The sequence below is a fragment of the Equus przewalskii genome, chromosome 11 (assembly GCF_037783145.1).
Source record: "Equus przewalskii isolate Varuska chromosome 11, EquPr2, whole genome shotgun sequence".
NCBI classification, from domain to species: domain Eukaryota; kingdom Metazoa; phylum Chordata; class Mammalia; order Perissodactyla; family Equidae; genus Equus; species Equus przewalskii.
The window spans coordinates 29611024-29681432 of NC_091841.1; the positions used below are offsets into that span (position 1 = coordinate 29611024).

Here is a 70409-nt window from a genome sequence, read left to right on the forward strand (position 1 = left end):
GTGCTGGAGTGGAGGTGGAGAACGAAAGGGATGAGGCTGCAGGGGCAGGTGGCAAAGGGCCTTGGTGGAAGGACTCGATGAAGGGTTTCGAGCAGGGTAAAACATGGCTGGCTTGATGTTTTGGAAGGCGCTTTCTGGCTGCTGTGTAGGGAGAAATGCTGTGTCTTAGAAATGGGATCCCCCTGGGAGGGAAACCAGTTCAGAGACTTGGGGTTACCTGGAGTAAAGACCATGAGCCTGAAGGAGAGGGGAGTGTGGCGTTAGACTTCACAGACATTTTTTTCTCCTAAATGCTGAAACTGAGCAGGCACCAAAATCAACGATTTAGGCCTCAGGCGACCTAGGTCACGCCAGATCCCTTGGTCATTCAGTAATGCAGCAATCGCACCTTCCCTTCCCATCCTGTGTCGCTGACAGACATTGCTAATCAATTGCAGCTCTCCTGCTGCCAGTTAAACACGGTTATTTAAATCTAAAGCCAATCAAATGAAACAAAATTAATAATTCCGTTGCTCTGTTGCAATAGCCACATTTCGGGTGCTTGATGCCTGCATGTGGCCGGCGGCTCCGTACCAGACGGAGCAGAGACAGAACGTTTCCATCCTCGCCCGTGTCCTCTGGGCCTGTGCCGGCCTCCGTCAGGCAGCCCCAGCCAGTCCCTCCTTGCTGGAAAGGACAACGAACGCTTGCTGGGCCAAGGAGGGGTGAATTCTGCCAAACCCCGGACTTGCCTGTGGTCACAGCTCGTACAGGTTTTGTTTCTACCTGAATTTTGCATGTGGCAAGGTCACATTTAAAAGGGCAAAGTCCTTCCAAGCTGGCCCTTCTCGAGTTCACTTTCTTTCTGTCTCTTAAGAAAAAAAAAAAAAAAGAAATGAAAAGACTTGCCTTGCCACGTGGCCGCAGGCGTAACCGGCGAGCTCTTCCCTGCCCTGTGCTCACCTCCTTCTCTGGCCTCCGGAGACTTGAGGCTTCTGTTTTTGCGTCTATTTTCAGCGCCTCCGGCGGAATGGCATTGCCGCCACCGAAGGCTGACATTTCATCCTCTGGGAACCTTGACCTGTCCCTTTTCCGGTTGTGAGTTGAACCTGCTTTTTCATGCCTCAGAAGGGAAGAACAATGATGGTTAATAATCGGCATCTTCTGGAAAATCGGAAACGGAGCCTCCGTGATCCGAGGCTGCCCTTAACCCCAGCTGTGTGGCCTGCAGCCGCCACCGCACGGCGGATCTCCCGAAGGTCCCCGGGCTGCCAGGGTCACACCCTGGGGCCGCCAGTCAAGCCAAAGCAGGGCAGGTGGGCAGCAGGCAGTGGGCTGGACACAGGACCGGGGGATGGAGGAGGCTGAGGCAGAGCGATAAAAAGTTGGTGGAGAAGCATTTGCAACTGTGTAGAGAACTATGGCCCACCTCCAGAGACCAGTGCTGGGGACACCCTCCCAGGGTGGGAGGTGGGAGGAGGAGGAGAGGGTGTCTTGCTCTGGGTTGGGGGGAGGGTGTCTCTCCTGGGCTGGGGAGCTTGATGGATCCAAAATGCCTGAGCCTCTGACCCTGGGCTGGGTCCTGGGGACAGAGAGGGGAACGAGGACCATGTAAGTGGCAGGGTTATGGGGACAGAGAAGGAGCAGTGGCGGCTGCTGGCTCAGAGGTGGGGACGGAGGGGCGTGGGGTCTGACACCTGCTGGCAGAGACAGACGAAACTGGAGGTTCGCCCAGCGCCCCTGCCTCCCCCTGGTGTGCAGCCCCTTTGGGAGAGGGGAACTGAGGCTAGCCGGGCCTTCAGGGAAGAGGGGCGGTGCTGGCCGAAATCCCCTTGACAAGCAAAGCAAAGGTCCCGGGAACAATTCCTCCCTTTCACGCCCGCGACCTGGCAGGAGCCTGCTGGAGCTGACAGCGGGGTCGGCCCCTCCCGGTGGCCCAAGACAAACAGGGCGGCAGGAAGTTCCCACGGTCCCGGCCGCGTCTGGAGCCTCCGCAGTCACCTGGCCGCAGGGCTGAGGAGGAGGGCGGGGCCTCGGCCGCCGCAGGTGAGCTCTTTCGGAGCCACACTGCCTGGAGCAGGAGCTGCCGGTGCGCCTCTGCTGAGCACCTGCTCCAGCCACGTGGTTTGCAAGCACCGTCTCAACAAATCCTTGTGACAGTCCTACTAAGTTAATATTACAACTTTCGTTTCACTGAACCTGAGACCCAGAGAGGTTAAGTGACTTCCCTAGGGTTACACAGCCAATACAGAGAAGAGTCGGGATTTGGACTCAGGCTCGTCGAGTTCTGAAGTCTGTACTCTTTAGTCTTGTCATGTGTTCAATCGGCAAAACTTTGAAGGATCCCTACTGTGTGCCAGGCACGCTGCCTGGGGCTGGGTTGGGGACGTAATCAGGTCGATGGCCCTGAGGGTTGCCTGCTGCCCCATATCACAGCAGGAGTCCACCGTGAGCAGGGACCCACGGTTCCATCTGCAAAGTGGGCAGGTGGGTCCCTGAGCTGACCTCTGAGGAATATGCTAGAAGGTTGTGGCAAGCCAGCACAGCCGGACACGGGGTGAAGGCAGACTCGGGGCTCCCAGGGGTGCAGACAAGAGCCCCCTTGCCCTCAGCACCCAGAACAGTGCCCGACACACACAGGTGCGTGGGGAGAGCTGGCTGAACAGTTGGGACCACTGCTGGGTCATTAGTCATCACTGCCTACCCCAGGGACAGAGGCTCCCGGGGCTCCCTGGGGTTTGGGGGTCATTGGGCCTTCAGGTCTCAGAGGACCCCTGGAAATAGCCACACAGCTGCCTCTCAGGGACCCCACCATGGCTGGTCCTCCCAAACGGGGCAGTAGGCCAGGGGCACCGTCACACCAGCTCTGGGGCTGGCCTCCTCAGAGCCCACGGTCAGGACGAAGTTAGGCCAGGTCGGCGGGGCACAGCTCTGGCTGGAGTCTGGGGCAGGTGCCAGCTGCTGGGGCCCAGATGACGGTCGGAGCCCGGAGGCCTGGAGGGAGGGTGAAGCCCTGCTGAGGGTCCTGGCTGTGTGGCCTCAGGTGAGGCTAACGCCCTCTCTGGGCCTCCAGCCGTGAAACCAGTGTAACCCCAATGGCCCCTCCCACCTCTCAGAGTCCAGATTCTCAAGGACAGGAACGGAGTGTGTCGAGACTGCATAACAGGTGCTCAGGAATGACTCCTCCCCTGTGGGCAGGTCTCTGACCACGTCCTTGCTCGGCCAGCCTCCCACAGCCTCCCGGCTCCGGGCTGCAGGAACGGGGAGTCAGGCCCATGGTCAGGGGCCCGATCCTGGTGCCCTGAGTGTGGGACAGCCCTGCCCACTCATTTCTTGCAGCCCCCACCTCCTTCTGGACCTGCCCACCCATTTGTCCACCCTGGTAGCCACCTTCACCAGAAACCAAGTCAGTTAAAAGGGAACCCTCGCGTCACTGGCTTTACGGCTGTCCCCCCAACCCCCAACCCAACCTGTCCTTCCTTTCTTGGGGGAGGTCAAAGGGCATGGGGGGTGGGGAGCTTGTTGGGTCTGCTGTTTATTAGCTGCATGACCCTGGACGAGGTAAGCACTTGTTGGTGACTCAGAGCGAGCCGAGTGACACCAGCCCCGCTCGGCTGAGCCGCCGTGACGACGAAATGCCCACAGTGGGTAACACGCATTATTGCTGTAATGAATTGTCCTAAAAAGCCCACGATGCCTAATTGTGTCCGATCGCACTCAGGGTGAAAGGTTACCGTGATTGCTGAACGCCAAATTAACGAAAAATGTTGTCTTTTGCCGTTTTTCATTCATGCCGGCCTCCTTTTGTCTGACCAGCCCCGTCCCCTGCCCGTTTTCAGTCGCCCATTTCTCCCTTATTTATGAAGCCCTGATAACACCTTTTTGATAAAAGGGAAACAGAACTTGCAGCGGAGATAAAGGAGCGGCCGCAGCCTTTGTCGGCTGTCCTGGGCAGGAGCGCTCCACATTCCGCGTTGTTTTCCCACTGGAATGTGAAAAAAGAGGCGTGAAATATTTGTCCAGATTATTTCTCATTACGGAGCGTTCCAACAACCACAAGCACGGTTGGCCGTGTCTCCTAAGCACCTCCGGAGGGAGCGGCTAGTCTGGCTAGTGTGGTGTGTGGGAATAAAAGAGCCCTTGCTTGCTCACTGCCCGCGTTGGGACCAGGACGCCCGTGTTCCCCCCCCGGACGATGCGTCTGGCCAAGTCACCTGCCTGTCCTGCTGCCCGGGCCGGGTTGTGGCAGAGGCTGAACTGAGCTCTGCCGTGCGCCAGGCCCCTTGACACACGCGGCTGTATTCTTTCTCCTGCATGGGAGAAACAGTTAATTATCCCTTTTCAGAGGAGGAGACCGAGGGTCAGAGTGGGTATGGGAAACTTACTCGAGGTCACACCCAGGGAACACATTTCAGATCCGTCTGATGCCAACATCCAGTTCTTGCTGCCACAGCCAGAAGTGCTGTCATTCACCTGGTCCCCTTCTCCCCAAGTCCCCATCACGCTTCCGAGCGGCATACGTCAGAGAAAGATGCCTTCTGAGGCCTGCACACCCATCGTGTCCCCTACACGGGATGATGGCCTGGCGTGAGCCTCTTGCCTCAGTCGAGACACAGGCCCACAGCTGCTTCTAGGGTATGGGTTCCGTCTCCTCGCAGTGTGGCACCCCACCCGGCGGGCCCACCCTACACCTCCAGAGCATGCCAAGTCTCAGGTGGCTCTGAAAATCCTCTGACACCACACACCACTGGCCACTGGCTGCTGGTCTTGGAGCAGAACGGAGAGGCCTGGGGTGGTGGCTGGTTCCAAACAGCCTCTGATGGTCCTCACCTCTTGGTGTTCACGCCTGGTGTAGCCCCTCCCACCTTGAAGAGGGCTTACCTTGTGCCCAGTGGGATGCTGTGGAAATGACGGAGTGTGACTCCCAAGGCCACGTCGTAAGAGGCATCGTGGCTTCTGCCTGGCTCTCTGCAGCCCCTCGCTCTGCGGGAAGACATCCACCACGCTGTGAGGGCCCACACGCAGCAACTGAGGCCTCCTGTCAACGGGCACGTGAAGGAGCCATCTCGCAGGTGGGTCCTCCAGCCCCGGTCAAGCTTTCAGATAAATGCAGCCCCAACTGAAGTTTGGACGATAGTCTCCTGAGCGACCCTGATCCAGGACCCCCTGCTCAGCTGCTCCCAGGTCCCCAACCCCAGAAACGGCAGGAATAACGGATCCTTGTTGTTTCCAGCTGCTCAGTTTTGGGGTATTTGTTACGCAGCCAGAGATAACCGACACGTGATGTTTGAATTGTCAGGGGACCCAGCTTGGAGCCTCGGTTTCCTCCTCTGCAGGACAGGATACTCCTGACTCCTTTAGAGAACAGTACTGAGAACGGGAGGGACGTGTGTTTTGGGCATCTCCTGCCTGCGAGGTCAGCAGGGGCACCTTCTGACATCCCTCTTGTGCCCCGACACACACACGCACACGTACGCACACACACACGCATAGACACACACACACAGACACACACACACACAGCCACAAACACAGACACAAACACACACACATAGACACATGCACAAACACAGACACACACACAGACATAAACACACACGCACAGACACACACAACGGACACATGCACAGATACACACACAGATGCAAACACAGACATATAGACACACAGACACACACACACACACACACCACCCCCCCAGCCCAGTGCTGAAGGGGGCACTCTGGGTTCTCAGCCGCTGCTGTAGAATCAGCAAATAAAGCAAACGATTTCTTCTTTTAATTTTTAAATTTCTAACTGTGCTAAATATACATAATATGAAATTTACCATCTGCATCTTTTTAAGAGCGCAGATCAATAGTGTTCAGCACATTCACACTGCTGTGCAGCTATCACCACCGTCCATCTCCACAGCTTTCCCATCCTCCTAAGCAGACACTCTGCCCCACTAATGCTTGCTCCCCACCCCCTGCCCAGCCCCTGGCGCCCACCGCCCTCCCTTCTGTCTACGGATGTGACCCCTCTGGGGACGTCCTATGAATGCAGTCATATGCTATCTGTCCTTTGTGCCTGGCCTATGTCACTCAGCACGGAGTCTTCGAGGTCCCTCCGTATTGGAGCGAGAGTCAGGCTGAGCTTCCTCTTCGGGGCTGAGTAATATTCCACAGTGAACTGACGCTCCTTCCCCCAGCACGAGACCGTCGGGTCGGGCACGGAGTCTTAGCTCTCTGTTTCTTCCCTGTGCTGATCTTGGACCCTCGCCCCGAGTGAGCCCAACTCAGGATGTATTTATGGAAGAAAAGACTGGAGGCCAAGCACCTGGGTGTGTGCCCTGCTTCTGCCACTTGCTGGCTGGGTGGGCTCGGCAGGTGGCTGCTCTCTCTGAGCCTCTGTCTCCTCAGTGACTCACTCACGGGGCCGCTGCAGGCATAAATGTGAGGACCACCCTGCAAAGCGGGGGTGCATGGGGGTGCAGACTCTTTCTGAGTCCACCCCAAGCCCCGAAGTGGTGGCCGTCCTCTGCCTGACCCCAGCCTGACCCATCCACCCTGCAGCAGGGGGCCGAGTGGCAGCTGCGGCGTGGTCTCCGCACGGGGTACGGGATCCTTCCGTCAGCCCATCTCCTGGGATGAGGCATTGACCCCCACGCTCTGGGCCTGGTCCTTCCTCTGATCAGACCCTGAGCCGAGCAGGCAGGGAGCGCGAGAGCGGGCTCTGCACCGTGTCATTTCGGACGTGTGATAACTGCTGGGGAGACCGAGGCTCTGGATGCCTGAGGGGACGAGGACAAGGGTGTCCGAGTCGAGAAGGCGAGCATCCATCCAGGGGGCTGTGTGACCCCAGGCGAGTCCCCTGGAGGTGAGAACAGGGGCTGTGGGGGCAGACGAGACGGCCTGGCTTAAACCTCCGGGCAACCCCGAGCTTCTCCGGTGGCCTTGGGGACCTCATGAACGGCTCTGACCTCGGTGTCCCTGTCTGTACCCGTAACGGTTCCCATCCTTTTCTGGGGCTGTGGTCGGACTGGACCCACTGAGGCTGGGGGTGCTTGGCACGAGCTCAGTCCCCCGGGAGCCTTCCTGGCTTTGTCCCTGCTCTGTCAGCTTCGGTGCCTTTGTCTGGAAACTGGGGAGGCCCCTGCCCCTTGAGCAGCCCGTGCATCGCTTTTCTCCCAGCCGCTCTAGGTCTGGGGGGCCGGTCAAGCCATCTTTCCCGGGTGGGGAACTTCTCAACCGTGTTTCTTCCAAACTTTGCCCCCTCCCCCGTGAGCTCCAGGTAGCCGACCCTCTACCTGCCTCCCCACTTGGGTGGCTCACGGGTACGCGCACCGGGCATGGCCCCTGTGGGCCCTGGGTTTCAGGCCCCCTGCCCCTTGCCCTGTCCTTGCCGTCCCCACTCAGTAAAGGTACCACCGTCCACCCAGGGGCTCAGGCCAGAACCGCATCGTCGACCCCTCCCAGCCTGCACTGCTCAGACCCGGCCCCTCGCCCAAGCCGACCGCTCTCCCCTCCTCTATCTCTCTCTGTTCCATCCCACCACCACCCTGGACAGGTAGCCATCACCCTCCCTGGAGACCTGGGTGCTCTCACTGCTTGTCCCCTACCGTCCGCTCAGAACCTTTCAAAAATCCCCAAATCCAAGCCCTGTGGGGGCCTCTCTGCACACATGTGCCCCTGGCTCTTGGTGTGTCAGCCTCACTGTGCTCCTTCCAGTGCCTCCAGTAACCTGGATTCTTTACAGCCCCAGGACCTTTGCACTTGCTGTTCCCTCTGCCCAGAATGCCCTTTGCTCCATTTCCCATATCGCTGCCTCCTTCTCATCCTAAGGGTTCCTTCCTCAGGGGGCCTTCCCCCTGTCTGGACCTAAGAGTCTGAACGAGAAAAACCCGTGGGACACCGCATTGCCCTGTTTCTCCTCTGCTCTCCCGCTCTGCTTCCAGCACACTTCTGCCCACCAAGGGTGTGCGTTTTCCCCCACTTCACGCAATCCTCATATTCTCCAGACACCAGCTGGGTGTCCTCCGTCGTGACTCAGTTCTGACACCATTTGCCTGGAGACGGGGCAGACCTCACAGGTTAAGGGCTCAGTCCCACAAGTCTGCCACCACTTCAGACCCCCGTGGCCAGTCCAGGTTGTCACCTGTGCTCTGTCCCTCCCGCTGCAACTCAGAGCCTCCCGCGACCCCTTCCTGGGGTCTGAGAATTGCTTGCAGAACTCAGGAAAACAGTTCAGTCACTAGATTACTGGTTTGCTGTGAAAGGATGTAAGTCGGGAACAGCCAGATGGAAGAGATGCTCAGAGGCGAGGTGGGGGCAGAGGGAGACGGGGCTCCCACGCCCTCTCAGAGCGGCCACTCCACCGCATCTCCGGTGTTCGCCAGTGGGAAGCTCCCGGAACCCTGTCCTTTGGCTTTTTCATAGGGACTTCACTACATACGCAGATTGATTAAACCGTTTGCCACTGACAGTCAAGTCAGCCCCCACCCCGAGGCCGTCTGGGGTCTTTCCAAGTCACCCATCCATGTAAACGCAGGTGTGGCTGAAAGGCGCTTGAACTTCTCGTGCTTCTCCACATCTCTTGCCTCTGGGCCTTTGCACATGCCGCTCCCTCTGCCCGGAATCTTCTCCCCACCCCCCCCCCACAACTTCCCTGACCTCTGCTTCTGTGGGGCCCACTCTGTCACCCCTTCTTGGGTCCAGAGGAAACCCCCTGTCCCAGCCTCTCTGAAACCGTGGGCCTCAGTTTCTCCAGATCGCTTCTGCTCCAGTTAGAACTGGGTGCGAGTTCTCCTCGTCCCTGGGTCCCACCACACGGCTGGAGGTGTGTCACCTGGATCTCTGCGTCCCCACCGGAGGACACTCAGCTGGAAGACCCTCGCTGGACCGTGGCAGAGTGAAGACCAGATCTCCGTGTGTGGCGACACTCAGGTTTGAACTTGTTTGCTCCTGCGGCACCGACTCGCTCGTCCGGACTCAGGACGTCCCACCTGAGACAGAACTCGCCCTGGGAAGATGCTGCCTGTCCTGGGTGGGACCAGGCACCTCCCCTGCGCTCCCCCAGCACGTGGCCTTTCCCATCATGCCCCAACAGCCCGGGGACCCCCCCACCCCTGGGCTGACAGAGAGCACCCCAGCCAGGCGCATGCGCACGTCCCAGCCCCAGGCCCGGCTCCGGCTGCCCTCCCCGGGGCTCCCGCTCTGCTTGCCGAGCCTGTCGAGCGACTGGGCTTGGCAGGGACCCAGCTGTCCTCCGCGTGCACATTCTTCTCTGCAGAGGAATGTCCCGGATCCAGGTTCCCACAGAGGTGCCTGAGCCCAGGGGAGTGCCTCTCGGGGCCCTGGCTATTGTTCCGCTGCAGAAAAAGCCGTTCTTTTGAACTCTGCTGAGCGAGCCCACGGACGGGGCAGAACCGAGACGCAGGAATTCCTGGGTCAACGGGCATTCGCCCGGGCAGGGCTGACCTCCTCCCGCGGGTCAGCAGCAACGTTGTTGAGTGAAACCCATTCTAATTAAAGGGCACATTAAGCAGGGGCCTTTTAAACATGGCCATTTCCTAAAATCCTCTCTTGATACCTATTAATTCCCCTGAGGAAGGAGCGGGGATGGGGGGGGGACCAGAGACCCCCTTGGAGAGGTCTCCCGCCCCCAGTCACTCACTCGGCATTTCTCTGGAACTTTACCTCAACAGTCCTCTGAAGGCTCCGGGAAGCCTTCTGCAGGCCTCAGTTCATCAGCTGATTAATGGGATCGCTGTTCCTTAGCCGCCCCAAGTTCCCGGGAGAGAGATGGAGATGGGGAGAGCCTGCGCAGGGCAGCCGAGAGGTGACACGGCCGAGACACGGTGTGGGTCGAGATACGAAGGGTCTGAAAGCAGCTTGGGCCCATGGAGCTTCCCTCACTCATCGGACATTAATTGAGCGCCTTCTGTATGCAGGCACTGTCCCAGACACGGGGACGGAGCACCAAACAGGACTGTGTGTATGTGTGTGCACATGCATGAGAGAGAGAGAGAGGTGGGTCATTCCACCTTTGTACTAGTTTCTACGATTTTCCAAGTGTCTTCACCGAAAGTGGCAGGAGCGGGGAGAGGAGGGTCAGATCCTGGTGGGCTTCCTGACAAAGCTGGGTGTCTGTCTCATTGAGAACAGTGGCCCAGACACCGCACATCCCCAAGGGTCAGTCGCCTGAGTACTGAGTTGAGGATTCTATGATCAATTAGTCATGTCTGCCAGGAGTGCAGAACAGACACCAATGGCATGTATGCTCCACATGTGTGACTCTGCTCTAAAATCTAAAATTGGAGCTGCATTTGAGGAAAAATCATGAAAGCAACTGGATAAAGCCATTGAGCTTTCTTTTGTCAAGGGCCTGGAGTAGCTTATGACACATGTTACAATAAAAACCCACATTGCCCTCCCCCCTATTACCCACAGTCACCTGATGGCCTCAGACATCTGTGAGGGCTAAGCCTACACAGATGAGCCCTCAGTCACCAGCTTTGTGGCTGCTGCTCTCACCCTCTGGGCTCTCCCTTGGGCCCCCGTTGGCCGCCAGCTCACAGTCTGCAAAGCTTGCCAGGAAAGTAGTGCATGGAAGTCTTGGAAGGAACAGAAGCTGGGACGTGAGTCCTGTCCAGAAGCAAGGTCCAGGGCTCCTTCCCAAAGGAGGTGGCCCACCTCTCCTGCTGAACAGCTTATGGTTTCCAGACACGCCGCGTCCTTTCCAGCCTCTGTACCTTTGCCTAGGCTGTTCCCTCTGCCTGGGATGCTTTCCCTCGCTTGATCCGCCTAGAAAACGTCTTCTGGCTCCGCCGAGCTCAGAGCAAGGCCTCCTGCTCTGCTCGGCCCGGACTCCTCGGAGCTCCCGCAGCCGCTCAGACAGTCCTGTCCTTTCCACCCATCACGCCACGTTGTAAACAGCCTCTGTGCTAGGGTCTCTCCTCTGCTCGATTCCCGGACCCAGAGGACCCTCCAGTCCCGCCCAGGGTGTGACACACCGCAGGTGCCCCCAAAGGATCCCAGAGCGACCGTGTCTCGCCTTCCAGCCTGTGCCAGCCGTTATTTCCGACCCCGCCCCTCCCAGAGGTTGGGGAAACAGCCGTGTGGTTCCTTTTGGTCCCCTAAGGTGCCAGCAGAGGGCAGGCGTCCAGGTCACCCTCAGTCCCTGGACACAGAAGAAAGGCCCTTACATTTTTAAATTTCACTTTTTATGCTTGCTTAAGAAATACATTCTTAAACTCCTCTGGAAGGTTCTCGAGGACATGAGGATGTGGGCTCTTCCAGTGTGGACGGGCAGGGTCCCGTCTGTCCCAGGAGCTGGGGGCCTCGGGCCCGCCTTTCTGTTGCCCCCTTGGGTGTGAGATTCCCCTGTGGGGCTCTGGCCGGGGCGGCAGAGATGCTGGAGTCGGTTTCCTGCCACAGGACAGGCCCAGACAAAAGCCACCTGCACACAAACCATCACACAGCTATTGTGATCCTGATGTAGAAATTCCCATCACGGTTTCTTAAACGCGTGCTGTGTTGCCGGCTCCGAGCTCAGCTCTTTTCCAGGCCCTTCCTTACTTCACCGTCCCACAACCTGCTAGCACCAGCGCTGTTCCACCAGCGAGGAAGGGAGGCCCAGAGCGGTGATGGAGGCTGAGGTTTGAAACAAGCTCTCCGCCGTCTCTCCACATCCTGGGCTCCCACTGTGACACCTGCCAACTCTGCAGCACCCAGCCCCCCCCCCACCCTGATCCCAGGGGAAACTCGGGCCTCAGGAACCCTCCAAGGAAGGCCTTGCTGACTGTGCCCCAGAGCCCATTGGAGGCCACCTGAATGCACATCTTGTCAGTTATCGGTGCTGCGTCACAAGTCACGGAAACTTAGGGCCTTAAAACAACACTCGTGTACCAGCTCACGGCTCTGCGGGTCGGAAGTCCAGGCGCGGTTTCGCTGGGCCCCCTGCTCAGGGTCTCCCACGGCTGAAACCCAGACGTGGCCCCGGCCGTGTTCCTTCTGGAGGCTCTGGGGAAGAACCCACTCCCACACTCATTCGGGTTCTTGGCCCAATTCTGTTCCTTGCGGTTGTAGGACTGAGGTCCTTGTTTCCCTGCTGGCTGTCAGCGGGGGGGAGGCCATTCTTAGCTCCTAGAGGCCGCCCCCAAATTCCTTGCCATGTGGCCCCTCCATTTTCAAGCCAGCAATGCTGGTGGAATCCTTGTCGTCATGCGAATCTCTGACTTCCCCTTCTGTGACCAGCTGGAGAAAACCCTCGGCTTTTAAGGCTCCTGCGATTAGGTCAAGCCCCCCCTCTCCAACGTCCCTTTGTCAGTGAACAAGTCGACTGTGTCATATGACACAACCTCATCCCAGGAGTGGGATCCGTCACCTTCGCTGTGGCAGGAGTTACGTCAGGAGTGTACACGGGGAGTGAGGGGGATATTGGGGGCCATCCTAGGATTCCACCTGCCACACTATTAACAACGAATTCAGCATCAGGCCTTCCACCTTTGTCACAGGTGCCTCCCTTCCCCAAGCAGGCAGCAGGGTGTCCGGTGGGGGCCCTGGGAGGCGGGGGTATCTTTGGCTTCAGGCAGCCCTGGGCTGGGATCACGGCTCTGCTTCCCTGGGGCTGGGGGCCTCGAGGAAGCAGCTCAACCATTCAGGCCTAGGTTTGCCCATCTGTAAAGTGGAGAAGGAGCCACGGGCGGGGCAGCTGGACAGCTGAAGGAGGGCTTGCCCAGCCCTCGGGAATCGGGAGCAAATGGGGCAGCCGTGCCCCGGTTCTTTGCAACCACCCGGCCTTCTGTTTCGTCTAAAGCAGGATGTGATCGACGGTAAAGCGTGTTTTCAGGCTCAAACACATCAGAGTACATCAACACGTTTCAAAGTCCAAGTGTGGCCAGAGAAGGGTCTGACTGCTGGACAGGGCCCCTGAGAGATGAGCCATGTGCTGCCCAGTGCCCACCCCGGCCAGCGGGAGCAGGGCAGTTGCAGCCTGCCACAGGCCCGTTGATCACGAGGGCAAGGATACCCGGGCCGTGCCTCACTCATCAGAGCAGGAGCGTTGCGCGGGCAGGCGAGGCGGTGGAGCCTTCGTAAGCCCGTGCCGGTGGAATGGTGATCTTGGCGGTGCCCTGAAGGGCGCTCATAGCTCTGTGCCCTGCCCTTCCGAGGCCTCAGCTTTCTCCTCGTGTCTTATTGGGGAAGAGAAGCCAGCTGGGTATTGACAAGGGAGAGAGTTGTTCTTCGGGGGTGGACAAGGAGTGTCAGGTGAGGGGCCACAAAGACACGCTGTTCCATAACCAAAGGCAGGGTAGGGTAATGGTTAGTGACAGGTGCTAGTGCCCCTGCCTCTGGGCTCCACTGCTAACTGGCTATGTGACCGAACCTCTCTGTGCCTCATTTTCCTCCTCTGTAAAACGGAGATAACAGTAGACCTATTACCGTATTATGAGCTCATAAGGTTGTTATGAGGCATAAATGAAATAATGTGGGAACGCAACTGGCGTGTAGTGAATGCTCCGTAAAAGTTATCCTTACCTTATCATCCTCACGCTCATCACCGTCATCACCACCGTCACTACCACCACCACCACCACCATCAACATCATCACCATCATCCTCATCACCATCCCCACTACCACCATCATCACCATCGTCATCATCACCATCATCACCACCACCACCACCATCGTCATCAACATCACCATCATCGCCATCGCCATCATCACCATCATCACCATCGTCATCATCACCATCATCACCACCACCACCATCATTATCACCATCATCTGGTTATTGGTTTAACAGGTGGGATGACACCCTGAGTGTTGGAGGCAGCAGGAGAGACTCAAGCAGGGACAGGCTCAGATTTCTACAGTAACCACCACCTGCCAGCAAGGCCCAGCCGGGCTGTTGGGTAGGGAGAGTGGTCACAGAAGCAGGCATTGGCCCAAATGAACGAACTTTGTTCACCAGAGCTGGGCTCCCGTGGCCTGAGTCTGGGGTCGGTGGAGGCATGCCGGAAATGCCTGGGACTGCTGGAAGGTTGACAGTGTCAAGGCAGGTAAGGGCAGGCTGAGCCTCTTCTGGCAGCACCCACTCCTCTCTGCTCCTCACAAGGGTCTCCTTGGAGGGGCTGCAGGGCAGGACTTCAGGGGCCTCATGTCACCTCCACCTCTCCGTCGCTGGATGACCTCAGACAGGCATCTCTTGGCCTTAGTTCCCCCATCTCTAAAATGGGGACACATCAGGACACACCAGGACACACTGGGACATTGCTGGGGGCCTGCCCTGAGCAGCCGGTAGGTGGTGCTGATGGGCACGAAAGCCATCCTGGGGTGAGTGGGAGGGGCGGTGGGGGGGGCATCCCGTCGTGGCTGAGACAGGTGTCAATGGCGGGGGCCGCCATGATTCCCAGGGCAGAGGAGCTGGCTGGTGTGGGAGGCGCTCCCCTCCGGTGGAGCTGCCGTCTCCGCCTTGGGCATCTGAGCACCGTCCACAGGCCTCTCCAGCTCAGCTGACCCAAATGCGGGGTAGTGCCCCTCCCGTGTCACCCCCGGCTCCACGTCTCACTGAGGTGTCTCCGTCCTCCTGGGAGCTGCCTGGACACCCCCTCTCCTTGGCTCTCACCTCGACTCTGTCCCCGAGCCCTGTCAGGGTCACCTCCCATCCTTCTGAGTCTCCCACCTGAGCCCTGCGTGACCACGACCCTGGTAATGCCCTCTCCGGCCCCTCCAACCCTGCTCCACGCAGCGGCTGGAGGAAGCTTCTGAAGTGGCAAATAGGGTCCCGTCCCTGCAACTCGCAGGGTCCCCAGCCCTCAGGACAAAGTGCAAGGCCCTGACAAGGCCTGCGAGGTCCCATGATGTCTGGGGCTGGCTCCTGGCCACGGCCCCACCTCTGGTCACAGGCCGGTTTGCCGCCCAGTCCACGGCCACCCAACCGACTCTGAGCAGGGTCCGCCCTCCCTCCCCTCTGGGTCTCGCGGGAGCTCTCTCCCCTCTTCCTGCCCATCCGCCTCCTAGGGAGGCAGTGTGGGTCCCATGAGTTACTGCGCGTCTGGCTTGTGGGGTGCCTGGCGTGTAGGATGCCCCCAAGAACGTTCTGTATTCATAGGCCCACTATGATTATTACCCAGGAAGGCAGGATGACGCGAATGAACGCATGAATAGGTGAACCAATGAATGAGCGGCACCCCAGCGGCATCATCCCCTGGTCCCCTGGGTGGCTCCAGGATCCCTGCGGGGGGCACCTGTGTAGGTCCCCCACAGGCACGCCTAGGAGGCCTGACCGGCCCTCGGCAGTTCTCAGGGTGGGTGCGGCTCCCGCTGACCTTAACCCCGAGGGAGGAGTGGTGGCGGCAGAAAGCCCCGCCCACCGGGGGCCCCGCCCACCTCCCACCGGGCCCCGCCCACCTCCCTCCAGAGCCCCGCCCACCTCCCTCCGGAGCTCCTGCTTAGGTCCTCTTTCCGCTATCGCCCCGCCCACCCACTCACCCACCCTCTCACGAAGGGGAGAGTCAGTCTGGGAGAAGGTGAGTGAGTTGGGAGCCCGGGCTGGGACCCAGCTAGCAGCCAGGCGTGGGGGGGTCTCTCTCCCCACCAGCGCCTCCACTGTCCTGGGAAACAGGGAGGAGGAAGTGCTGACGTCATCCCTCTGGATCTGATGCTCCACCAGCTGTATCAGGCCTCCCACCCCCAGAATGGACGCTCCCAGCTTTCATAACCCTCCGGCCGGGGAGCTCACTACCTCAGAGACAGCCTGCTCTGCTGCTGAGCATCTTGTATGAGGAGGTCCTGCCAGCCTTTGAGCCACAATCTGCCTTCTGGACTCCCGGACATTTCCACTCCATGCCTGCAGTCCTGCCTCCTGGCAGGTGCACTCCGCTCAGGCCCCACCCCATCCCCCCCCCAAGAGATCTGGGGATCATGGTGAGTGTCTCCCAGGCAGAGGGAAGTGGCGCCTCCCATGGACCCACACGTTTCAGTGGTTGGGGATGTCGACACCCCGCCCAGGCACCCCTGGAGCACGACCACTGCCCGGTGGAGAAGACGGTCAGGACACGAGTGGAGACAGCTGCTGTGGAGGAAGGAATGACGGGGAGTGGGGAGGGCGCCTCTTGCAGCTCAGGACAGAGGTGGCCGCGCATAGGTCACCTGAGGGCTGTGATGGGAGAGCAGGCCTGAGCCGCGGGCAGCCCGCGGGTAACGGAGCCCCAGGCCTCAGAAACGCCTGGGTGGAGGCCTGGAGGCAGGGGGCAGCCGGGGGCTCCAGGAACTGGCAGGAGGCAGGTGAGGCAGGTGCAGAGGGTAGGGGATAGCGGACCCCCGGGCTGCTGGGCAGTCTGGGTTTTATCCAGAGTGGGGTGGCCGGGCCCTGGCGGGTCTGAGTGGGCAGGACAGAGTCTGGCATGTTTTAAGGGAAACCCTTTGGCTGCTGCAAGGAGGACTGACTGGAGGGGGCGGAGGGCACGGGGGAGCCGCCATGAGGCTGGGGTGGTCATCCCTGTGGGAGCTGGGCATGGTCGGGCCACACAGGTGGGGCTGCAGGTGGAGACCAAGAGGTGTTTTGGAAGTAAGACCAGCAGACCTCGTGGGAGGGGCTGGGGCCCCTCCTGAGCTGTGCACGTCCTGCTCTAGCGAACATCTCCCACCCCGAGGTGATTCCCAGGCTAGACCACCATGCAGCAGAAGGCCTCCAGCCCTTCCACTCAAGACGACCCAGCTGGCTTCTAGCCGGTCATTGCCTCATGCAGAGGGCAGGACGGTCCCCAAAGGCCCCAGAGCAGGAGCTGAGGACACAGTTCATAAACTCAGGCAGGCAAACCCGTCCACCACGGCTGGGGCAGTGGGGACAGTGGGCGGCACTCCTGGGCTGGGATGACCCCCGTGGATTTGGGAGGTCCCTCCCTACCTCTTAGGTTCTGGGCCGGGGAGGGGAAGGCATACAGGGACCCAGGCCCAGAGCACCGGCCCTCTTGGTGGAGAAACCAGGATCCCCGCCTGCCCAGGGAGGAGGTGGTGCATCCACGCTGGTCCCTCACCAGTGCAGGCTGTGTCCGGACTCCTGCAGGAGCCCAGCCTCCCACATGGGTTGTGACAGTCAGGAGCCGCTCAGGTCATAAGCCAAGGCGTGTCCCGCCACGCCTACAGCCTCCAACGCCTTCCCCTGGCCCTTAGGGTGATGTCCCCTCCACGAGACCCTGGGGGGCTGGCCTTCCAGGTCTGTCCTGCTCACACGCCAGCTCCACTGTGGCCTCCAAGTCCTGCCAGCTCGGCTCCCGGAGCTCTCCCCAGCCCGGGCCTTTGCACATGCTGCTCCCTCTGCCTGGACGGGTTCCCCCGCCTCTGCCCTCACGGCTCCTTCTTTCCTTTGGTTCTCGGTTCCAAGGCCGTCTCCTCAGTGCAGCCTTGCTGACCACCCCGCGGGGGCACCCCTCCGACTCGGCCGTGTCTGGTTCCATCGTGGCCACGAAGACGACGTGCCCATCTGTAGGCTTATTGGTGTCTGTGCTCGTTCTCATTGCCTGGCCCCTCGGGGACAGGGACTAGCTCTTCTTGTCCCCTCGGCGGGCTGGTGGATGCCCCGCGGAGGGATCCAAAGCTGGGCCCCTGTGGCCTCATCCTCCCCCCTTCCCCGGGCCTGGCCACCTTGTGAGAAGAGGGACATTTGTTTCTCTGGGGAAAAGGCCCCTCGGGGTGACATCTGCCACCAGAGCTGGTGCAGGGGAGAAAGAGAGGAAAGAGGGAGGCCAGGCAGGTGTGGGCTCCGGCTGGATGGCAGAGACATGGACATGCCTCGGGGGGCCACGATGCTGCCAGGAGGCCCCCCCCCCGGGAGTCAAGAACAAAGGATTCTGGGGAACGGCTTATGCAGGGCGTTGCCCCCCACTCCCCCCAGACATCAGCCTTTCAAGTGGAAGTTGAAAGGGCCACTGGCCCGTGGGCTGAGGCGGCGTGGAGGAAATGGGCTGGGGACGGAAATGACACGGCCGTGCAGGAATGCTGCACTAGGCTGACACCCCGGCCAGGCCCTCTGGCCAGCACTGAGGGCGCCCTGGGCACCCCGAGCTGGGAGGCGTCAGCCAGCAGCATGGGGGCCCAATCGAGCTGCCCCTGACAATGGAGGGGAAGACGGCCAGGCCTGACAACCCCCCTCACTGTTCCACCCGGGGGCCCTGCCTGGGACATTGCAGGCCTGCTCAGTGCCTAGACCCCGGGGGTCCAGGGCCCTGTGAGTTCGGAGGACTGGCCAGACCGGGCCGCCTCGCTCCCACCTCCAGTGTCAGGTCCTTCTTAGTGACGATGCGGACGCCCCTCGTCGTCTTCATCCTCACGCGCTGGGGACTTCCCGTGTGCTAAGTGGGCTGCGTGCCCAGCCCCATCATACCCCAGGCCGACTACACGATGGACTTACTGAAAATCCCCATGTAACAGATGAGGAAACTGAGGCCCCGAGAAGCCCGACAACTTGCCCAAGACCAAGTCCCTGTCCCCTTGCTCCCCCTGTCCTCTCCTCTGCCCCCTGCTTCTCCCCCTCCGTCCTTTATTAGACAATTTGTTATTAAGCGCCCGCCATGCGCAGGCATGAGCCAGGTGTTGGGGACATCAAGATGACCGAGACCCCCCTGGGCCTCTCCTCCCAATGACAGGCAGGTAAGTCCCCAGGCCGACTCTGGTGCATTGGGGGTGGCCCCCTGGAGACTGTGTGGGATGGGTCTGTGAGGCCGACTCTGGCTGGGAGCAAGGGTGCTGCAATCCTTTAGTGATGTCTGCCTTGTACACAGGTGGGGAGAGTGGGGGCGACTGTGCCATCCACCTGTAGATCCTAGACCAGCAGAGGCTCTCGAACCATCCAGACAGTGCTGGGCACCTTGTGTGGCCCTCCTGACCAATTCAGCCTTTTTCTCCCCATTTTTGGAGAATAAAGAAGAATGTATCTGAGGTCTTGCAGCTCGCCTGTGACAGAGCTGGGATCTGAACTCAGGCTCCGATGGCCCCGGTTTCCCGTGGTGTCACACTATTGCACCTGTTCTCCTTTTCACTTTGGCTGCCAGGGAGCTCAGCAAAGAACTTTAGGCTTGCTCTCAGGCCTCCACATTAGGCAGGGTTTGGGACATTTTTGTCACCCCCTCCTTGGCTCTCTTTATCCTCCCTGCTGGGCCTCCCATGGAGCAGGCCGGACATAAGTGATCAACTATAAATAAAACCAAGACTTCCGGTCTGGCTGTCGCTTGAGTTTCCTGGTGCATTTTTTTCAAGTCCTTAATCGGGGGGTGGGGGTGGGGCGCTCCTAGCGGAAGATGACATCACCATCAGCTGGCCCCCGGGGGGCAGGCCCCCAGCCCCGCAGGCCCACGTGGGCCCTGAATGCCCCCATTATGAGGGGTAACCTCATTACACCAGCCGCTCCGCACGGTGGAATTTCAAATGGGGTTTTGTGGTTTCTGCCCTTCGCAGCAGAGCGCACACAGGCAGCTGCGGTCGCCCGGCTTCCTCTGCCGCAGCAGCCCTGGCGCCCTGCCAGCCGGTGACCACCCCTTCCACCCTGAGTCACTCTCATTCTTAACTCTCTGACTCAGGCTCCTTTAAAGGGACAGCAGAGCCCAGGGCCGTCTGGCAAGGAGGGGCCGGCAGTGGAGGAGCCTGCCTGGGGAAGGGACAGAGGCCAGGAGAAAGCTCCGGGGTCCCTGGCAGGCAGCCGTCCTCCTCCGGAGCTGGGTGAGCAGCCTCTGCCCCACTCCGTGCTCCCTCCCCCGGGATGGAGGGGGTTTCCTGCCCACTCCTGGCGACAGGAGGCTGCAATTTCCCCCACAGCTGACCTTCTGCAGGGCGGGAACCCCCGGGCATTGGGAACGGTCCTTTCTGCCCGGCCAGAAACGCTCCCCCAGCTCTGGCCCAGAAGGTCCCAGGACCTGTGCAGGCGTCCTCCTTGTCCTGCCTTGTCCACCGAGGGCAGCCCCCGGAACGTCCCGAGCTGCCACCTGGATGGCACAGCCTCGCTTTCTGCGGTTCTGTCTCCTCCTTTGGGGCTCGGCTCCCGGGCCCCTGCGCCGGGGTTCTCCCCGCCAGCTGCTGTCCACGCGGCTCCTCTGTTTGGGGTGCTTGCGGGTTAACCGGTTTCCCCACCCGACACTGTCAGCCCCAGGAGGGCAGGGACCCTGCGTGTCTTGTTCGAGGCACGAGGCCCGGCCCTTTGGAGGCGCTCGAACAAACTTGCCGAAGGGCCCAGGGAACGGGGTAATGGCCAGTGGCGTCCCTCCATCACCAGTCCCCTTCAAGTCAGGCCAATCTGGGTGTGTGAGGTGGCCCCTCCACGACAGAAGGGGCACAAGAGGACGGAGGACCCCAAGCGTGGCAGACAGGCCAGGGGGCTCCTGCAGGGCCGGCTGGTAATTCCAACCCCGTGGCAGATCCGGGTTTGAGGCCTGAGTGAAACCTAAGACGCATTTCTCTTCCTTCTGTCTGACTCACGCCCGGGTTTGAAGTTCCCCTTTATGCCAGCGCTCCTCTGGAGGTTACCGAGTGGTCAGGCCAGGCCGGCAGGGCCTGGGCTCCTGGAGGACGCCGGGCCACAGTTTCATTCACAAAAACGGGACCCGCCCGGTCCCGGGGCCTGTGTGAGTGTGCAGCCCCCAGCTCGAGGCCAGCTCCCGGCCTCTGCAGGGGTTCTCACGGGAGTTTAGGAGGCCCGAGTTTGTGCCTCCACGTGGCCAGCATCCATCGGGACTTCTCGCTCCAAGCTCCTGGCTCACCCTCCCCGGGGGCTGGGGCAAGGATGGGGGGTGGGGACGGGAGCCTGGGACCGGCCACAGAGGCCTTGGTCTTCCCCAGGGGACCGATTGGTCTTTGCCTAGGCAGCCGGGAGGCCAGGGCCCCAGTGGGGTGGCTTTCCTCCTGCCCGATGGACACATTCCCCTCTGGTTCCCGCCTCCCAGGCAGGGATGGATGGAAGGATAAGGGAGGATAAAGGAGTTAGAAGAAAGTGATGCCCGTCGGGGCACAGCCCTCCTATGGGCAATGTCTTAAAGGTCTGCAGGGAGCAGCTGGTCCTGGAGGCCCTCAGTGGGTGCCAGGGCACACTGCTGACTTGATGCGATCCCACCCTCCTGAGCTGCCAGTCTGATGGTGGAGACGGACGGGCAGGCAGACGGTGAGGACAGAGTGGGAAGCCCCTTTTAGCAGGAGAAGGACAGAGAAGGGGGTTGGCCCAGCTGGGGCATCAAGGAGGCCTCCCAGGAGGAGGGAGCACCTGGGCAGGCCCCTGAAGGACAGGGAGACATCAGCAGGGGGGATGAAGTGGAGGGGAGGCGAGGCGGGGAGGGGCTGTAGGCTGAACGACAGGATGCGCGAGAGCTTGGAAGCAAGGGAGAACGTGGGCGGCAGTGCTGCAGGACGGGCGGGCCAGCGGGGCAGCGGGAGAGGAGGCTGCGTGCTGGCTGTAGGGGCCCAGGACATGGGAAGAGCTGAGGCTGGAGGGAGCCGGGGGCCCCTCTGAGCCGGAAAGCCAACGGAGCAGCTGGGACGTTTCCCAAGGATGGTGAGGAGCCCCTGCAGGCTTGGCTTGCTCCAGGGTCTGGCTTCTGGTTGCCTCCATGGGCAGGGAGGCTGGGGGTCCACCTGGCCAGGGGGCTGTCTCGCAGCGAGGCCACACCACCCTCTGGCCAAGGCCCTGCCAGAGCTTCGGGGCTGCCCCGGGGGGTGCTGGGGCTATCCCAGGCTTGGTGGGCGGTGGGGGGCCAAGACCATCACCAGACGCAAATCTAAGACCCCGCATCCTGGCCAGTTTGGAAAGAGCTGAGTCGGGGGGTGTGGGGGGCAGGGGCTGTGACTCTGAGCTTGAAAGCAGAGAGAAAAGGCCACTGGGTGAGAGGCCACAGCCAGCCCTGATCCTGGGGCCTGGGCCCCTCTCTCCTGGGCGAAGCAGCATCCATCGGGCTCTCCCCACAGCTGCTCCCTTGTGTGCGGGCTCCAGGCCTCTGGAACCCAGAAGAACGGGGCGCAGAGACGACCAGGCTGATGGCGCCAGGTCCTCGTCCGGCCTTGGCCACACTGGTTCCCACCTGCGTTAGAGGGTCCCGTCTGGCATCCTTGGCCATTGGTTACTTGTGGAGACTATTTCAATTAGCTCGTTTGTGTCTCCCAGTTAATAACGGAGAACGGCAATGGAGCAGAGGAAATGAGAGATGGCAGTCACTGCTCAGCAGTGACCCGCAGGGCGTGGACGAAGGAGGAAGGCACCGGATATTGTCACAGAGCCTCATGTCTCTGATGACTTCTGGACCACTCGGGGGCATGTGGTTTCTCAGTGGCAGGTGGGACCATCCCGTCTGTCCTGCCACCCTCGCCTGGCTGACCACAGCCTCCTGTGTCCCCTTCGTTTTGACCTCACGCGGCCCCCACCAGGAGGGCACTGCCTCCTCTGGTACAGTGGAGGAGACTGAGGCTCCAAGGACAGTCCCACCCAGGGTCGCATGGCGCTGTGCGGTCCAGCGGGTCTCTCATTGGCCTCCTGACCCTCCAGGCCTGGCTGCCGTGGGCCCTAAATTCAATCACAGGAACGAAGCACTTCGAAATGCACAAGCTGTAAGGTATTATGATGATGATAAAAACACAGCCAATTATGGTTTTATGAGGCTGAGCTGCCCTTCTGGAATTCTCTCTTATCCAGTGATCTCAAAGCGCTGGGCTGGTCCAGAATTAATTAGGCCCTGCAGCCAAGGACCACAGACGGCACCTAGGAGCACCGAGGGGGCAGGCTGGGGCCAGACAGGAAGCAACGAGCATTGCTCATGCCCCTGTGGCTTCAGGCCGGCTCTCCCTGAGCCAGCTGGAGGGATGGTGGGAAGCTTTGGGGCCTCTCCCTTCCCAACCAGATCAGGGATGAAGACCATCGGCAGGAGGAACAAAGCCAAGGGCTCCACGGTCGACAAGGAGGGAGGGAGGGGCAGTTCCGTCTGGTTTAGGGTTTTCCTGGTCCAGATCCTGCCCGTCCCTTGTGACTGTGAGCTCCTGCAGGTCATGGGCCATGATCTGAGTCATGGGGGCTACTGGAATGGACAAGTTTTGATGGCTGGAGAAGAGGGAGGGGACATGGAAGACTGGGGCATAAGAGGAAAGCCACAGGACCTGCCGCCTTGTCAGGGCTTACTGAGCAAGGTCAATGAATAAATGATTGATGGATGGCCAGACAGGTATGTGGAAGGATAAATGGATCGATGAGTGTCTGGATAGTCTCCAGGAAGATAGATGAGCAGGTGGATGGATGGATGGATGGATGAGTGAATGGATGGATGAGAGTGTGGATAGATGGATGGGTGGGTGAGTGGGTGGATGGATGGATGAATGGATGAGAGTGTGGGTAGATGGATGGGTGGGTGGGTGGATGGATGAGTGGGTGGGTGGATGGATGGATGGATGAGTGCATGGATGGACAGATGTGGAGAATGGGGTATGAATGAACATAGGATGAGTGTGTATGTGGATGTGCGTGTGAGTGTGTGTGTTCCAAAGGGGTGCTGAGGACATGGCCAGGCTGCAAGAAAGTGCTCCCATTGGACAGTTGGATGGATGAATGGATGGACGGATTGGCGGGTTGACAGACAATAGAATAAGCGTCTGAGTGCATCTCAAGGAGGGAACGTGGGCAATGTGAGAGGATTCCAGCAGGTACCTTGGTGGGGCCAGCAGGACCTCCTGGACAGAGTTTTGGCATGCATGGCATGATGCCCACGTCCTCCATCACTGGCCAACAGCCTGGGGGATCAATGATCCGAGCTAGGACCAGGAGACTTGGATCCTCTTCTCGATTCTGCTTTATCGGCCCTTTGACCTTGGCCGGCCGTCTCCCCTCTAGGCTCCTGTCTCCCCGTCTGGACCGTGAAGACTTGCTGGATGGGCTGTCTTCTCAGGAAGGCAGGAAGAGCCTCCTGGGTTCTCTGGAGGGGAGCCACCCAGCCCCTCTCCCCTCCTCTCGCAGGTCCTCCGTCGCTCTGCCTCCGGGCTCCGTCCAGGCACCTGCCATGCGCCCTCTTGCCCACCATTCTCTAAGCATCTGGGCGCAAAACCAGCCTGGGAGGTGGGCCCTGGGGAAAGGAGAACTGGCCCCTTCCCCAAGGGCGGGCGGGTGAGGGGCTGCCCTGGCCACAGACGGCCTCTCAGCGGGGCCCTGGCAGGCTCCAGGCTGAGTCACCCTGAGTCACCCCTGTCACTTCCTACCACACATTCCTTCATTCATATAGTGTCTCATCCTTAAGGCCGCCTCTTTGGAATCTCCTCGGGTGTTTGCCAAGGGTGTGGAGGGCATTCAGCCTGCCCCGGCGGGACGTGCCAAGGGCTGGGCCCCTGGAGCCCTGCAGGGAGAGAGGGCTGGACCGTGGGACCTCCCAGGAAGGGAGTGGACGCCCTCTGAGCCCCCTCCGGCCGGGGATCTCTCTGACTCTCACTGGCCGGCTGCCCCCTGGATGGGTGGGGTGGGTCCTCACCTCTATGGGGCCCCGAACTGCCACCTTAAGACTTGGGCTCCTGGGAACACAAGGCCTGCGGTTGCACTGGAGTTCACGGGCCCCGGGAGACGGAAACGGCTCGCCGGCCCCCTCGCCTGTCTCCTAGACTCCACTCACTCATTCATTCCCTCACTCATTCATTCCCCACATGTCTTGTCGGCAGGTCTGCCTGGCGCTGTGCCAGCCCTGGAGACACACGGACCCCAACCCCTCACGTGCTCTCTTGCCCGAGGAGGGGGCGGCCGCTGCCAGGTTGCCCTTCTGCTTCAACAGCCTTGCGAACTTGCCTCCCTCCATGGTCCCTGGCTCCTAACAAGGCTGCGTTTGTCTTGTAGTTGAAATTCCACTAATTTTTCTCTGCCTTTGCATTAATGATTCCTCTTTAAACATCAAAGGGAGCCGTAGGACGATTTTACTCCCAGCCATTTCGGATGAGAGGTGCCTGATGATTATCCGCCGCTCCAATGACAGGCTGCGCTCTCCTCGGATTCCCAAGATTACAAAAGGAAATTCAGCTAATTATAGTCTGATAGAAATTACAGTCCTGCCGATTCCTGATTGACTTGGTGGCTTGGCATGAATCATTGTGTTCTTTGATAAGATTTTATTAATCGGGCAGGAATCTCACGAGGTCCCTCCTGGCAGGAGAATTTCTTTTGTGTACCTCTCCCACAAACAACTTGCCCGTGTTATGCCCGCAAGCCATGGAGGGGCTGGATTATGGGGATGGGGAAGCAAGAACAGAGGCCTGGAGTCAGGAATCCTGGGTTTCTGCGTAGCCAGGAACCTGCTGTGTGACCTTTGGCAGACCTCTTGCCTCTCTGGGCCTTCTTTGCTTCATCGGAAGGGAGGCAGTGTGGTACAGCGGTTAAGAACAGGGGCTCTGGGCTCAGACTGCCCCTTTCTAGCTGTGTGTCCTTGGGCAACTTCTTTGAGCCTCAGTTTCTTCATCCGTAAAATGGGGATGCTGGTAATAAGAACTCACAAGGTTCTTCTAAGAATTAAATGAGCTAATATATGTGGGCTGACGAAGCTGTATAATACACGTAAATCAGCTGGCATGCAAGGAGAGCTCCAAAGGTACCAGCTGTGTTCTTATTAAAGTGGCCACGGGCAGGAGTCGAGATGACGTCTACAGACCCGTGCAGACAGAGATCCCCGAGCCGTGAGGGAGGCGGGGTCCCCGTTCGCAGGTGGGAAAACTGAGACTCAGGGAGGCCCTGGGAAGTACAGACAGTCACGCAGGGAACAGGAGGCCCGCGAGAGATCCTGCCGCTCTCCTTCCTGAAACCGCCCGGCGGCCTCTCCACGCGGAACTTAGCCAGAAGGAACATGCGATCTTCGAAAGGGCGTTGGCTCTGCGGGATGCTGGGCCCGTGGCCGCACACGTCACCGAGGCCCTCCTGCCCCATGGTGGTCCAGGAGCAGGGAGTTGATGGGCGTATTGAGAGCGTCTGGGTTGGAGGCTGGGGGTGAAGGAACCGCGAGCACCTGCCAACTTGCTTAGGCCTGAAAAGGACCCGGACCAGCGGGAGGGCGGTTTACTGTCATGCCGATAGTTTCCGCCCCTGGGCCTTTGCCGAGGCCTGGTCCTGGGCGTCCCTATGTGTCTAAATGGCAGAAGTGAGATATTTTAACTGCGATTGCCATCGCTGTCCCCATTCCCACTTTCTCTGTCCGCCCTGCCCTTGCCTTGGGCCGCCTTGGAATGGCTGTCGACGCATTTGGGATTCAGTTAAGGAGAAATGGAGTTGGGGATCCCTTTGGTTTGATGTATGAGATGCATTTCTAGAGTCTGGAGACGCGTCTGCAGACAGGTGAGTCGGGGCCGGCTGTCCTCGTGCAGGAAGGGCGTCGGGGTCCCCTGCCCCTCTCGGAACTGAGCCAGCACTGCGCACCCTCGGGGAGGGTGCTGCAGTATACGACACTGCGCAGTGTAGACGGCAGTGTAGACGGCAGTGGAGGGGAAGGAGGCTTCAAGGTAGGCAGCTGGAACTGGAATTCTCCAGTCCAGGGAGGGGTGCGAGATCTCACAGACGCCGTTAGTCGATGAGGAAGCTGTCTTTTCAGGAACACACCCAACAACACCGGCAGGGCCACGGAGGGCCCGAGACGGAGGGGCTCGCCCGGAGGCACAGATCCAGCGACTGGCGGGACCACCGGGGCCCCCAGTCTCCCCTACTCCCGCCACACGGTGGGCTCGGGATTGGGGTCACCCTACGACTTCCCGAGCGGAGAAATGTGTCAAAATGAAAACTGCTGAGTGTCAGAATCCTCCTCCACAAACCATCCGTGTGTTTGTCTCCAGAATGTTCTTCCTTCCCTTCCCAGGAGCATCCGCGATCTTGCAGGACACCGCTTCCCTTGGCCGCCAGGAAGTCGGCGGCAGGGTCCTGAGGTCAGTCGAGCAGCTGGTGGAGTTAGAATGTGCTGGTTCGGAAGCCGGCGGGCACCAGCTCCCCCCGCGGCCGGACGCCTCGCCGACAGCCGCGTCTCCTGGACAACTTTGGGTCTCGGCGGTTCCTGTCACTCGGGGACCCAGGGGACGCCGGGACCTGCCCGGTCAGGCCTAGCGGGGTTAGGACCCGACAGGGGGTTGGTGGGAGCAGGCAGCTGCGTCCGGTTTCTTCCACTGGGACCACGGGACCCTTAACCCCACCTTGACCCAAATCGTCCACGCCACCTTCCTAGGCCCGGCGTGGAGGCCACACCGTCCTGGTCAGGAGTGTCCTACCCTCCCCTGGGGTCCCCTAGTCCCTGTGCCTCAGCCTTAGGAACTGTCATCGTCCCTTGCATATTCGTGTCATCTTAATCACTTAACTCCTCTTGCGCCCCGAGCGTATGACCCGGGCCGGGCATGCTTGGAAGCGCTCTGCGTGCCCCGGGCTGTCCCGGCCACATGGCATTTGGATCCTGACCACTTCTTGCCACCTCCCCCACCTCCCTGGCCCAAGCCGCCCGGCTTTCTGCAGGGGTCCTCCATGACCCTTTGATCCCTCCCTTGGCCCCTAAGGTAGCGATCTTGTTAAAATCTGAGGCTTGTCGCGCCCTTCCTCTGCTCACCTCCAGTGGCTGCTCCTCAGAGGAAACGGCAGAGTCTTCACCAGACCTGCAGCCCGCCCGTCTCCCTGCTCCACCCCTGCCCTCCCTTCTCTGACCTCATCTCCCTCCTTCCTTGACTCCAGCCACAATGGCCTCCCCGCTGCTCCTCATACTTTGCAGGCAGCCTGAGACCCCAGGGCCTTTGCACTTGCTGTGCTCTGTGCCTGGGACACTCCTTGACCTTGTTTGCATCCTTCTGTCCTTGAGGGATTTGCTCACACGAGGGCCTGCTCAGTTAGCCTCCCCTGGCCCCCATTTACAACCGCTCCCTGACACTCTGTAGCTCTCGCCTACCTGACATGCTCAATGGTTTATGTCTTTATCTTGCTGCCTCTACCAGGAGGTGAGCCACATGGTGGCAGAGACTTTGGGTGCTTTGTTCCCTGCTTGATCCCCCACATCTGCAACCAGGCTGAGCACTGGCGGGCGCTCCGTGAACATTTGTTGAACAAGGGAAGGACTATCCGAGAGGACGGGTGGGACGGTGACCTCCATTGCACCTATGGAGAAGCTGCGGGTGGTGGACGTGGACGCAGTTCCTGAGGCTCCCCGCCCTCTGATTGCGAGACCCAGTTTTTAACTGAGGCCCCCGCTGCCTCCCACGCACACACAGTGCCCCTTGAGGAAGGGATGGGGAGAAGGGGTCTAGCATAGCTGGGGGTGTGGGGACAGGGAAGAGCATCCTGGGGAGGGAACAGCATGTGCAAAGGCAGCAACCTGGAAGGTCAAGGTCGCCCCTGATTGGGCCTGCCTGGAGGTCACACGGAGGTGGGCAGTGGTGGGGACCCCAGGACAGGACCTGGAGGGGGACCCACGGGCGGCAAGGCGCCCTGGCAGAGGGCCTCATAGGCCATGGGGAGCAGCCTGGAGTCTATCTGGAAGCCAGTGGGAGGAGGAGGTGAGACTGGCAGGGTCCTGTTTGAAGCCCTCTGTGACAGGTACAGCTGCATCAGAAGGTGAGTTGGGGGTGAGGCTCAATCTGGGGGAGACGCCGGTGTGGGCTGGAGGCTGGAGGGCAGATGTGGGAGTGGAGGAAGAAGAATGATTGGGGCTTGGTTGGGAAGTCACTGCGTCCCCCGGTTTGTGGCTGGATGACAATGCAGGAGGGGAACATGGGGGAAGACAGGTGGAGAGCGGGGTTCAGTTTGGGGTGCACGGTGGTTTTGCTGCTTAGAGTTCTTCCAAAGGCGAGCGAGTGCCTTGGGCTGCTTGCCTAGCAGTTCTGGACCCGGGGAGAGGTCCTGGCCATAGAAAAAGAGCCTGGGGTCCCAGTGTTCACCTGGTGACTTCGGCGTGGAGGGAACGAGCTCCTACGGCAGGGGGCGTCTGGAGGAGAGAGGGCAGTTGCCTCCGCTCCTGGCCCGACCAGCTGCTGGCGGTCGCCACCCCCCCCCCACACCCCCAGCACCTGTTGTTTGTGGGCACAGAGCCGCTGGCGCCCGGCTCGCTCTGGCCCCTTCTGACGCGGGAGGCCGGCCGGGCTGGGAATGCTCCTAGGGTCCGCTGTCACTGCCTCCGATTTCACAGTGTTAGTGACCAAGGCGGATTTAATCTTATTTTTCACCAGAAAAAAAATGGTATAGATTTGGGGCTCCTGCCAATGATTCAAGAGGAGAACAGCTGAAAGGATTTGTGTTTTCAAGGGAACTTTCTTCTTCAGGCTTTGCCCACCCTGCATCCTTCTGGAAAACCACAGCGAGGGCTGGAGCATCTCTGGTTGGGGTGGGGGGTGGTGGAGCCGGGTCCTGGGTCCAGCTCTGCTTGTAGCTCTCGGCGGGATTCTGGGACAAAAACAGGGACAATGACCGCTGGGGCAGCTCAGAGCGACAATCGCTGCTCTGAGCTCCAGGTCCATCTCCCAACCACCTGCCCAGTGTCTCCACGGGCGCTCAGAGGCACCTTCAACTCAACACACCTCAAACCTCACTGGCTATCGCCCCACCAGCCCCAACCTGGTCCTCCCCAATGCTCCTATTCTCAGGGAATGGCGCCAAGCCTTGCCCACAGCCGTCACCTCCGATAAGTGCTTCCTTAGCCCGCCCGGGGAGTCCCGTCCATATTACACAGCTCTCGGATCCAGCTCTCAGATTCTTCCACCTCATTCCGGCGTTCCGACCTCCTTCTGTGAATCTCAAACCTGTCTCCTTCTCCGTACCTCCGCCACCGCCCTCTTCTCTACCGCCCCATATGGTCTCACTGGTGGCGTTCCTCCCTCCATCCCCGTGTGTGCCCTCTGACCCCCTCCCCACCCGGGTGTGTGTGCTTCCAGGTCCAGGCCCGCCCCGGCCTCCCCGTGCTTCCCCATGGCTCTTGGGGGAGGACCAGTGAGGAGATAAGCTGAGATAAACCTGTTGTCCCAGGGCTCCAGGAATCTGAGTTCAGTGGGACTTTCGCATGAGTTTAACACACGGGGGAGATATGAAGTGCTGCAAGGAGGGTGTGGGGAGGTGTGGGGTCCAGTCCCAGGGAGCCGGGCCTGGGGAGAGCCGCCAAGAGGAGGGTGATGTCAGAGCTGGGCCTCGGGACACGGGAGTCCGGGCCTCGGGGACGGGAGAGGAGCTCTGGGCAGAGAAAGCGCCTCCTGACCTCCGCCTGGGAGGACGCTTGGAGAGGTGGCTGTACCTCCATCATCTCCAGGACCATCCAGGGGTGGCACCGAGCGTGGGAATGAACACATAGCAGTCGTAGACCTTATGCCAACATTTTTTGAGTGCCTACTATGTGCCTGGCCCCGGGCAACACTTGACATGCGTTAACTCCCCGATCGTCCCAGCAACCCGGTTATTACTCCCAGTTTGCAGATGTAGAGACGGAAGCTCAGAGAGGTTCAGTGACTTGCTTAAGACCACACAGTAAGTCAGGGCTGAACGCAGGCTGACTGGCTTCAGGGTCCCGGAATGGATGGAGGGGGCGGAGTCTTGGGCAGGTGGGTCACGGAGGTCGCAGGAGCTCCCTCGGGTGCGGCTCTAGCACCATCAGAGAGTATCTCTTGACACTGCAGGGTCCCCTCTTCATCGCCCCTGAGCCTGAGGCTACCTGGTACCCCCACCTGGGGAGAGAGGGTCTGTGAAATCAGGGGCTTTCCCAGAACATGGGCATCCAGGACTGGGACCCGAATCCGTCCATTCCGGAGCCCACCCGGCCCCCTCCAGCGACCCACGGGGACCATTGCCCGCATGTGCTAAGCTGTCCTCTGAGTCTTGCCCTGTTTCATGCCCCTCGGGAGGATTGTCACGTAATCTCAGGAGGACTCGGTGGTGCAGACACTGTCATTATTCCCCACTCACGGACCTGGAAACCGAGCCACAAAGAAGCAAGCCACTTTGCAGGGTCTCGCTGCTCTGCTAGTGAAAGGCCGAGCTGGGATGTGGACCAGGCGGTCTGCTCATCCCCTCTTGTCTACACCCCATGCGGAGGGAAAATAGTGTGGAGAATTCCATCTTCCCATGCTGCATTTCTGCCACGAAGCTGAGAGGAAAGAGCTTAACCTTTGTTGAGGACCTACCGTGAGCTGGCCCATCTCATACCCTTACTTTGCAAATAAACATTCTTTCTTTTCTTTTGGTGAGGAAGATTGGCCCTGAGCTAACATCTGTGCCAATCTTCCTCTATTTTGTATGTGGATCACTGCCACAGCATGGCTTGATGAGTGGTGTAGGTCCATGCCCGGGATCCAAACCTGTGACCCTGGGCCCCCAAAGCTGAGCGTGCCAAACTTAACCACTACGCAGTGGGGCCGGCCCTTGCAAATGAACCTTCTTGATCACATCTACGATGAGGAAATGAGACTCAAGGAGGCAAAGCTGACTGGCTCCAGGTCATCTAGTGGGTCGGGGTGGGAGCTGGGGGGGGAATCAAGATTCACCAGCCTGGGGGGACACCGCAGTCCCCCTGGAGATGCCCCGAGCAGAGCAGCCTGGGCCCTGAGGCCGGGCCCTTCAAGGGGCTGGCTCCCCTCCACAGCCTCTGCCTTCTCCCCCTTCCCACCAGGGGGCCTGGGGAGAATTTAGTGGGGGACGTTTTCAAAGTGACTGTCAAAGGAAACTGGTTGTAGGAAGGAAATGCACAATTAGGAGCTTCAGAGTAATTTCCAGCGTGCAGTTGAGCTCCCTGTAAACAGTCAAGAGGGAGAACGCTCGGCTTTTCCCTGGCTCGAGGTTCCTGCCAGCTCCGCGGCCCCCAGCCCCGGGGGGCCCAGGCCAGGCACTGGCGGGAGGCTAGGAGGCCACCAGCCTCGGACCAGGGAGGCACTGGGGGCCTCGGGGAGCTGCCGTTCCCAAGAGGGACGGCTTCCAGCAGAATGTGCCGGCATTACAGAAAGGAAATATTAACATTGTAATTATAATTCTGTTTATTTAATTAAGTTATTAAACAGGCTCGGCCTGGGGGGGAGAGAGAGAAAAAAAAGCAACCTTAGGTTCACTCTGATTGTTTCTCCCAGGATGTAATTAGAGCGTTTGAGAAGGAACCAGAGCCAGAAAAGACAGTGGGCTCTGCCGGCCCAGGGGTCCCGGCCTGGGGTCTGGGCCGGGTGAGGGGGCCCGGCTGGCCCTGTGGGAGGACGCTATGCTGTGGGGACAGGCCCCGTGAGAGGAGGGGTCGGGGTCTGTTGGTGTCCCCGTGCCTGGCACACAGTGGGTGCTCAGGTCATAGTGTGGAATGAGTGCCTGGTGGGCGGTGAACCAGCCAAAGGGGCTGGGCAGTGACCGTCTCTGCTGCCCTGAAGACCCTCAGCACATGGTTTCCCAGAGGGGACCCAGCAGCACCCTGCTGGACTCGAGGCTGGACTCTGCCAGGATACACTGCTCTGGCCTCTCTGGTGGCCGACCCAGCATCCGTCCTGGCCGTTCGTGACCAAACCATGCTGCCTGCTATATACTGACCTCTCCCTCTTTCCTCAGTCTCTGACCTGGTCACTTGTGGCTGATGACCAAGGAGAACAGTATCACCCCCAGGAGAGGACCAACAAATTCCACCAGCCCCAGACTCCCGTGCGGCCCCGGCGCCTGAGCCACCTAAAGGGGCGGGTTTCCTAAGGGACTGGAGCACCAGGTCTCAGAGCGTTTGAGCAGCTGAAGGCCCTCCCCCGGGGGTCCCCCACACTGGCCCTCCGCTTTGAAGAGCCAATTTTGGGATCCAAGGCCAGGCCCGGCAGAGTGTCTCCTGACGGGGGGGGAGGGGGCGCCCAGGAAGGGCGCCGGCCCCGAGCAGGCCCCAGATCCGGTTCTGTGTGCCCCTGAGCTGACAGCTGCCCCCAGGCTCCGTGCAGAACCTCCCGTCGGACGGGAAGTGTCTCGTTCCAGCTGGCACAGCCTTATCAAACAGTCGGGCTTTGTAAGTGTGGACAGCTGCGGTGACGGCTCTGGGCTGGGGGCAGGGGCCAGCTGGGGGGCCTGGACTTAGGAAGCTGAGGAGGGGGAGGCCAAAGCCAGGGTGTCTGCAAGTGGGTGGGAGAGAGAAGATCTCGGAGGTTTGGTTCAGGCGGAGCCTCTTGGAAAGCTGTCCCTCGAGTGGGCGCCAGGGTGCAAGGCCTAAGAGGGGAGTGATCGTGAAGGGAAGAGGAATGTGCATGGGGAAGGCGGGAGGGGCTGGGCCTACCCTCCAGGCCTCCTGCTTGCCCTGCGTGCTAAAGAGCCATCCCTCAATGGGCAACACTGAGGCAGCCACAAAACTAACCATTTAGAGGAATGGGAGGGTATGGGGACCCTTCTTATATACAACCAGCCATCCATTCACCCACCCACCCATCCAGTCATCCATTCATGCACCCACCCATCCATCAACTCATCTACCCATCCATCAACTCATCCACTCATCCATCCTTCCACACATCCACCCATCCACCAACCATCCATTCATCCATCCATCCATGCACCCACCCATCCATTCACCCACCCACCCATCCATCAACTCATCCACCCATCCACTCATCCACTCTCCACCCATCCACTCATCCATTCACGCATCCACACATCCATCCACCCATCTACTCATCCTTCCATCCATCCACCCACTCACCCATCCATCCATCCACTCAACCATTCATGCACCCACCCATCCTTCCACCCACCCACCCATCCACCCATCCATCCACACATCCATTCACGCACCCACCCATCCTTCCACCCATCCACCCATCCACTCACTCATGCATCCATTTATCCACCCATCCATCTACTCACCCATCCATCACCCACTGATTCCTCCATTCATCCATCCATCCACCCACTCATCCATCCATCTATCCATCCACCCACCCACTCATCCACCCACCCCCACCGTATTATCGTTGTGGCATTGGAGGAAACAGTGCACGTAAGGTATTCAGCATAGGAGGTGCTCAATAACTCTTACGATTTATTATTTGCATCCCCATTGCCATCATTATTATTATCCTCATCTGGGATGGGAGTGGGGAAGTTTGGGGAAGCCTTCCCAAAAGTGGGGTCATTGAGGCTGGGTATTGAAAGATGGGTCGGAATTTGCTGGGCCCCAGCCCTCTGCTCACCCGGCCCCAGCAACTCACGCTCCTGCTGCACTCGTTCCTGCCTCTGCCCCGTGCCTGCCACCCCTGCTTCTCCGCCCCAGGGTCTGCTGCCTTTGGGACCAGCTTGGGTTCTTCCTCGTTCTGGAGGACTTCTTGCCTCCTCCAGGTGCCCTCGTGCTCCTTGGTCTTGCCTTGGTAGCGCACAGACCACACCCTTCCTCAGGCCTTTGGTGCTCCATCTTGAACTTTGTACCTCCTCAGCTGACTCTTCAGAGAGGGTAAGAGTCTTCTCCTGCATTCTCTCAGAGGCCCAGAGGGTGCAGACCCACCACAAACAGGAACTGCACCCCCAGGGCTTCGCCCGGCTCTGCTTACCAGGGTGGGGTGGTTCCTGCCTGGGCCAGCTCCTCGAATGAGGAACAGAAGGAACAGGAAGACTAAGTTGGGAGTTTCTCCAAGCCATCTGGTCATCTCTGGGGCCTCAGCACCCAGCAGAGAGTGGTCCTCTGGGTCCACAGTACCCAGCTTAGCGCTCAGGGGATGGATGGTCAAATGGATGGTTGGATAGATGGATGGATGGATGGGCATGTGCGTGGGAGGATGTATAGTTAGATGGATGGAAGGATGGAAGGCTGGAGGCATGGGTGGGTGGATGGATGAGCAGAATAAGTGGAAAGTTAAACAACAGGATCAGGGTCTGGGACTTTGGGATTGTGTAGATCCACCCAAATTAATCCATCCCATCCATGCTTCTGAGTGTCTCTTTGTGCCAGAAATTGTGCTGAGGATGGATGATAGCACAGGAAACAAGACAGACACCATCCACGCCTTCAGCGAGCTTGAAATATAGCTGAGAAGACAGACCACATGAAAATAAACCTCCAAACACAATATTTTAAGAGTGATGACTGCTTGAAGTTGTAATAAGTGACTAGTCCTGGGGGGAGGGGTGGTACTTTAGTGCTTTGGGTCAGGGCTTTGTAACATCTGGATTGAGACCTGACAAGGAGTCAGCCGTGTGAAGACCTGGAGAAGACGTAAGAACAGTAGGTGCAAGGGTCCTGAGGCAGAAATAAACTTAACCATGATTTTAAAAAGGCCTGTGCACTTGAAGCAGAGTGGGAAAAGGGGCTTGTGACCCGAAATGAGGGTGACAAGCAGGCAGGACAGATCACGCACGCCCTCAGAGGTGAGAGCTACGGATTTTGTTCTGAGCAGGATGGAAGCCGAGGAAGGGTGAATGGCTGGTTTTAGTTTTTCAAAGGATCGCTCTGGCTACCAAACGGGGCTAGACGGGATGATGGAAGAGTGGAAACAAGGAAGGCAGCGAGGAGGGCATCGCAGTTGAGCCGGCTGGAGGGGAGGGGCAGATCCAGGACGTACTCTGAAGGTGAGACAAGGGCACTGGTTTAGGAACTGGCTGTGGTGGGAGAAGGGAGGAGGGGTGGTCCCCAGGCGTTTGGCCTGAGCAACTGGGAAGATGGCGAGCCATTTGTGGAGACCAGGATGACTCCGGAAGAAACGGGTTTGCAGAACAGATGGGCACACACCTTAGTCGAAACACACAGGCTCTGGAGTCAGAGAGACCCGGGTTCCAATCCTAGTCCTCCGGCTTTCTATCCCATCCTGGCGTTAGTTGTCCTTACCTGGGAGATGGGGCTTGTCACTTCCTAGGGATGTTACAGCAATTCACGTGACATGCTTGCTCCAGTGCCTGCCCGAGGTGAGAGCTCAGACGGAGACCACTATTAATCACTTCTTTGGATGGGGAGCTCCTCCTGTCATCTCTGCAGCCTGGCTCCCTTCTTTCTTCCAACAGGTCCGGGGATCTGGGGTGCCAAGAGCATCTCCTGACAGCTGCCACTCCGTCTACTCCTCTGCTCAGCTTCCAGAGCCAGGGGTACGAGGCATCCGTCAGGGTCAGGGGGCTGCTGGTTCCGGAATCCAGCAAGAGCACAGAGCGCATCTTGCGAGAGTGGGAGGGCGAAGAACTCATCTGCCTGGCACCATGCAAGGAACCTCACTCGTAGCAGTTTTCCCAGAGCAGCTCTGATTAGCAGGGAAGCATCCCGAAGGCCCCGCTCTGCTTCATGAGGAGCTTGTAATTGGTCTCTGGGGATCGAAAGGGTCAAGGTTGGCTGAGGCTCTGCTTGGAGGGCAGAGATCTCTGAGAGGTGAGATCGAAAGAGTGGGTGCCATCGGAGGTTGCTAAGCTCTCCAGACCTCAGTGTTTGTCTGCTTGTTTATTCTACCTCCGCAATAAGAGGGGAGGTCTTAGCTGAGGTGAGGAGATCAGCCATTCTCATCTCCACACTGATGACTTGCAAATATCTGTCTCCCAACCTGGTCTCCCTCCAGAATTTCAGACCCATAATGTGGATGTGAATGCCTCCACCTGGATATCCTAAGGCACTGTGGCATTTCTCAAGCTGAGTAACTCATAACCCCATCCAGTGACTTTTTCACTTCAGTTCTAGAATTTCCATTTGGTCCTTTATTGTAGTTTCCTTTTTTTTTTTTTTTTTGGCTAGATTCCTTCTCTGCTCCCTTCTGAAGGCCATATTTTCCATTAATTCTTCAAGTATATTTTTCTTTAATTTTAGAGCATGTTGATAAGAGCTACTTTGAAAGATTTGTTCTCTAAACCTATGATCCCAGCCCATCTCAGGACAGATTTCTGTGGACTGTCATTTTTCCTTCGTGACCGTGAGTCACATTCTTCAGTGTCTTCGTGCGTTTGGTAATTGTTGATTACGTACTGGACATTGTGGATGACATGCTGTAGAAACTGTGGGTTCAGACATCTTCCTCTGAAAAGGGTTGATTTTCGTTCTAGCAGGCCGTTCAGTTACTGGCTGATCACTTGAGTGTACGTCGCCTTGGCTTTCTTATTTGTGATGGCGGATCTGTGGAAAACCATCATGTCTCGAGAACTTCTCCAACGTGGTGCGAAACAAGCTCGGAATGACCCGTCTTGTTGAAGCTTGGTTCTAGTCTTGGCTGTGAAACGTCCACAGTGGGCATTACTCTAAAGTGTGGTCCTTATTAAGATGAGGCCTTTGGGGTGTCACAGCCAGATGACTGGTGTTAATGAGGTCCCTCTACTCTGGCTGGGCAAGAACCCCAAAGTCCCTTAGCACTTGACATTCAGTATCTCTGTTCCGTCCTCAAACCTTCAAGGGTTGAGACCACCTGTTAAGCCTCAGGTAGTCTCGCCAGCACCCAGGGACCCTCACACAAACTTCTTCCCTTCCCATACGCAGCTTCCTCTTCTCTTGCTTCTGGCCCTGCAGATTCTAGCTGCTTCAGCACCCCCAAACTCTCCTCTCTGCCTCCTCACTCGCAGGACCGCTGTGTTCTACTTGGTTGCCCACTATGACACCACCATTGGGAAAGTGTTCCCACGCACAGAGCCCGGGAGCTCATGGGGTTCATATCATGTGTTCTCTTCCCTTGGAGATCACAGCCTTGCTCCGCCATGAAACAGCGTTGGAAACCATGGCCTCGCATATTCTGTGCGGTTTTGGGGATGGTTGGTGACAGAGGTTCTGATCCAGTTCCAGTTACTGTGCCATGACCAGAAGTGGGAAGCTCACCGTCTTATCCCAACCCTTCCCTTCCGTGTTCTCCATGGAGATTTACAACAGTCCCCTCATTCCTCCACCAGAATCCTGGGAGTCATCTAGGGCGCCACCCCCTGTACCACTCCCTGTGGGGGATCCATCAGGAAAACTGGCCCCTTTGATCTTTGTTGGAACTCTTGGGTCTGTCCAATGGTCCTTCTGCACATCCATTGCCCTAGTCAGCCCGCTGTCTGTTCCCCCAGGGATCACGCTGACAGCCTGCCCCCTGGGCTTCCGACGCCCAGTCTGGCTTTAGTCCACCATTCTCCACCCAGCAGCCCGAGGCACCTTCTCGACCTACACATCTGGCCTTACCCTGCCTTCCCTACGGCCCTGCCGCTGTTGTCTTCACTGGCGACTCCTGACATCTGCCCCGCCTACCTCCACATTGCCTCTTACTGCCGCTTCCCCGCATCCCTGCCCTGTGGACCAATCTGCAGCTCCAGGCGCCATCAGCATCTCTTGTCTCAGAGCCCTCACTCGGTGGGTCACTGGATGCCGTTCTCTGGGGCTTTTGCCTTCAGATCTTGCTTGTGTCACCTTCTCTGGGTGACCTTCCCTGATCTTCTAAGCCTGAGCTAGATGCTTTTGCTGTGTGCAAATGCAGTGCCTGCCTACGTTTCCTCCACCGGCGCAGCCTCCGAGCTCCTCAGGAGCAGAAGGAGCGAGCTGTTCACTGTGTGACCCCAGAGCCTGGCCCCGGGGACACGCTCCATCACTGAGGGAGGAGTTGGTGCCCTCTGCGGCCAGCCGAGGGACCAGCAGGGTGGGGGTGTGTGCCGTGCTGCTGGGGGTGGAGCCTGGGGATTTCCTGATGGCGATGCAGAGAGGGAGGAGGTGTTTCCATGGGCTGACCACCGCTGGCGAGGATTCTGGGGGTTCTGGTCCCTGACGCTCCCACAGGGAAAGAGACATTGAGAGCTCCTGGCAGGAACCGTGAACACCCCGCCCACAGGACGAGGGGCTGCAGACAGGGCCGTGTGCACACTGGTCCCCAGGTGGCACATCCAGGGCCACCTGCAGCCTCCCGAGGACCCCCGACCTGCTGGGAGACCCGAGATTGCATGGGGGTCCTGCTCCTGCCTGCTTCACTGCGGGGGGGGGGTGGCTTCCTTTGGTCGCCTACTGCCCTTCCTGATGTTCCCCTCTTTTGGAGGGAAACTCCCACGGATATCTCAACTTCCTGTGACATGGCAAGCTCTGGCCTCAGCCACATCCCAGGACTCCCCAAACCGAGGACATTTTCTCTCTCTCACCATGAACCTCCCCGCCCCCAGGAAAGTCCGCAGTCCTGAGCCAGACCCTCAAGCGGGGAAATCATGTTCCTGTTGGCAGAACCCAAGGCAGGGACGCCCTTGGCCCGGGGTACATTCCTTCCCTGGGGCCGAGTGCTGCACGGGCATCGCTGTGCAGGCTGCCCCCCAAAGGTCTTTTCAGGTTACTTTGACCCGCTCTCTGTCTCCCACACCAACACCAGTCAGTTCTGGGTAGACAACAATGGGGGACGTTTCGGGGGATGGAGAGAGCCATAGAGAAAAAGAAAGAGAAGTGAGACAGACATAAGAGGGAGGGAGAGACAGAGGGTGTGAGTGAGTGAGGCAGAGCGTGAGCTGCTGGGAGTGACCTTGCTTGGGTTGCAGGGGTCACACTGACCATGCACAGGTCAGGCCAGGAGCCGCGAGCAAGAACCAAGGAGCCCAGACAGCATCTCTGCCTCTTCCGCGCAGAGTCGCAAGAGTCCCGCATCACAGGAGATGCTGTAGCTCCACAGGGCCAGACGCCCTGTGCTCGACACTCTTTCTTCCGCTCTCTGCCCCGGGGGCTGAGCCCCATGGACTCCATTCATGGGCTCCCACACCCTCTGGCTCCCTGTTGGGTCTGGCCTTGGCGAGCCCTGGCTGCAGGTAAGAGGGGAGCAGAGTGAGATCAGAATATTCAGGTCACAGCATCTCCCCTTTGGGGTCACTTTGGACAGCCTGTGTCCCTGGATTGAAGGTCACATCTTCTCCCTAGCCAGCCCTCTCTAGGAGATTCTCCTCCAAGATTCTGGAGTCACAGAGATTTGGGTTCAAGCTCTCTCTCTCCCTTCTGCTCACCGTGCAACCTTGGGGCTCACCACTTCATGTCTCTGAACCTCGGTTCCCCCCCCCAGGTTCCATAAAGGAGTCATAAAGACGGAACCCCCGGCTCCCAGCCCGACCCCGGCTCCCCGCGGCCCCGTGATGCTGGCAGGGAGGCCCCCGCTCCCAGCTTCCCCGGCCTGCTTGCTGGGTGAACCACTGCTGAGTCAAGGCTAGCAGGTTCCCAAAGTAGAAACCGTGTCAGATCCCAAAGAATGTGAGCCCCGGTGACTCACGTGTGCTTCTCCCTCAAACACAATCGCAGGCCTCTGGACCGGCTCAGCCATCCCCGAGAGGCATCGCAAAGCGGTGAGTGGAATGCTGGGCTCCGGCCACGAGAGCCCGGCCCAGGCCCGGCTGCCAAGAAAGGAGTTCCCGCTAGGAAAGTCTGACTCCACCAGCTTCTCCTTCTCGGTCGAGGCTTGCAGCTCCTTGGCTATACCTACAGCGAAGAACCATGGCTCTGGGATGGCAGATGGTGGCAGGGATGTTTTGTCGTTGCCATGATGATGGCGGTGGTGATCCTGGCTGTCCTGGTGGTGGTGGTGAGATATTCACGTTGATGGTGGTGATAAAGATGGCGTTGGTGTCCCACAGCTTGAGCGTGACAGCAGAGTAAGACAAGAAGATCTGAAGTCACAGAACCCAGTGGCTAGTGCCAGTCCTGCTCCTCATCACCTGGTGAGCTGGGGCGACCTCCCCGCTCACTCTGAACCTCAGTCTCTTCATCGGCAAAGGGAGAATGATACTGTCTGCTTTCCAGGCTGGTTGGGGATCAGAGTGACCCAGGCCAGTGAAGGCCTGTGATCAAGTGGGAATCTTGGAAGATGGAAAGCTGGACAGCGCTGAGTGTGTGCCAGCTGTGCGGGCACGTACTAGAGTGTGTAGAACGTGGCTGCTGTGGGCCGGGCCTCTGGGATTTCCTCCGTGGAGCAGGGTTCCCCTCCTTCTTCGGGTGGCAGTGCTCCTTTCCCTATGGAGAATTTCGTACAATTTCTCTCTCCGTCAATGTGGTTTGGAGGGGCTGGCAGTCTTCGTCCCCCACACGCCCTGGTCACAGGGATGGGCATGTGGCCCAGGCCGGGGCAAGCTGAGTTCTCCCTGGGGCTTGCTAAGAGAAGCAGAGACGAGAAGAATTGAAAGAAGACAGGGAGAAAGGGGAAGAGGGAGAGGAAGAGAAAGTGAAGGTGGCAAAGAGCACCCAAGGGGCTTTGTTTAAGCACCTGGATCCAGCCGTACCTGAAGGTAGCCTGATTCACTCCTGAACCTTCATGTTAAAGGAGCCATATAATAACCTCAGGGGGTTTTAGTTGGGTATCTCTACTTTGCAGACGAATACTTGTATCTCCTCCCTGTACCTCTAACCTCCTCAGTCTCCTGGAATCCCCCGAACCTTCCCCAGAAAGCAAAATTCATGACAGGGCCAACTTCCAAATTTGAGGACAAAAGACTCTTTCTTGCCTTGCCTGACCCAAATCTGGCTCTTTTGCCACCTCTTTCCAGGGAACAGGTTGGGACTGACCCAACTCCCGGATATCAGGGGACAGAGGTTGAGATCTGGGGCTGCCCTGCCCCCAGGGGAGCACCTTCACAGGGACGCTTTGTTACAAACTGTGAGATGCCATGCGAGCTTTCACTGCTTATATAAACAGTTTCATTGAAGCAATTCGAAACACATCGGAAAGCTCAAGGAACAAAATAAAAACCACTGATGGGCAGCCCTGCCTCCAGAGCCTGCCCGGGACACCCGTGGACCGCCCGCCAATCTCCCCGGGTGTAGATGTTCCATTTCCTCTCGGTGGACGGAGTACTGGCTGTTCTGGAGCTTTATCCAGGTACCGGCATATCGTGGAACCTTCCAGATGTGGAACAGAGGTCCCCGCTTCCTTAGAACAGAGCTGCTCAGCGGCATCTCACGGATGGGTTTGTTCAGCTCCTGACGATGCCTGTTTCGGGGGTTGCCGATTCTTCACTATTTTAAGCATCACTTTAACGAACATGCGCCTATGTTCAGATCTCCCTCACGTCCCATGATTTCAGTGGGGGATTTTCCTGGAAAGGGAACGGCTGAGTTGAAGACTGTTAATATTTTCGAGGCATTTGGTGCGTCCTGCTCGAGGGTTCTCCGAGGACACGAGGGTCCCTGGTGGAGGAAGGTGCCGAGTCCACATCGATGACAACGCCGGGCGTCGTTCATCTCAAAGCAAGTCCTTTCTGAGGGGGGGAGAAGAGCCAGTGGGAAGGGCCCGCTTCAAGGAGCAGGGGCTTCCTCGGCGCTCTGGGTGGTTCCTGTTCTCTTTGGGAGGAACAGGGGCTGGGGGAGATGGTGGTGGCAGCGGTGGTGGCTCTGTTAGATTTATCACTCCCAGTGGGTCTCTCCTTCAACGCCGGACCCGGTACAATGTGTGCTGCTTTGAGAAAACCCCACTCTGCCTTCTGTCACTCTAGAATGTTTGCATTTTCTAGAACTTTCCATCAATAGGATCATCTAACGTGTTCCCTTATTTTGCCTGGATTCTTTGGCTCAGCATCGTTATTTTGAGATTCGTCTATGGCTCCGCTTGCATCAGCGGTTCATTCCTTTTCATGACTGAGTAGTATTCCACTGTGTGGCCACTCTGTGGCTTGCTTTCCATCTGCTCACCTGTTGATGGGCATCGTTCCAAACAAAGTTTGAATGTCGATGTTCAAATGCTGTGAACGTTTGTCTACGTATAAGTCTTCATGTGGACACACGCTTTCATTTCTCCCAGGCAAATGCCCAGGAGTATATGGCAGGTGGATGTTTGACTTCTGAACAAATGGCTATTTTACACTCTCCCCAGCAGTGTACAAGCGTTCCAGCTCCTCCACATCCTTGCCAACACTTGGCGTCACGAATCTTTTTAATTTCGGACATCCTAACTGGTGAACAATGATACTGTATTGTGGTTTTAATTTGCGTTTCCCTAGTGAGAAATGATACTGGTAGGATATCTTTATTAACGGCATCTTTTCACATCCTTATTTACCATCCCTCTATCTTCTTTTATGAAGTGTCCACTCAAATCTTTTGTCCATTTTTGTTGGGTTGCATGCTTTCTTATTATTGGCTTCGCGTGTCCTGGATACAAGTCTATTTGTATATTCTGGACACAAGTCTTTTATCAGATCTGTTATTCACCAATATTTTCTCCCAATCTGTAACATGACTTCTCATTCTCTTAACAGTATATTTCAAAGAGCAGAGACTCTTAATTTCGATGAAATCTAATTTGTCATTTTTGGAAAAATGGATCGTGCTTTTGGCGTTGCATCCTAAAAATCTTGGCCTAACTCAAGGTCACAAAGATTTCCTCCTATATTTTCTTCTAGATGTTTTATAGTTTTAAGTTCTGCTTTTGGACCCATTGATCCAGTCTGAGTTCATTGTTGCCTATGGCGTAAGTGTCGATCAAAGTTCTTTTTTCTCTGCACGTGGATATTCGGTAGTTTCAGAACTATTTGTTGAAAAGAGTATCTTTTTTTTACTGAGAAACCTTCGCACTTTTGTCAAAAGACAGTCGGCCTTATCTGTGCACGTCTGCTTCTGGACTCTGTGCTGTCCTATTGATCCATCTGTCTGTCTTTAGGCCAAGAAATCTGCTGTCATCTTGGACGCTTTCAAGGCTCTGTCTTGGGGCGTCAGCCTCCAAGATGGCCTGTCAGTCCACACAGTGAGTGGCTGAGGCCTCCGCCGGCAGCCGTGTGAGTGGCTTGGTTCCTCCAGCCTTCGGATCACTGCAGCCCTGGTCACCATCTGGCCTGCAGCCTCACGACAGACCCGGAACCAGAGCCACCCAGCTAAGCCAGTCCCAGATTCCCGGCCCTCAAAACTGCGTGAGATAATTAAGGATTGCTTTTGTTTCAAGCTGCTGAGTTTTGGGGTAATTCATTCTGGAGGAATAGACAACTCACGCACCCTGTGGTTTTAGGCAATTGGATTATGATGTACTTTGTGTATTTTTCTTCAAGTTTCTGGTGTTTAAGATTCGTTGAGCTTCTTGGATCTTTGGGTTTATAGTTTTCTTCAAATTTAGAAACTTTTTCACCATTATTTCTCTAATATTTTTTTCTGCCTCCCTATCCTTCACTGGGGATTCCAATGAGGCATTTGGACATTTGAAGTCTCCCCACGGTTCGCTGTCACCATTCATTTCTTTGTCAGCTTTTTTTTCACTCCGTGTTTCATTTTGGAAGATTTCTGTTTCTCTGTCTTCATGTTCACTAACCCTTCTGCAGCGTCTAACCTGCCGTTAATCTCATCCGGGGTGCATTTCATCTGAGACATTCGAGTCTTCATCTCTACACATTCAAATTGGGTCTTTTTATACCTTTTATGTTTCTATGTAATGCATTCAATCTTTTCTCTAGCTTTTAAAAAAATAAACATACAATGGGGCTGGCCCTGTGGTCGAGTGGTTAAATTTGCACTCTCCACTTCAGCGGTCCAGGGTTTGCTGGTTAGGATCCTGGGCGCAGACCTACGCACTGCTCATCAAGCCATGCTGTGGCAGGCGTCCCACACAGAAGAACTAGAAGGACTTAAACTAAAATATACAACTACGTACTGGGGCTCTGGGGAGAAGAAAAAAAAGGGGAAGATTGGCAATAGATATTAGCTCAGGGGCCAATCTTACTCACCAAAAAAAGAAAAAAAAGAGAAACATTTAATTTGGGAATAATCTTCAATTCACAGGGAACACGTAAAGGCAGCACAGAGTTCTTGAGTACCTCTCTCTATTTCGGTTTCCTGCTAAGCTTCCGTCTGACGTTACCGTGGTGCAGGAATACAGCTGTAACTCCTGTTTCCATGTTCTTGTCTATCAATCCTTTGATCTTTGACTTTTCGGTGTCAGTTTGATAGATCAAATTTTCTCCTCATTTTGGCTGTATTTTCCTGCTGATTTGCATGCTGATAATTTTGGATTGGATGACTGACATTGCAAATTTTACTATGTTGGGGGCTATATATTTTCTGTATTCCAAAAAAAGTATGCCTGACCTTTGTTCTTGAATGCAGTTACATTCCTGCGAGATAGCCTGATCCTCTCTCGGTCTTGTCTTTAAGATTTGTCAGGTGGGGCCAGAGCAATGATCTGTCCGGGCTTGGTTTTACCCCACTGCCGAGGCAAAGTCATTCTAACATTCTAACTGATGCTCCGTGAGTTATGAGATTGTCCACTCCGGCTGTTGGAGTCTGCACAATTCCCAGCCCTGTGTGATCAGGGCCCTCTCCCTTCTCATCCCTTTGGGTGGTTCTTTCCCTACCCTCAGGTAGTTTCCTTACATAGGTCACTAAAAGCACACAGCCCTGCCCTGTTAAATGAACCTTAACCAGGGTGACTCTTATGCCTCTGAAAAATTTGGTTGCCCCAAAATGAGAGTGGCCTGCCATCCACTTCCATTCCCACGTTAGCCCAACAGATGTGGGCAGTCACCATAGACAGATGTGCAGGTAGCACACTGCACAATCCCAGGGGATGTATTCGCTGAGAATGGAGCCAATCTTAAAGAAGCAGAGTTAAGAAACAAGGAGAAAGAAAACCCAGTTCCTGGCCTTATGGTGTGAGCTTCTGGATCAAGCTATACCTGAGGCCGTGACATCCCTGTGTTGTTTAATCCAGTTTAAGCTGAGAGGTCTGTTCCTGGTAATGAAAAGCATCCTCCGTGACGTACTGAATGATCGATGTGGAGGGGGAGGGAGAAAGAGGAGTCAGAGACGCAGCCCAGGTCTCCAGCCTGGGGGACGTGGGACTGTAGGGCCACCAGTAGATGAGGAACATCTGAGGATAAACAGGTCACCTTGGGGGGTTGGACCATTGACCAGAGTTTACAAGGGGCTTTCCCATTCCAGGTCGCCCCTCATCGTTATGTCACTGACCTCATCAAATGGGATTACGGCTACGAAGAGGCTTTGCAAGGTGTGGAGCTCTGTGCAAGAGTCTGGACTCTGTGTGTTTGTGTGTGTGTGTGTGTTGATCGGAAGACGTGACAGACGGCATTTCTGTTCCCAGCTATTGCATCTCCTTCCCAGACAGCAACAGGACCCGCCCCCCCCCCACCCCCAACTGATGCCCTGTGACTTGGCAGCACCTCCTGCAAAAAGAGTTTGCCCCCTGCCCCAGTGCTGCTGGGCTCAGCTGTCCGCCTTCCTGGACCAACAGAATGTGAAAAGATGGCCTTCTTCTGAGCCGAAGATTTGGGGTGCCCTTGAGCGCTCCCTCCAGAATGGCATGTCCCCCACTGGGATGGCACCTTCAGCCTGGACCCTAGCATGAGGAATGCGGGACAGACTGTGGCTCCACGTAAAATGCACGAGACCCAAACCTTCGCTGTTGTCGGCCTTTGAGGCATGAGGGTGGTTTGTCGCCAAGGCAGAGCCCCCAGGAAGCGCGGCTGTGTTGTCATTAGGCTGGTGCACCAGGGAATCTGGCCCTGGCCAAGCCCACCGGAGAACATTAGGATTTGGGCACCAGGTCACCCACATGTTACGCTCTCTAGTCCGGGGCAGAGAGGAAAGATAGGACACCGATGCTTTGGGCTTTTAAAAAAAAATCAGCTTTGTGGAATTATCATTTACATATAGTAAAACCCACCAATTTAAGTGTACAAGTCAATGAGTCAACAAATGTACACAGTCAGACAACCACCCCCTTTACCAGGATATAGAACACTTCCAGAAGGTTCTTTCTTGTCTCTTTGCAATCAATCAGCCCTTCCCATCCACAGGTCACACTGATCTGCTTCCTGTTGCCACAGTTTAGATCTCTTGTTGCGGAATGCCATGCCAATGGAATCATATTCCCCCTCTGCGTCTGTCTCCTCGGCTCAGCACGACAGTAGCGAGATTGCAAGGGGCTGTGTGCGTCTATACTTTGTTCTTTTACTACAAACATACCGTAGATTGTGCATCCATCCACATGTGGGTGACCGGTCGGCTTGTTCCAGGCCCTGCTGCTATGAACCCTTGTGTGTGAGCCCCTTGTGGGCGTGTGTTGTCATTTTTCCTGCTAAATGCCTAGGAGTGGGATGAGAGCATTGCACGGTAACAGTACACTTAAATTTACAAGAAACTGCCAAATTACTCCAAAGTGATTGTCCAATTTCCCATGCCCCACATGGGCGTCTGAGGGCTCCAGATGATCTGTATCCTTGCCAACACTTGTAATGCCCAGCTTTAATATGAACCAAGTGTAGGGGGTGTGAAGTGATGTCTCAGTGTGGTTTTCACTTGCATTCCTGTGCTCACCAAGAATGATGAGCAGTCTTTCATGGTTTATTGGCCAGTTAGAGATCTCCTTTTGTGGAGTGTGCATTCGTATCCTCTGCCCACATTTTTATTGGGTTGTTTATCTGATGATTGGGTTGCAACAGTCCTTTATACATTCTGAACCAAAATCCTCTCTCAGAGATGTGCATCCAGAAGATTCTTTCTCAGTCCGGGATTTGCTCTTTTTAGTCCTCTTTACCGTGTTTTTCAAAGTGCAGAATATTTTAATTTTGATGAAGTCGATTTATCAGATTTTCACTTTTACGGCTAATGCTCTCTGTGTCCCGGTGATTGCATCACTGGCCCATGAGTCATCTTGCGGTTAGTTTTTATTGACTGCTTTCTTCTCGACTATGGGTTGTATTTTCCTGTTGTTGTTTTTTCATATCTGCTAAGTTTTGACCGCGTACTGCACCTTGTGGGTGACACGCTGTGGGGCGCACAGTCTGCACTTTCCCAGCCGCCTTGTATTAATTTGTTTATTTGTTTGTTTCCCACCTTGGACCAGGCGTGTGAGTTCTGCGTGGACACAACTCCCCAACCCCTGGGTCTTCGCGCTTGGCTCTGGGTTTGGCCTGAGCCATCCACCTGCTCCCCGGAGCTGGACGGGGCCCCAGACCCCTTCTGCTGACAGGCCCGGACCCCAGGTGGGAAAGGACCCCGTGCCAGGCTCAGGACCAGCTGTTACACGCAGTCTTCATGGCAGCCCTGTGTCTTGGGACAATGATGATCCCCATATTACAGGTGGGGAAACTGAGGCTCCAGAAGGCCAAACACCCTGCTGGGTTTGCACAGCTTCTCTGCTGGGCCGACTCTGAGGCCCACGCTGCCTTCAGATCTGGTGACATTTCCTGGGGCCACTCTGTGTTCCAGAGGTGCCACTGTGATGGGGGGCCAGCCGTGCAGTGCCCATATTGGCCCTCAGATCTGGGCATGCGGGACCCCTCTCCACGCCCTGCACCTTGGGGACCCTTCCTTGCTTTGGAATGTCTTCCTGGAAATTTTCCAGGTCCCCCTGCAGTGGCTGGGGCCGGGAGCCCTCAGCCCAGACCTGGACCCGCAGGACCCCCAGTTCCTGCTTCTCCCCTTCAGGTTGTCCCTGCTGCCAGGACCCCCCCACCCCCAAAGCTCCTCACGCATAGCCTGTCAAGGGTTGAATGATGGCCTCCAAAAAGAGAGGTCCGTGTCCCAACCTCCAAAATTGTGAAAGCGGCCTTATTTGGAAAAAGGACTTTGGCAGATGTGAATAAGTGAGGGATCTTGAGATGAGGTCATCCTGGACTCTCTGGGTGGGCCCTGAATCCCATGACAAGCGTCTCTATGAGCGATGGGCAGAGGGAGAGGGAACCCGTGACCACAGAGCTCGAGGCTTGGAGGGGTGCAGCCACAGCCCGGGAACACCTGGGGCCCCCGGAAGCTGGAAGTTACAGGAAGGACTCACCCACCCCCCGGAGCCTCTGGAGGGAGCGCAGCCCTGCGACACTTTGATTTCAGATTGCTCGTCTTCAGAACTGGGAGAGATGCCCTTCTGTTGTTTTAAATCACCGTTTGTGACCATTTGCTGCAGAAGCCCCAAGAAACTAATATGTGGGGTCAATTGGGTGACCTGTGGGGTCATCAGGTCCCTGGTTCCAGGGGGACAGCCTGACAAGCCAATGGCTCCCCCTGGCTGACGTGTCATTTCTCTCATGGGATCGAGGGCACCTGGGCCAGAACGATCCCAGTATGATGATTTGGGGTGACTCCAATTGTCACGCTATGAAAAACATTCCCCCGGGGCCCCTCCCACCCTGGGGGCAGCCCGGTGCCAGGCCCTTCGACATTCTCCCATCGAAGGCGCTCTTTGCTCCTTGACCCTCCCGTGTGGCCTTTATCTTCTCATTTCACGGACGAGGACATGCTGTGCAGGGAGACACGAGGCCGAGGTCCCGGTCTCCCTGCTGCGTCCCTCGATGGGGCTCTGACCTTATGCAAAGCTGCCAGCTGCTCCCCGAGGCCGACGGGGGATGAGCCGGAGCAGGGAGGGCCTGGCACATCCCTGGAACTGGAATTGGCATGGACACCAGCAGGGGAGGCCCGGGTGAGACCGGGGGTGACCAGTGAGACTCCTGCTGCAAGATGGATGTCCAGGGCGTCCTCCAGAGGGGGGTCACCGGGCTCGGGGGTCCTGGACATGTCTCCTGATGAAACAGGGAGCTGAGCAGTGGTGGGAGCAGCTAAAGGAGAGGAGGACGGGGTTCTGGCAGGAGGGGGTGCTGTGGGCCCAGCTGCTTCCTTCCGCCGCAGAGTTCAAATGTTAAAGTCCTAACCCCCAGGACCTCAGGATGTGGCTTTATTTGGGGAGAGGGTCTTCACAGAGGTAATTCTGTTAAAGTGAGGTCATGTGGGTGGGCCCTAAGCCAGTAGGACCGGGGTCCCCATAAGAAGAGGCGATTTGAACAGAGAGATGCACAGAAGGGAGACCCTGCGAAGACAGCCAAGGAGAGAGGCCTCAGGAGGAGCCAGCCCTGCTGACACCCTGATCCTGGATGTCCGGCCTCCAGGACCGGGAGACGATACATTTGCGTGGTCTAAGCCGCCCAGGCTGTGGGACTTTGTTACAGAAGCCCCAACACATCAACACAGTCGGGTTCCGTGTGTTCAAACGAGAAGGTTCTGGAATGGAGAAAGAACAGGATACCTTGACGAAACGGAAGCCGTCCAGTGAGGATGGAGAAGCATGGATTTCATCCCAAAGGCAACAGGAGTCATGGAAGGATTAATTTGGGGGGAGGGCAGCGGAGAGATCTCAGGGGGAGGAGGATTACACGACCAAACATGCATTTTTAAATTTTTCTTTGCTTTTCTATTATTGAACTATAGCAGTAAATTTAAGTGTACAGCTTCTTGAGTCCCATTTTATTAAGGTATAACGGAATCCAACAAGGTGTATGATTTCAGGAGTTTAATGGATGCAAACACACGTGAAGCCGCTGACACCCACAAGGTTGTAAACGTACTCATCCCCCCCAGAGTTGCCTTGCACCCCAGTAACCACCTGCCTCTCCACCCTCGGCCCCAGGCAGCCGCTGCCCTGCTCTCTCTCACTATAGATCAGTTGGCCTTTTCTACAATTTCATATAAACAGAATCACAAAGTCCGTACTCTTTTTTTTTTTTTGGTCTGGCTTCTTCCACTTTGCATAACTCTCTTGAAATTCATGCACGTTGTAGCGTGTTTCAACAACTCACTCCTTTTTCTTGCTGAGTAGCGTTCCACCGGGCGACCTCATCATGGTCTTTGACTCGTTCACCCACGGATAGACAGTTGGGTGGTTTTATTACCTATAAGGCTGCTCTAAACATTCACGTGCAAACCTTGGTGTGAAGCGAAGTCTCCTTTTCTCTTGGGTAAAAATCTAGGAGTGGAATAATCCTTCACATGATATGTGTATGCTTCACTTTTTGAGGGACTGCCAAGCTTTTTTCCGAAGTGGGTGTACCATTTTAAACGTCCACCAGCATAGACGGGAGACCCCGTTGTTTTATACCCCTGCCTATACTCGGTGTGTTTAGTCTCTGATTTTACGCATCCCAGTGGATGGGTGGGGGTAGCTCACTCTAGTTTTAATCCACATTTATATAATAGCTAACGATGTCGGAGATTTTTTCCTGTAGCCATTTGTATATCTTCTTGAACGGAATATTTATTCAAGTCTTTTGCCCATTTTTATTAGCCTGTCTTCTTATTGAACAGTAAGAAATATTTATATGTTCAGGATATGAATCGTTTGTCCGATATATGTGTTGTAAATCTTATCTCCTAGTCTATCGCCTGCCTTTTTATTTTTTTACTGGTGTTTTTCAAAGGGCAAAAGTTTTCGATTTTGATAAAGACCAATTTATCAATTTTTCCTTTCCTGGTTTTGGCTTTTTGTATTCTATCCAGGTAATCTTGGCCTACTCCAAGGTCATAAAGATTTTCTCCTCTGTTTCCACCTAAAAGGCTTATGGTTTTGAGAAAAGGTTGATGGTCATTCTTTTTTCCATTTGGAAATCAAGTTGATCCAAACCGTTTTTTTGAAAAGACTTTTTTTTTCCCTCAACTGAATTGCCATGGCTCCTTTGTCAGAATTCAATCGACCAGATATGTGTGGGTCAATTTCTGGACTCTCTACTCTGTTCTGCTGATCTCTGGGTCTGTCCTTGCACCAATACTAAAATGTCTCAATGAATGCAGATTTTCAAGGATGCCTTGAAATCCGATAGGTCCTCCAACTTTCTTACTCTTTTATAAAAATTTTTTGATCATTCCAAGTTTTTGCCTTTCTATATAAATTTTAGAGTTAGCTTGTGGATTTGTGTTGGGATTGTTTTGACTATACAGATAAATTAAAGAACAATTGCCAACTTGATATCGAGTCTTTCCCTCCACGAACATGGTATACCTCCTTATTTATTTAGGTCTTCTTAGATTTCTCTCAACAATGTTTTGTAATTTTCAGCTTGCATCTTGGTTGCTTTGTGTTAGATTATTCCTAAGCATTTTTTTTCTTTTGGTGCTGTTCTAAATGGAATTAAAAAAAAATTTTGTTCCCCAACTGTTTGTATAAGAATATGCTTCATTTAGGTACATTAACTTTGCATCTTGTGACCTTGCTAAATTCATTTAGTAGTTCCTGTGGTTGTGTAGGTTTCCTGGGATTTTTAATGTAAATAATCATATCAGCTGCAAATAGGAACAGTTTTATTTTTTTCAATTCCAATTTTTAGTCCCTTTATAGCTGTTTTCTTTCTTTCTTTCTTTCTTTTTTGCCTTGTTGCCATGGCCAGGATTGCCAGCGTGATGCTGAGCGGACATGGTGGAAGCACGAACCTTTATTTTTTCCTTGATCTTAAGGAAAAGAAACTTCAGGCTCACCATCGATTATAATGCTGCCTATAGATAGCTTTTTTGTAGATGCCTTTTATCAGTTTGAGGACGTTTCCTTACCATCCTAGTTTGCTGAAACTGTTTTATCATAAATGGGCATAAAATTTGATAAAATGCTTCTTCTATATCTATTTTAAAATTCACGAAGTTTCTCTCCTTTATTTGGTTAATATTATGAATTATATTGATCGATTTTCAAATATTTAGTCAACTGTACATCCCGGTTTAAGCCCTACTCAGTCCTCATATGTTATTATTTTTATATATTGTGAGATTTGACTTCCTAATATTTTAAAAAGATTTCTGTGTCTATATTCATGAGGAATGTTCGTCTATGATTTTCTTTTTTTAAGTGTGCTTGTCCGATTTTTATATTCGGGTTGTGTTGTCCATAAAATGAGTCAGCAATGTTTCCTCTTCTTTCATTTCCTGAAAAAACTTGTGTAAGGTGAGTCTGTTTATTCCTCAAATGTTTGATAAAATGAACCAGTGAAGCGACCCAGCTCTGGATTTTCCTCTTTGGAGGGGTTATTTTTTACTATAACGAATTACATTTTGTTAACAAAGGCCAGGCTATTCAGATTTTCTGGTTTTTTTCTTGGAGGAATTTAAGTTTGGTTTTCCCAGAAATCTGTCCATTTCATTTAAGTTGTTGGGTTTGTTGGTATAAAGATGTTGGTGATATCCTCTGACAATCCGTAGGATCTGGGACGATAATCTTCCATCAATTTCTGATCTTGGCGATTTATATCCCCTCTCTCTCTTTTACTTCAACGGTCTAGCTAGGAGATTATCAATTTCGTTGGTCCCCTTAAGGAACCACTTTTCAGCTTTCTTTTTTTCTCTTTTGTCTGTGTGTTTTCCATTTGATGGGCTTCTGCTCTTTTTGTCGTTATTTCCCTCCTTGTCTTCATTCGGCTTCCCTTTGCTCTTTTTCTGGCTTCCCAAAGCGAATTCTTGGGCAACTGATTTTGGATTGTTCTTGTTTTTTCTAACATAAGTCTTTAAAGATCTAAGGTGTCTCTAAGCACCCCTTTTGCTGCATCCCACACGTTTTGATGTATTTCCATTATCATCCAATTCAAATTATATTCTGATTGCCCTCGTGATTTCATCTTTAATTCATGAGTCATGTGCAGAGTCATGAATCATTTATAGATATTTGGGGTTTTCCTAGCTGTCTCGTTATTAATTTCTGACTAGATTTAGTTGTCGTCCGACAATACCCTCTGCGTGATTTCTAGCCTTTAAAACTTTCTGAGACTTGTTTTATGGCCCCTCGTAGGGTCTGTCTTGGCGAATGTGAGCTCGAAAAGAATGTGCACTCTGTGTTGCTGGGTGTAGGGTTCTGTAAACACCAACCGCATCAAAGTGACTAATCGGGCTGTTTATACCTTCCATTTCTGTGCTGAAATTTTTTGTAAAATTCCTCTATTGATGGCTGACGGAGGGATGTGAAAATCTCCCTTTATAACCGTGAAATTGCCTATTTCTTCCTTTTATCCTATCAGTTTTGCCTCACGTGTTTTCAGTCTTATTATTAAGCACGTAAAAATTTATCCTTGCTATATCTTCAGGAAATATAGCTTTCCTGATTAATTATCCCTTCTGTTATAACAAAACATCTCTTTTTATCTCTGATAATACTCTTTGCCTTGAAGTCTACTGTTAATATAAATCGTAATTAATATTAACATAAGCCACCCAGCCACCTTATGCTTCCTGTCTTCAGTTTATCTACTTTCAACCTATCTGTGTCTTTATACTTACAATGAATCCCTTGGAGGCAGGCATCATTGGGTCTTGCTGTGTTCACCCGTTCTGTTTCTTACTTTCAAAGGGTGTGTTTAGAATATTAACACTAAATATTGGTCCTGTCTGTTTTTCGTTGCTTTGTTCTCTCTGCCTTGCATGCTTTTGGATTATTTGAATATTTTTTGGTATTCCATTTTAATTACCTATTGGCTTTCTGGCTGGGTTTCTTTTTGTGTATGTGGTTACCCTAGGAAGTGGAGTGTACATATCTAGCCTTTCTCAGGCTGATTAGAATTACTCCTGTCCTGTTTCATGTAAAATATAGAAAACTTCCAACTATCAAAGTCCCTTTGCCACCTCCCTATTTTTTACTTTATAATTGTCATACACAAAAAAACCCCACCGATGTTATAATTTTTGCTTTAAACATTCATCTGTATCTTAAAAAATTTAGGAGGAAAAAAGATATCTTCAGGGGATAAAGAATTCTGGGTTTACAGAATTTCCCCCTTTCAGTGCCTCAAATACATTGTTCCACTGTCTTCTGGCCCGCATGGTTTCTAGCAAGAAATTTGAGGTCATTTGAGTCATTTCTGTATACGTGTCATTTTTCTTTAGCTGCTTTCAAGATTTTTCTTTGTCTTTTATCAGTTTGTCTATGATGTGTCTATCCATGGTTTTTTAAAAAATTTATCCTGCTTGGGATTCTCTGAGCTCTTGAATCCATAAAGGAATGTCTTTTACTAAACACGAGAGATTTTAAGTTGTTATTTCTTCAAAGATTTTCCTTACTCCCATCTCTTTCTCCTTTCCTTCTGGACTATAATTATAACGTGTTAGATCTCTTGGTGTTGTCCCCCAGATTCCTGAAAATCTGTTTATTTATCTTTTTATCTGTTTATTTTCTTTCTCAATCTTTTTTCTCTGTGTTCTTCAGATTGGATCATTTTTATTAATCGGCAAGTTCACTGACTTTTGCCTCCATCATGTCCATTCTGTTCTTGGGTCCTTTCAGTGATATTTTAGAATTTTCAAATATTTTATTTGTTAGTTCTAACTTTGCAATATCCTCTTCTAATACTTTTGCTGCAAGATTTCCTATCTGCTCATTCGTTTCAGATGTGGGGTGGTTTCTCTCCTCGTTGAGTACAGTTGTAGTAGCAGCTTTCAATTCTTTGTCTGATAATCTCAATATTTGAGTCATCTTGGCGTTCGCGTCTGTTAATTGTCTCATTCCTTGAGAATGGGTTGAAATTTCCTGTTTCTTTGTATGTCATAATTCTGGATCGCAACGTTGGCCATGTGAATGCTATGGTGTGTAGACTCTGGGTTCTGTTGGAATCCACGGAAGAATGTTTTTACTTTTGTTGTAGCCGGCAATGAACCCGATGGACCTCAGACCGTAAGATCCGTCTCTCCTGTGGGACGCTTACATCTCAGTTCGGGTCCGTCCTGCACGGGCGTGACTCCGTGTGAGGCTGGGACGTGCGTGGGTTCCTGCACACGCTTAGCTGAAGTCTCAGCCCTCTGCCTCCAGGCTCTCTCCTCCCCGCTCCAGCCGGCCTGCACTCTTTGCCTCCAACTGGAAGATGCCGGGATTTCTCTCACAGTTTCAGCGACTCACACTGCACTGATTCGGGACCAGGGGCCACCCTTGGGGCAAAGTTATGAGACGAAATAAAAGGAGGAAAACTGCCCCCGTGGGCTGGTCTCTGCCTTGAGTTTTGACCACCCTCACAATCTGCATTTTGTTCAGAGAATCTACTTGTAATCAGTGGAGGGCGAGCTGGAGGGGGCTTATATCACCACGGTGGAGCAGGGTCTTTGAGGAGCACTCACGAACGTGTGCATCCACGTAACCACCACCCAGGTCAATATATTTCTAGCCCCTCCAGATGCCTGGCTCCAGGGCACAGCCCACTGCCCCGCGGTAATCGTTGTTCTGACTTATTTACCCGTTGGTTAGTTCCGCTCGGCTTGAATGTTATATGAACAGAACCACACAGCATATACTTTTAAATGCCTGGTTTTTTTTTTTAAGCATAATGACTGTGAAGCACATCCACACACCGCTGTGTGTCGAGGTGGTTCATTATTCTCATTGTTGGCTGACAGCACATCGTAGCGTATGAATATGCCTCAACTTATTTCTCTGTCCCACTGCTGATGGACATCTGGGCAATTTCTAGTTTAGGGCACCAGGCTGGGCATCTTAGGAGGCAGCACAGAGCAGAGTGGCCACAAGCGTGTCTCCTAGAGTCACACAGGGTTGGCTCAAATCCTGGCTCTGCCACAAACCAGCTGTGTGACCCTGGGCAGGTCGCTTGCCCTCTCTGAGCCGCAGTTTCCTCATTTGTGAAATGGGAATCCTGATAACAGCACTTATTTACACGGTTGCCATGACGATCAAGGAAGACGAGGCACGTGAAATCGCTCTGCCCGCCGGAGCAGGCAATCAATAAATGGCAGCTGTTACGTTATTATTGGTGGGAGGAGACGGCGATTCCGAACATCGGAGTCTGATCTGGGTTCCAATTTCAGGTTAAATGTGGCAATTGTTATTAAGCACTCATTGCAGGGCCAAGCAAATAGTGAGCTCATCATTTATGCTCATTGTTTATAGCCGACACTTTAAATACGGACGACCTTTATAACCAGCCCAGCAATAGGCTTTGGCATTTCATAGAGAAGGGAGCCGTTTCTCAGAGACGGGAAGCGAAATGCCCCTGGTCACACAGCAGGAATGAAAGGCAGTTGGGATCTGGGTCCAGGTCCGAGCCCTGCTCATGCCGCAGTGCCTCCCAGATGTGGGCACCCAGCTCCCCCGGGTTCAGGGCGCTGCCCCACCCCCTGCAGCGTCACCGTGCATATCAGAGACAGGGGTGTTGGAGGGCGGTGTCTCAGCCAGCTCAGCAGGGGCATGGAGCCCTGAGAGCGCCAAGAACACCAAGGGCAGCTTTCTCTCCAGGGTCTAGTGTGCACAGCGTCAGGCCTCACAAGGGTCCCCCGTCCCCTCAGCCCTACTGTCAGGCCTGACTCCTTTCAAGGCCAACACTGGGGGTGTGCAGGTTGTGCACTGCACAACTCTAGGGGCGCCGTTCTCATTGCAGTCTTGGAGGCCCACTGCCCTGGAGCTCTAGGGCCCCATCCTCTGTGTGCAGACCTCCAGCTTGCCCTGCCTTTTGTCTAGACGGGGTGGTGCCGGAGTGCTGGGGCCCGAGGGTGAAGCCACAGACCCTGCACAGATGCCGGGTGCTGGCTGGGCTTCATGGGGCTCTGGCTCCCCATGGGCAGCTGGGGCTGTCTGGGGCGTGGGGCGATCTGCTGGTCTAAAGACGTCCAGGACCTCGTGAGGGACCCCTCAGCTGGGGGTGGGGGCATGAGTTCTGGTCCTGGGAGGATCTCTGGGTGGTGAAGGCCAGTCTGGGGTCCTTGAGTGACAACGGGCTCTGGCATTGGGACCTGGGTTTGAATCCTCCCACGTGGGACCCACAGAAGTTTTCTTCCCCTCTCTGTGCCTCAGTTTCCTCATCCGTGAAGTGGAGAAAGGAGAGTAGCTGCCCCACACGGTCCTTGTGGGGCCGAGTTGGATGGACCAGGCGAGAGGCCGCTTGCTCAGCGCTGGCCGTGGTTACGCTGGAGGTGGCCGGGTCAGGGTAGGGCCACCGGAGGTGTCCAGGGGCCACGCGGGCCTTTGAGAGGTGCCGAAGGCCTTGGGTCCACATACCAATCGCCACCCACACAGGCCGACGGCCCTTCCAACGTCGCAGTGGGGCTAAGGTCACTCGGAATCCTGAGAGGGCGGGGAAGCTGGGGGTGGGGGCAGGACAGAGTTCCCGACAGGTGGGGCTCAGCCTGTCCCCTCGGGGAGGACCCCGCGTGGTGGCAGCCCCTCCAGAGTTTCCCAGGCAGCTCCAGGTCAGGCCCAGCCTCTGCCGTGGGTGTGGGAGAGGGTCGAGGGCTCTGTGACACCCCACCAAGCACCCCGGGGCCACAGGGTGGGGGACTGGGGCTGAGATGGAGGAGATGGGGGCGGGGGGGCAGGTCTGCACACCCCCAGGCCAGGCCCAGAGGGATGAGGGGGCAAATTCCAGGGAGGGGTGTGGAGGGGGTGGGTGTGGGTCTTTACACCTTTTCCAGTCCTGTCCCCGTCGCCCATTCCAGCCTCAAGAGAAGGATGGGCATTCAGCAAGCACCCCCGGGTGCCAGGTGAGAATCACGGAGCCCCCTGCCAGTGGCAGTCCTGACCCCCAGCCCGTGCTCCCGATGAGCAAAGGCAGCTGGGAGCCGCCCAGGGTCACGGCCACCTGCCTGCAAACGGCGGAGCAGAGCCGAAGGCAGGCTGGTCCGACCCTCCCTCCCTGGCACCTCTGCCTTCACAGTCTTGGGGCAAAAAGAAGCCTAACTGGATAGACAGAGAGCTGCCATGAGACCCAGCGATTCCACTCCGAGGTGTGGACCCGAGAGACACGAAAACTGGCCCATGGGCGCTCATGGCAGTGTGATCCCTAACACCCAAACAGGGAAACAGCCTAAATATCCACCGACTGACAAACGGAGGAATAAAATGTGCTCTGTCCACACGAGGGACTAACGTGCAGCCCTAAGAAGGAACGAAGCATGGACACGCGCCACAATACGGTGAATTCTCTCTCCGTAAAGCTGTTAGAGATACAGGAACCTAGACGTCGTGGCGAGTGTCTCTCCAGTGTCCTAGCTCTCGTAGGTAAATGCACAAATGATAATAAATCATCATAAATAAATCAAGACCACCAGAGAAGCACCCGGCCCAGCCTCCTGCCGCTTTAGCACTCAATACACATAGGTCTCTTTGCTCATTCGGGGCCTCCTGACGTGCCCCCTCAGGTCCAGCCTCCGAGGCCCTTGGGCAACACCACTCACCTGCCCTGGGCCAGGTCCTGGGCGGGGGACAGAGTGCCCAGAGCCAACGGAATCATGGAGCCTGGTGGCTTGTACCATGCCCACTTTGCTGGCTGGACACCTCAGGATGCATCTTCCAAAGCAACACACCCCAGGCGGACTGTGAGGTATGAAAGATGGGAGCGCCCCAGCACGAAGCTTTGGACCATCCCGTATCAGTCAGTGCACAGCTGCGTAACAAAGACACTTGCAAATATGACGACTCGATCCCAAAATTAATTTTCCACAGCAAAGGCCAGATGGGCAGCTCATCCTTCCACTTGGCCGTCCTCCGGAAGGAGCTTCCATTTCAGGTCCCAGAGCGGGAAGGTGTCGGGGAGGACGACCCTTCTCATTGTCTTGGTTGGAACTGGTTCACGGCCAGGGCTTGTTGCAAGGGAGTCTGGGAAATGTAGTGCATGGCCGGGAGGTGGCGTGCCCGGCTCAGCGTTCTGTCACTCGACGGTGGAATGGGAGGGAAGGGAGGCATATTGGGCCTCGGGTGTGTGGCCCGTTGGTGCTGGGGACCTGCGTTCTCGTCTGCAGACGAGGGTAATAGCGTGGAGGGTTTCTTGGAAGATTGAGGGCCTGGGCACCATACACCCTCAGGAAGTAGGCACAGCCCCCCTGTTCTCTGTGCCTCAAGGCCCCTCGTGCTAAGGACTGGGGGACGGAGGGAGGAGGCCAGCCGAGGAGAGCTGCCGCCGATGGGGGGAAGCCCGGGCACAGACTGAGTTGTCACCATCCCCATAGCAATGGCCCCAGGAGGAGGAGAACCCACTGGAAGCCCAGGACACTCGGCCTCTGCTGCTCTCGGCTGGGGGTGGACCAGGCCAGCGAGGCCTCAGTGCTGCCCGACGCCGGCAGTCCAGCCAAGCTCCTGCGGGCACTGCCCAGTGCATGATGTCGACTCAGCATGCCCAGTGGTCACAGCTCTTCCCTCCGCTCTGGCCTCAGACCCACTGGCCAGCTGGACGCTCGATACATTCTGTTTTCAAAGAAAACAAACTCTTTTGAAACTGCTGCCGGGAGCACAGACTGAGAGTCTCGCCCCCTCCCTTGGGGGCTGGAGGACATCTGAGTTTCAGGGAAACCCGGCAGGCGAGGCCGCACGTGGGCAGGCTGGCCCTAAGCCTCTGAGGCCACAGAGGTAGGCAGGGCTCTTGCTGTGGGGTGGCCTCCAGCGTGGAGCTGGAGTTTAGACTGAGGGCAATAGGGAGCCATGGAAGGATGGAGAGGGAGAGTGACTGGGTCAGGTGAACATTTCAGGAAGTTTGGGCTGCGTGGCCCCCCTTAAAAGGAGGCCGCAGTTGACATGAGGGTTGAACTAGGGGCAGGAGTGGGGTGACAAATGTGAGTGACATTTTAAGACAGGAATCAATGGACTCAGGCCCAAAAAAGCCCCAGATCAGGCACCTAAAAGCCAGCTCAGCCTCAGGTCTCGAAGGCAGGAAGCAGGGGCCCCTATTTGGCAGGCTCTGGGGGCCCTACAGGGTGGGGGGTTTGGGACAGGCCTGTGAGGTGGGGCCCTTGCCACATCCACGGTGGCCGAGGTGTGGAGGGGGCAGGACAGCGTCAAAAGCCATCTTTGCCGTTTCTCTCGCCTTCAACCGGGTGCCGAGCCCGGGGTGGGGGGCTCCTGCCGTGGAGATACCTGGTGCCCTCCTGCATCCCACAATAGTGACAAGGGGCTTTCCCTGGAGCTCTTGGCTGCGGGGACCATCATCCTGCATCCCGAAAGGATGTGGGGCGGCCAGGAGGCTGGGCCTGTGTGGTGTCTGGCTCCAAGCTTGCTCAGCCCCGTGGGGCACCGGGCACAGGCAGGGAGGAGAGCCGAACCCCCCAGCCCAGAGAAACGCTGTCACCCAGCCTGGGTCCTCCGGATGGTCCGGGGCAGCGGGGCAGGGTGACCCCGACAGCCTCGGAGGAGCATTGACCCTGTGGGGGCTGGGCCGGGGTCATAGGGCAGAGTGACAATCACGGTGACCTCCTCCTGAGCCATCCCCTGGACCAGGGGCTTGGCTCCGAGAACTTTCCATGTGTCCTCTTTAAGGAACCCCAGGAAGTGGGGAGTGGGGGGGTGCCACGCTGCAGATAAGGAAATTGAGGTCCCGGGAGGAAGGCGAGGCTGGTTGGAAGGGATGCAGAGGGGAGGGGCAGAGCGGCCATTCAGCCCCACTGTGCCAGCTCCGTGCCAGCTGTGAGCCCATGAAGCACCAGCATACGTTGTGTGTCTGCGTGTGTGTGCACATATACGTGTCTGCATGTGTCTCTGTGTGCATGTGTATTGGTGTCTGTGTGCGTGTGTGTGTATCCGTGTGTATGTGCACATGTATGTGTCTGCATGTGTCTCTATGTGCATGTGTATGCAGGGGGTGTGTGTGTGTGTGCACATGTATGTGTCTCTGTGTGAGTGTGGTGTGTGTGTGCGTGTATGTTTTAATAAAGCAAAAACTGAGACTCAGGGTGTGGTTGGAGCTCTCCCCTGACTTGCTGCCCAGTCCTGGCCCAGGGATCCAGGTGGCTGGCCACATACTTCTTGTCCTGGAGCCTCAGGCCTGAGCCAGCCCGCCGTTCTCCCAAGGACCTCCGTGTTCTTCATTTAGGAAGAGGGGGCGCTGTGCATGCTTTGCATGGGGTTTGGGGCCTAAGCCGGTGAGCTGGGGGGCTGACCACCCAGGCCAAGTCTGGAAGGCCCTAACGGTGCTGGAGGGTTCAGTGGGCCACAGGATGGGTGGGCAGCTCTTCTGGGTCCCCCTTCGTCTTTGCAGATGGCCCCAGGCCAGAGCACAGCTTGGGGCTCCCTGGCAGTAAGCCTCTGGGCAGTCAGTGGCCTCCAGCCTCAGGGCAGAACAATGGTGCCTTATTGGGCACGAGAAAGCAAGGGACATCCACACGGGGCAGAAATCGGGGGAGAACCGGAATCGAGGGCTGGAAGCTTGCGAGGTGACGTCCAGCAGAACCAGGACGTCCACTGATCACGGTGACCCCAAGGACCAGATTCTAGCACCCACAAGGGACCAGAGATGAGGCTCTTGTCCCACGTGGGATGGACAGTTGGAACTGAGAAGCCCGAGGGAAGCTGGGGTTCCCAGAGTGCTTCACCTTCAGGAAGAGCGTGGAGGAGGGGGGGGTCCGCCCACCGGCTCGAGGAATGAAAGGGAGCTGAGACAGGAGGAAGGCTGCCTCCCCGGGACCTCGTACACACTGACCTGTCTGCACATTGCATTGATGGACGCATTTACCTCGTGCCTGGAGACCCTCAGGCCAAGAAATGACCATAGAGAGCGAGCCCGAACCAGGCACACCCAGGGCGTCTAGAAGAAACAAACCCAAAACCTTGCCAGAAAGACCTCAAGGTCCTCTGGGGTTCCTATAAAGACCCTTCAAAGGTGAGCTCACAATCAAAAATTACAAACACGAAGGAACCCATCCTCCGGGGGCGGAGTCAGGGCGAACAAGTGTGAAACCCTGAAGGAATCGATAGTTCGGGCAGATTCCTACAAGAGGGAACCAAAAACGTAAGAAAATAACCCGTCACCATGAAAATAAAAGAGGCAAATTTCAAAATGAACCAAATAGGATTTCTAGAAGTGAAAAATGAAACGAAAGCTCAATGTCTGGGATTTCTCTGTTCTTGCCGTGGTGGTGAAAAGATGTTGGATTTACTCATGTGCTATAAACAGCTAGAAAATGGGACAAATATGGGCAACAACGGTTTTTCAGATGTGGATACCAGGGGCAGAGGACTGTGATGCCTAGGAGAAAGGAGCAGACAAGGTGAGCACCCCAATTCCCCGATTCCTGCCTGGAGAGCTGGACGAGCAAAGCTTGGTGGTCTCGTGGGTTCAGGATGCAGAAATCTGGATTCGGGAGGCTGAGCTCTCTGGAAGTTATAGCAATCTGATAGCAAAATAAAGCATGTCACATGCAAAGGAACCCAGTTAAGCTGACAGTAACGAGAGCAGCCGAAGACAATAGAGAGAACACTCACAAAGGCTGAGTGAAAACAATGGTCAAATGAGCCCTACAGAGCAGACACACTATCACTTAAGACAGCGAGAAATAAAGACGTGGTTGGACCAAGTATAGAATTTACCACTCGCAGAACTTCACTGAGAGAAATGCTGATATGAAGAAACTGGAAAGAATTTGATGGGGGCCGGCCCGGTGGTGCAGGGATTAAGTTTGCATATTCCGCTTCGGTGGCCCGGGGTTCACTGGTTCGGATCCCGGGTGTGGACATAGCACTGCTTGTCACGCCATGCTGTGGTAGGCGTCCCACGTATAAAGTAGAGGAAGATGGGCACGGATATTAGCTCAGGGCCATTCTTCCTCAGCAAAAAGAGGAGGACTGGCAGTAGTTAGCTCAGGGCTAATCTTTCTCAAAAGAAAAATAAATAAAAAGTACAACGTATCCAAAACTAACTCAAGAAGAAATAGAAAACCTCACCAGTCCTTTAAGCTTTAAAGAAATTGACCCGGTAGATTTTTTTTTAAAAAAGATCTCATTCTTTTAAATTTCCATATTCTTGTGTTTTCTAACTTACTGGTGTCAGAGAAGTACACGGACACACATTTAAACAAAGAAAGATATGTTTTATTGGGGATGCAGCTCAATTTTTTTTTCACTAATGGAATACGGCGAAGGAAGTTGGAGATCAGGGATTGAAATCTTTAGGGCCTCTATTCAAACGTGCCCACAACAGCCCCACGAAGTTGGGCTTATCTGCCCCTTTCTACAGATGGCCGATCAAGGCTGGGAGAGCGGATGCTTCCAACAGACGCCCTCTTCCCGCCTCTGCTGCTTGCCGGGGGTACCCTGCTCGTTCCACCCCCAGAACCATGCAATGCAGCTCTAAGCTGAGAATTTCTCTGCAGAAATGATCCAACAGATGCAACAACCCATGAGAGTGACCATCGCTGCAGAGTCATCTGTGGGAGTCACGCCAGGCCTAGAAATAGGGGCAGGATAAGCCGTTGTGCCTCGGGGTGCAGGGAGCCCTCGCTCTTGGACCTTGACCTCTCACTCTCGGCCTTTGACCCACCATGGGTGCGTTTCTCCTTCCCCTGGGATCTCAAGTCCTTTCCTCACAGCATGACCTGGGAGCACACAGTCCATCCGCCATGGAGGCGTTTGGTCATCCCTGGATGGCCGCCACCAAGACCACGGAGGTGTGAACACGTCAGCGTGGCAGATGGGCACCGGGGAAAAGCCCAGCGTCCATCCGGTGGCATCTACCAACGTTACTTCTGAGCTGGGACTTGCCTCCTGGCAGACAAGGACTGGCAGGGCCAAAGAAATGAATCCAGCCTTGGAATTATGACGGGCTTCTGGGCAGCGACTCAGATCCCGTGTTGTTGCGTGTTGGCGTGATCGGAGTTTCACAAGAAATAAAACTCAGCTACAGAAAGAGCCCCCTTCCCCTCGCTCCACACCGGGTCAAGCCGGTGGTCCCCGGAGTCTTGGATGATTCCTCTCCTTTGGCTTAGTAACTGCTCTGCAAGGAAACAGAGGGAAACTCAGGGTCTGAGTGAGCAGCGGTTATGGGCATGTGGTTATCTTTCTCATTTGTTTCCAAATGTTTCTGCTTTTCTGCATTTCTCGGGTTTTCTCTAACGAGATACACCCCTTTAATAAGAGGGACAACGGTCAGTGTTTGTGAAGCCCTCTGCTCGCCCACACTTCTGTGTCCCTCTCATACCCTCTTCGGGCAGGACAAGCATCTTCCCTGGGTTCTAGCGCCCAGGCGGCCACACCCCGCCCACGGACCACCCCGCAGCCCCTCGAGGTCATTCCCACTCCCTGTGACACACGAGCTGTCTTTTCACCTTGTTTAGCAGCAAAAGTCAAGACAGGGCCCAGGAAAGAGAGGACGTGGGTCCGGGCACACGCAGGGCCCCGAGTGAGGGCAGAGGCCCTGGGAACTCAGGGTGGGGCCTGGAGATGCGAGCTCAAGGCTAGCTAGGGGCGGAGGAGTGGGCTGTGTCCCATGCACCCTGCACCCAGCTTCCCCCAGTGTCAACATCTTCTGTAACCACGGTCCCCCATCAAAAGTAATACGTTCACCTTGGCACAACACCGTTACCTAAACCTCAAACTTTTCTCCAGTCTGACGTTTGACGTTTGCCATGAATGTCCTTCTGCTCCAGGATCCCGTCCAGGATGCCACCTGGCATTCAAGTCGCATCTCCTGGTCTCCATATTACGTTGGTGAGAGTTGACTCCTGATCTATATGTTTTCACGCTCCATCATAGTTAAAGGCGTGAGAGCAGCATGACGCTCCCGTGGATGGACATTTCACCTTGTTCCCACATCCGCCACGAAAAAGGCTGTGGCTGCCCTTCCAGTGCTTATCTCCATGCGAGTGTGGGCGAGGGTTAGGAGCAGAATTGTAAGGTCACGGGAGGAGCAGAGTCTCAGCTCCACCAGGAAAGGCCGACTTGCTCTCTGGAAGGACTCGGCCAATTTTCTCGGCTCGTGCAAGGGATCTCATTTCTCTGCAGCAGCTGCTACTGTCAGGCTTCTGCATTTTTACGAATAGGGGAGGAAGCTGGGAGCGGTGAGACCACAACACATTGCTTGAGTCTGCGTTTCCCTGATTAGGCTGAACAGTTTCTCATTGGTTATTTGACATCCAAGCTTCTACTCTAAATTTCCTGTTGTGTCAGAGTTTCCCTCCGTTTCTGGGGGTTTTTCTTAGTTTGTGGAGTGTTGTGGATGCTGGCTCCTAACACTTTGTCAGTTATCCCGGAGATGGGCTTCTGAGATCTCCCTTGAGGAAAGGGCTCGCTGTTTAATTAAGGAGCTTGAGAAGAGGTCATCCTGGATTATCCAACTGGGCCCTAAATCCGATGACAAGTGTCCTCCTAAGCGAGAGGCAGAGGAATGTGGAGACAGACGCAGAGAGAGGAGAGACACAGACGCAGAGAAGCAGGTCACGTGGAGACAGAGGCAGAGCCAGGAGGGGTGCGGCCACAAGCCCAGCATGCCTGGACCCCCCAGAAACTGGAAGAGGCAAGAAGGACCCTCCCCGGGAGCCTCCGGAGGGAGCACGGCCCTGTGACACCTCGATTTTAGCCCAGTATAACTGATTTTGGACAACTGGCTTCCAGAATGGTGAGAAAATAAATTTCTGCTGTTTGAAGCCACGCAGCTTGTCTACTGCAGACACAGGAAAGTAACAGGGTGCTTAACTCAGCAAGATAAAGACCTTCTTGGCCATTGTCCCGTCAGCAGGACTTCACTGGGTCCCCAGCTCCTGTGGTCCTGGCGTTTCTCCAGCTTTCTCGCCAAGTTCTTGACCCTGATGATGGTGCCAGGCCGCCTAGTCGTCCAAGGGCTCCAGACGCCTCCGTGATCTATGACCCACCCTCCTCCCTGGCCAAGGCTGGTTGGGCGACAGAGGGACCTGTGAGCCCACTGACCGCTGCGGCTGACCGGCGCCTTCAGGCTGGTTCTTTAAGAGCCTGGACTAAGAGACACAGAGCCGAATGCCGACTGAAGCACGGAGCTTTCACAGAAACCTGCACAGAGTCAGGACGGGCACCCGCCGGGCCGTGCAGGGGTGGGGCCGAGCAGAGAAGCCAGTCTTCGGACAAACGGCAGAGAGGAGTGAGACGGAGACAGGAGCAGAGATGAAGGATGCCAATGAAGCCCTCACGTTGCCATATCCCCTGAGGACCGGCGACCTTCACTTCTAGTCTCTCACCTGTTGTCTGAGTGTCCTGGGGCTGCCCCAACAAGGTGCCCGACACTGGGGGCCTTAGACCAGCAGAAACGGGTTCTCTCCCGGTCTGGAGGCTGAGGGCCTGCAATCACGGTGTCAGCAGGGCCTAGCTCCCTCTGGGGATCCGTCCTGCCTCTTCTAACCGCTGGCGGCTGGCTGGCCATCTTTGGTGCTCCTCGGCCTGCAGACACGTTGCTGCCACCCTCCTCCTTCACCTGGCTGCCTTCCCTCTGCGTGGACCCCTGTCCACATTTCCTCTTTTATATGGACACAGTCATATCGGGTTAGGGCCCCCCGCTAAGGACCTCATTTTAACTTGATCGCTTCTGTAAAGACCCTATTTGCAAATTAGGTCCCGTTCTGAGGTCCTGGGGCTGTAGGACCCCAACATATCTTCCTAGGGGGACGTCATTCAGCCCCCAGCACCTGCAAGCTGGCCTTTTGCATCTGGTAGCCACACCCCCTTTTACCGGAGGGAATGAGAGTGGCCTTCTGCGCTTCCAGCCGGGGCTGACTGGGTGCTGACTCTGAAGACGATGCCCTGGGGGTGGGGTGTGCTCCTGGGGGCTGCGTCCTGCAGCACCTCACAGCGGGCGGGTGGCCAGAGCTTGGGAAGTGGCCTGCCAAGGCTTCCGCTGAGTGCCAGTTCAGTCTTAGCCCCAGACCTTCAGGAAACGAGACAGAGCTGGAGCCTGAACCGTGTGATGGCTTCTCCTGTTCTTTATTCCATTCCGTGGGTGGAGACCGGGATCACATTTGCAGGTTTTCCCGAGTTCCTTTCCCAGTCTGTGCTCCCACAGCTTCCTAGGACCTACACTTGCCTGCATGCCCACTGCCATTTTTTTCTCCCCCTTGCCGAACTTCTATTCATCCCTCAAAACCCAGGAGTGATTGTCCTCTGGAAAGCCTCTTTTAAGAGACAACCAAAGATGTGGTCTCTGGGGACAGACATTGCCCGAGGGTCTGCTCTGCCCTGTGATTGTGGGCTCATGACTTCACCTCTCCAAGCCTGGGTTTCCTCAGCTGTAATGGGATGACAATGACACCTGGGGGGCACCTCGGCATGACGTGCACAGGAAGATGAGCAGAGGCCCAGCCCGGGCTCAGGGTGCCGTGCAAACACTGCTTGTGTCTAGCATGCAACTCTGGACTTTTCTGAGTCTCAGGGTGCAGTTCCAGAAGTGGCCTCAGCTCCAGCCAGGTGTGGTCAGCACGCTCCATCGGCCGGAGAGGACTCGATGGCAGCTCGGCCGTGAGTCAGCTGTTTCTTTTGAGGCTCGGGGCTCAGCGTGTCCCCTGGAATCTCGGCAGGACCAGTCAGATGCGCCTTGAGGACAGAGTGGCGTCCCGTCCGGGCAGGTGAGGGGTGAGGGCAGCCACTCCTAGGGACGTGGGGCTGGAATCCCAGGGGAGCCCATCCCTTGGGGAGAAAAGACAGGGGTTTGCAGAGCATTGGGAGGTACACGGGGGCCAGAGCATCAGGTAAAGAAGGGAGGAACGTGGGGAGGGCTCCACACCTTCCAGCGTGGCCCCTGAGCGCCCGCGGACCTTGCCGAGCCTCAGCTTTGCCATTTGCAAAGTGGGGAGAATCATTCCTGGCCAGCCCCCGCCTTGGGGACTCAGAAGGTAAAGAGTCGATGGCTGGGGATGCCCTGAAGACCTCGGAAATTTATGGGTGGCACAGACTTCACAGGTTGGGGGGAGGCAGAAGACCCCCACCTGGTGCCCAGGACAGGAGGGGGTGTCAGGGACAGCGTGTGGAGAGTGGGGGTCCGTCACTGCCTCACTAGATAAACCAGGGGTCCGCCAACTGCGGCCCATGGCCGACCCCGGCCCGCCACCTGCTTTTGTAAATAAAGTTTTATTGGAACCCGGCCCCGCCCATGCCACATGTTGCCTTGGGCTGCTTTTTGTTTCAACAGCAGAGTCGGTTCGTTTCGACAGAGAGCACGCGATGCAGGAAGCCGAGAATATTTGCTACCTGGCCCGTTACAGAAAAAGTTGGTCCACTCTCGAAGAAAAACGAAATAATTCCTTGTCAGCTACAGTCACAAGTAACTCTTGATGGAGTCGCAGGCGTTGTTGGAGGAGCCTGGCATCCAGCAGCGAGGACCACAGCTGAGACTTTCCGCCCTCGTGGAGGTGACGCCTCAGTCAAGGGAGAAAAACGGCCAGCAAAATAAAGAAGGAAATCACACTCTCTGCAGGTGGCGAGTGTTAGGGAGAAGAAAAAGGGGGTGGGGAGTGTCAGAAGGACAATTGAAATGAAGCGGTCAAGGGCAGCCGCCATTAAGACTTAAAAACCATGAAGGGAAGAGCCACGTGGATGCCTGAGGGAAGAGCGTCTCAGGCAGAGGGAACAGCCAGTGCAAGGGCCCTGAGGCAGGAGCGTATTTGCAGGTTTGAGAAGGGTAGGGGAGGCAGTGTGCTGGAGCAGGGTGAAACAGTGTGGGGTGGGGACCAGGGTAGGTTGGTGATGGCAAGTCACCCCATGTCGGGACTTCCAGGCCATCGAGGGGACTCTGGTGGGAATGAGCAGCCACGGGTGGATTTTGAGCAGAGAAGTGACGTGATGGGACCCCAGGTGCTGAGACGGGGTGGGGGCAGGGGAGGACAGGAACGTGGCCCTCGGGAGTCTGCACAGGGGCCGGGCTCTGGATGTTGCTGACCAGGATGGCGGCGGCGTCACGAGGCGGCTGGGTTCTGGGGGCAGGGCTTGCTGGAGCCCCACGTGAGAAGTGGGAGGTGAGGGAAGAAAGGGGTCGAGGACGACCTCGCTCGTGTCGCCTTTGATTCCCTGTCCCATTCCATCTTCCTTCCTGGCCTCCCAGTCTGGAAGCCCCGTGAGGACAGGGGCCGCCTGCCTCTCGGCCGTCACTGTACCCCCTTCACTGCAGCAGGGGGCCCCCCACCCATATCTCTGAGTAAATGAATGAGCGACAAGCGGATGGCGTGGTCGTCTGCTTCCTCGGGGACTGTGATGGGCTGAAGTGTGTCCCCCAAATTCCCGTGTTGGAGTCCGAACCCTGGCACCCCAGAACGTGACCGTATCTGGATCCGGGGTCTTTAAAGAGGTGATCAAGGTAAAATGGGGTCACTAGGGTGGGCCCTGATCCAGTGCAACTGGGGTCCTTATAAGAGGAGATGAGGACACAGACACACAGAGGGACGACCCTGTGAGGACGCAGGGAGAAGACGGCGTCTACACGCCAAGGAGAGAGGCCTCACGGGGAACCACCTGCTGACGCCTGGATCTCGGCCGTCCAGCCTCCAGGACTGGACCAGGATATATCTCTGCGGTTTAAGCCGCGCGATCTGGGGGACTCCGTTACAGCAGCCACAGCGGATCCACACAGGGAGTATGGCCGAGCACCACGGAGCGGGGTGTGCCCCCCACACGGGACAGGGGACACTTGCTCTGAAGGTGCGGCTTCCGGCCAGGGCACCTGGCAGCTGGTGACTGAACTGGGCAAGGCCCTGATCTTCTGGGGCCCACGTCCATCCTGGGGACATTGGACCAGGGAGCAGACAGCATGCATGTGGCCTCTGGAGTGGCAGGACGATGGCCCTGGAAGGACAAGAACCCTCGCTGTCACCCACTTGCTCGGCTGTGACAAGGCCCCAGCACCTTTATGAGGTTGGTGGAGGAAACCAGCCCGGGGTCACAGGACACTCCTCCCCGCGGTTCCCTGCGCCCCGCAGTGGACGGGGCGGGGTGATGGGGGGGTGCGTCCACGTGGTCAGGCCCGCTGCTCTCCCACCAGCCGCTTCCTCTGGGTGCGCCTGTTTCCTGCAGCTCGTTCCGGAGGCCCACCCCACCCCCTACTCCCCTTCCTCCTCCTCTGCTGGGGTGGACCAGCACCCCAGGGCCGAGGCGGGTGGGGCACCACCATCCTAGAAGGCCTGCCCACCCCCCAGGCCACCCAGGATGCGGCTGGTGGAGGCGGAGGCCGTGGGACCCGCTGCCTCTTGGCTAGTTTGCACGATGGAGCTGGAGGAGCGCG

At 56.0% G+C, this 70409-nt stretch overlaps 2 long non-coding RNA genes across 2 annotated transcripts; one reads left to right on the top strand and one right to left on the bottom strand.

Annotated features, from left to right (window-relative positions):
* Positions 1–4447: 4447 nt before the first annotated feature.
* On the bottom strand, positions 4448–8917 carry LOC139074391 (uncharacterized). The gene is made up of 3 exons (XR_011523970.1): positions 8806–8917; positions 4861–4962; positions 4448–4544 (listed from the first exon to the last, which is right to left on the bottom strand). It is a non-coding gene; the product is annotated as an uncharacterized lncRNA (long non-coding RNA).
* A 12410-nt stretch (positions 8918–21327) lies between these two features.
* LOC139074534 (uncharacterized) lies at positions 21328–31139 on the top strand. Its single transcript, XR_011524218.1, has 2 exons — positions 21328–21500; positions 26797–31139. It is a non-coding gene; the product is annotated as an uncharacterized lncRNA (long non-coding RNA).
* Positions 31140–70409: the final 39270 nt, after the last annotated feature.